This window comes from Sphaeramia orbicularis, chromosome 10 (assembly GCF_902148855.1).
Source record: "Sphaeramia orbicularis chromosome 10, fSphaOr1.1, whole genome shotgun sequence".
Taxonomy (NCBI): Eukaryota; Metazoa; Chordata; class Actinopteri; order Kurtiformes; family Apogonidae; genus Sphaeramia; species Sphaeramia orbicularis.
The window spans coordinates 25612291-25684379 of NC_043966.1; the positions used below are offsets into that span (position 1 = coordinate 25612291).

At 37.7% G+C, this 72089-nt stretch overlaps 1 protein-coding gene across 2 annotated transcripts; it reads left to right on the top strand.

Moving 5' to 3' along the window:
- Nucleotides 1-6589: 6589 nt before the first annotated feature.
- tsc22d3 (TSC22 domain family, member 3) lies at nucleotides 6590-43939 on the top strand. Of its 2 annotated transcripts, none has more exons than XM_030145746.1 (3): nucleotides 6590-7431; nucleotides 41640-41691; nucleotides 42263-43939. In XM_030145746.1, exons 1-3 carry the CDS (start codon nucleotides 7103-7105, stop codon nucleotides 42521-42523), a joined length of 642 nt encoding a protein of 213 aa, XP_030001606.1. In that variant the 5' UTR covers nucleotides 6590-7102; the 3' UTR covers nucleotides 42524-43939. The 2 variants fall into 2 exon arrangements, with proteins under 2 accessions (XP_030001606.1, XP_030001607.1); XM_030145747.1 differs by lacking the exon at nucleotides 6590-7431 and adding an exon at nucleotides 40790-41115.
- Nucleotides 43940-72089: the final 28150 nt, after the last annotated feature.

Here is a 72089-nt window from a genome sequence, read left to right on the forward strand (position 1 = left end):
TTCTATTCTATTCTATTCTATTCTATTCTATTCTACTCTACTCTACTCTACTCTACTATTGTATTGTACTCTACTCTACTCTACTCTACTGTATTGTATTGTATTCTATTCTATTCTATTCTATTCTATTCTATTCTATTCTATTCTATTCTATTCTATTCTACTCTACTCTACTCTACTCTACTGTATTCTATTCTATTCTATTCTACTCTACTCTACTCTACTCTACTATTCTATTCTACTCTACTCTACTCTACTCTGTTGTATTGTATTGTATTGTATTGTATTGTATTGTACTCTACTCTACTATTCTATTCTATTCTATTCTATTCTATTCTATTCTATTCTATTCTATTCTATTCTACTCTGTTCTATTAATTACTATTTTATTCCACTCTACACAACTCTATTCTACTCTACTCTACTCTACTCTACTCTACTCTACTCTACTCTACTCTACTCTGCTCTATTAATAACAATTTTATTCTACTCTACACAACTCTATTCTATTCTATTCTATTCTATTCTATTCTATTCTATTCTATTCTATTCTATTCTACTCTACTCTACTATTGTATTGTATTGTATTGTATTGTATTGTATTCTACTCTACTCTACTCTACTGTATTGTATTGTATTGTATTGTATTGTATTGTATTGTATTGTATTCTATTCTATTCTATTCTATTCTATTCTATTCTATTCTACTCTACTCTACTCTACTCTACTCTACTCTACTCTACTATTCTATTCTATTCTATTCTATTCTATTCTATTCTATTCTATTCTACTCTACTCTACTCTGTTGTATTGTATTGTATTGTATTGTACTCTACTCTACTATTCTATTCTATTCTATTCTATTCTATTCTATTCTATTCTATTCTATTCTATTCTATTCTATTCTATTCTACTCTGTTCTATTAATTACTATTTTATTCCACTTTACACAACTCTATTCTACTCTACTCTACTCTACTCTACTCTACTCTACTCTGCTCTATTAATTACAATTTTATTCTACTCTACACAACTCTATTCTATTCTATTCTATTCTATTCTATTCTATTCTATTCTATTCTATTCTATTCTATTCTATTCTATTCTATTCTATTCTATTCACAGTTTTGCCTACTACAGATACATTTATATCCATCGTACAATGAAACTGAACAGCTGTTTACATGGTGCACCATATGTTAAATCAACCGTCAAGCAAACATTAATGATTGTACTTATGCAAGTGGACTGTTTACAAGACTTCATCTGCTCAACAGTCTGTGGTCATTGTCGTCTGATTCTTCTCCTCATGATGTCCATACATTTGCAACAGGAGACAGATGTGACTGCAGGCAGGACAGTATGTAACCACACTGTTGGATCTGGAGCAGAATGAGGCCTGCTATTGTCCTGTTGAAATAATCGCAGACTGCTGGGAAAAGATGTCGACCTGATGGCAGCACACGTCTGTGTAAAAGTCCAAAACACGCTTTGAAATCGATGGTACTATCACACAGCGTAAGTCAACCATGTGGGTATTGATGCACGCTCAGACCCTCACAGATGTTGTTGATAATGGTCTCTGGTCTTTTTCATCTTATTGAATCCAACGGTCAATTTTCCCCAATGTTTTCACTGTGTTCTGGACACTCTGACATGAGCGTGGGCACTGGGAATTACTAACTGAAGTTTCATGTTGCAGTTCTGTGTTAAGTAACTGCGGTTTTTCAAAGTACCCATGAGCCCCTGTGGCTAGATTCATCATAGTAACATGACGGTTTCTCATGCAATACTCGCCTGAGTGCTTGAAGGTCAAACGGATTCAACAGTTGTTTCCATCCTTGCCCTTTACACAGATTACTTCAAACCCCCTTTTTTCACAAAGCTGTAAACTGTAGATGGTGAAAGACAATTTTGCATCAAGGGATATTATGTTTTAACTGATAGATTGTCTGTTTTTTTCTTTGTTTGTTTTGTTTGTTTGTTTCAAATATAACATTAAAACCAAACCACAAAAAGATTTGTATAAAAAGTAAGGAAAACTTTTGAAAAGAATGGGATGAAGTTTAATTTATAACCTCCCACCCCCTTACCCCATTCTTCTACCTATCCTAAATTCCTGTGTCAGATCCCATAAGTAACTCAAAAATCCTACACATATCAGACTGAGCAAAAAACACAAAAATTCTTTACACATCAAGGATAGACTCAGTCCATTTTGCAACAGTATTTCACATCAAAATAAACTCTGTCCCTTTCGTAGCAGTAATAATACCCATATTTAAAACAAAAATAAACTCTGTCCATTCCATAACAATGCAAAAATCAGAATAAACTATCAATTTCTTAGAAGTAATATACATATAAAAAAATAAACTCTGTCCATTTCATAACAGTAATACAAAAATCCAAATAAACCATCCATTTCTTAGCAGTAATATCCTTATCGAAAATAAACTCTGTCCTTTTTGTTGTTCTCTTGATTGTTTTCTAAATGGTCACTGCATACAAGTGGCAAACTTCTGACCAAAAGTAATAAGTAGTAGATGAAAAACCTGAACTATATCAAAGATGCCTGGACATTTCTCATCATGCTGAGCCATCTGCATGACACAGAATATTCCATTATAATACTCTATCATCTTCTTTTGTTGAATGATTATTTTTTAATAACTTTGTACTGATGTTCACTATTTACAAATATTAAATATAGATATACAGCTGAAGAAAAATAGGTAGAAATGGCTGTGATCTGTAAAGAAGGCAAGTGACTGCTTGTATGAGTACACAAAAAAACCAATCTCATATATATGGGTGCTTCTATGAAACTGGGTTCATTCTGGTACCTTTTTAGACCCAATAATAAAAAAGAAATTTACACATATATTTACTCAGGATGTACCTAATGATGACCTCAGATAAAAAAAAAAAAAAAAAAAAAAAAAAAAAATATATATATATATATATATATATATATATATATATATATATATATATATATATATATATATGTATAATTATTATTATTATTATTATTATTATTATTATTATTATTATTATTATTATTATTATTATATATATACCATTGCTCTGAGCCATCCCAAAATTATTGAATTTTTAATAAAACATTGGGGCCAAAAATGGGACCAAAATTGGGACAGGAAAAACTACCTAGGTGTCAGTGCATTTGATCTGGAAAACATTGCTAAACTGTCTTATATACCGCTATAAATAAAGACACTGTGTTAAATTTGTCGATCCGAGTGGTTTTTCTAATCCAGACATGTGGGTTTTTTCATGAATCAGCAGTCTCATTCCAGGTTTCGCGTGTAACCCATCGTGTCCACTGCAGAAGTTACATGCAGAACCGGCCCAGTTAAATACAAATAAATCACGAGTGATTTTGCAACAGCGGTCATTTTTGTGAAATACTCTGCCTTGCATAATTAGTTCGATTACCAAAAATGTACCTGTGAGAGAATTAAAAAGATATTCAAAAACAATAGCACAGCATTTTCGTGTCCTTTTTACCATGTTACATACGGATTTTTGTATAAAAACAACAGAAAAATGTCTTTTATCTGAAAAATATTTGTTTTTAAAATAGACCCAAAGCGCTTCCAAACTTGCTTCATAACATTAGTCTACATCTGATTTGAAATTTTACACCCATGTCCTGTTTTTAGGGACCTATTTCACAGAAGCACCCATATATATGAAAACATTCAATTGAAATGTCTATACAAAAACATAAACCTCTCTAAGCCTCTGCCCCAGCCTGCCTGTTTTTAAAGTGTGTCTTAAAACTTATCTTTACACAGTGTTTTTTTTCCTAGAGAGTTATACACTTGATTTTTTTTTGCTTGTTTGTTTGTTCTTCTTGTCTTATTTTTTTAGCTTATTGTGTGTGTGGATATTGTACTTTCACCTATTGATTTCTATTTCTATGTACAGTATTTTATCTATGTACCTCACTCTAGTAAACAGTGTTTTTACAAGCTATTTATTGTGAATAAAGTTAAATTGATTTCCTTGTATTCCTGTTGAAAATACCCTGCAGTATCCAGTATATGTAATATCTAGTATATGATTCTGGACACACTTTAAGCCTTTAATGGAGCCTCTTCACCTGTTAACAGTAGTATAATAACATCATGAACTATAATTCCTGCTAACTGTGGAATCCTACAGCACAGAGTCACTTCAGACTTATTTTGTCTCTGTCCTAATTTTTCTTCAAAACCTAAATTTGTTTATTTTTCCACACTCACACAAGTGTATCACAGTTGGAACCATCTGTCTGTGTCGGTCTGAGTCACAAAATCTACAGCACATGTTGACTTGAAAAATATCCAGGGTGCGTCTCTACCATATCTGGGTCCTTCTCAAAGATGGTCCAGATCTGGATTCAGATGTAAATTCCAGGATTATTTAAAGGATTTTCCACAACTGGGAGATAGGACACATTTTGATGTTGTGGCTGTTTTCTTAGAAATGAAGGCAGTGAATGCTCTGAAAAAAGTCATGTGCACAGCATGACAGTGTCTCTTATGATCAATTTCTTGCTGATCTGGAGGATGGTGCAGAACTGAGAGCTTATTCATACCTAAATCTGCCATATTTAATGGATGTTCATGTATAAAATAATACTGAAATCACATTCACTCCACATCTTGTGCCTTTGAAACAACTGATGATGGAAATGTGAATCCATTTCCTTAGAATCTATTGAAAGTGGTGTGTTTTGGAGGTATTATATACAGTGGTGGAAAAAGGTTTTTGGACCCCCCCCATGCATGTGTGATATATTGCATTGAAAATCACTCTTCAGTCATTGAACTCTGTGCCATTCCCTAAACCCACATGCTCCCTTCTGCACATGCTCTGTTCCATCGAGGTCAAAACTGGATGTTTCAGCAAGATAATGAAACCTATTCAGAGCAGAACATGTTGACACTGTAAAGAATTTAGTTTGTTTAGTTACAAAAAAAACAAAAACAAAAACAAAAAAAACAACATTTGTGTCTGTCTGATGCAGCCACACCTGTTAACCCATAAAGACCCAAACCTCCACCGGTGACCAAAGCCATCAGCTGATCTAAAATGTTAAATAACTTCTGATCTACTAATCCTATCAATACATGTCATGTAAAATACAATTTTCATCTCTTCATGGTCATCAGATATGACCCATTTGGACGTTCAGAGGCTCTACAGTGAACGTAGAAACACCGTCATATTCTACAGCACTGATTCACCAGTAAAACCAATGGACTTGGATCAATGACAGTGGATGGACACACTCATTTTTACATTCAGATATTGATATCTTTGTTGTAAAAGCAACTTTTTTTCAGTTTTCTCTTTAACTTTAATCTGAGTTTCTTATTAAAATCTACATGATCAGTAAATTCAATATGGGAAAATACATGATTTTCACTGAAAAAACACAAAATTTAGAGGTTAATATTACAATAAATTATGACAATCACTTAAGAAAGGTTGAATAGAGAGGAAAAATCTATTTGGGAATTGCAATAAAAGTAGCACTGGGTCTTTATGGGTTAAAACACAAAAAAAGATTTTCCCACAGATATTTTATTTTAATATTTAAGATTGTATAACATTTTAAGTTCTTCCAAAAACTTTTTTCCACTACTGTATAAACAGTATACATTAACCCTTTGAAGACTGCCATTATAATGGGATGCCTCTTGGTGTTTTCTTCAGAATGAAAGTGTAAGAAAATATCTTTTTTACCAATTCTTTTGCATCTTTATTTTCAGGAATAACTTCACTTTCCATATCTGGTCATTAATTATCATCATTATAAATAATAAATGCTTAAAAAAGTGTGATTTAAGAACAGAGAAAAAAAACTGGCTTAAAGTTTCTAATATATTTGTTATCAGAAACAATTATAAATGTCCATAACAAAACTTTTTGAGATTGCAAAAATAAACATTTCATTATTTTACATCTGCTTCAAAGTGCAAAATGGAGCACCGGAGAGACTGCCGTTGTTAAAGGGTTAAACAGCAAACGATAAACTTTCTCATCAGTCTATATTTGTGTTGCGGTGTTAAGGGCGAGAGCGCATTTAAAATCAAACTGGATGATGGATGGAACTTATAACAGTATAAAAAAACTAACTTATGTACGAAAAACACAAGTTGAAAATGTAAGTGATTCATAAGCATCACACAGTTTTGTGCAAAAAAAACTCACATCAGCTAAAAAGGATTTTTTTTTTTTGTCTTTTCACAAATCATCAAGCCCTACGTGTTATCGTGGTGGTGTGTGTGTTCCTGCAGCCTCCCTCATTTGGCCGCCCCTTGCGCTGACAGCAGGGTGGAGCCTGCAGAACTGCACATGTTTAAAGCATGCTCTTAACTCCGTTCCTATTCTGACTGTTTCCCTTCCCCTAATGTGTGCACAGTTACATGAGGGCTGAAAAAGAAAGGGGAGGGCCTGATGAACCAGTGATGCATTATACCAATCACAGGCATTTCCCCACCCTCTCTGTCTCCTCTCCACCCTCCCTTTTTTTTTTGCTCCCTCCCTCTGTCTCTAGGCACGCCAACCAAAGGAGGAAAAAAAAAAAAAAAAAGTGCAGGGAAAAAAGTGATAAGCAGCAAGCAGCTTCTGGGTTTTGCTTTCAAGCGCTCTCCCGCTGAATTGGTGAGTGAGGGCGTATATGTGTGTGTGTGTGAGTGTGTGTGTGTGGGGCGTTCACTCTTTCTCTTGCCACAGTAGCAACACAGTGCAGCAGCGTCAGCCCCGAACAAAAGGCTAAAGGCAGCAGAGCCACAGGAGGGAAACTCAGGGATAGAAGCAAACAGAGTGGCCCAGCGTGACTGCACTTCTCAGGGAGGAACTCAAACTGCCATTTACCCTCCTGGTCCTGGACTGGAGACGGGGCGGTCCACCAGATCAGCCCAGGCTGCCTGAGCGGACAAACACACCCAGCTGCTGACAGCTCTGACTGTCACTTTGTCTTCCATTCAAACTTTCTCACTCAGTGTCATCCTCCACTGACTCCTGCTGCACCTGCCCTTCTCCACTCGGGCGTCTATTCTCTTCATCTTTCTTCTTTTTCGAGATGTCAGAAGATGATTGCCGCTCTCCCATCGGCCTGGACTGTTGCAGTTGCTGCCTGGACCTGGCCAATGGAGGTGATGACTCCATACCGGGAGGTCCAGCTCAGGGCCTCGGCCTGCCGGCAAGTCCGACCAGCCCCAGCGTCAGTCATTTCCGTCAGCTTCGCAACCAGCTGATGTACCAGAACCTGAACACGGACAAGCTGAACAACATCATGAGGCAAGACTCCCTGGAGTCGGTGGTTCGAGACCCCTGCTTCCTGCTGAATGAGGGAATCTGCAACAGCAACATTGACCAGACCATGCTGTCTATACTGCTCTTCTTTCACAGGTATGTCTGTTATTTACTTAGGTATCAGCTTATTTTATTAATTATAGGTTTATATTCAATGTTAAATTACAATCCTCTCAACAACAACATTCAGTATAAACTCTTCAATCTGTTGCATCAAAAAAAGTTGGAACGCAAGATTGTATTATTTCAATAAAGCAGACAGATCTTCTAAAAAACCTCATAAGTGTTGACAGTCGTAGATGAAGTATAGGTGTGGACTTGGCTGCTCATTTTATGTTCCAGACATGAACTTTAAGGTAAGATGGAGATGTGCAAAGCGATGTCTGGAAACTCAAGTTTAGATTATCAGTTTGGACTTGGGTCTTTATCTCTGATTCACTGAAAAAAAAAAACAAACCTAAAGTAAACTTAATGAATTATATACTGTAGGTGGATTTATAAATATTTATGCAGATCTGAGTGTGTATAAATAGCACCTTCCACATTTTTTTCTCACATCTGCTGTGTAGGTACATTATATAAAACACACATGACTAAAATGATTCCTTCTTATATTGTGACATATGTGATTTTTCTGCCTTTAGTGAAGCTATTCGGTATTCTTAAGTCAGTATCTTTGCACCGAAACAAGAAAATACTCCCTAACGAACAAACAAATTCAAAGCAAAAACACAAGGTTATTCTATAATAAAAGTTTGTTGCAGCACTGATTCAATTAAAACGATCTTTTATTGTTCGAGGTCAATTAAAAGGGGCCTGACTCCTTCTCTGCTGCTGCCAAACGGTGTTTATAAAACACCGTTTGGCAGCACTCCTCACAGTATTTGTGAGGAATAGAATGCCGTGCTCCAAAATTTCTGCCAGTTGGATAGTTTGTTTGGCAGCTACTGTTGAGTGACTTCACCTTCAAATTAACAGTTACCGTCTCCCCAGTCTGCTGAAGGTTCGACTGTCGCTGACCCCCTTGAACGCAAGCCAGCAGTTACAGTACAGCGTTCACCTGTGGTAGCTGTAATTACTGACAGTCTGTCTGGTTATCTGCACACTGTGGGGAAATACAGTCACAGTAAGCGGAAAAAAAAAAAAAAAAATCACACACACGTTATCATATGTGTCAGTAAAACGTATAAATTCATATTATGTGTACATGTTTACGTCATGTGATAACATGAGTCTGATAAATTAGTCATAAAGTGAGGTTTTCTTCTTGTTTACGGGGTTAAAAAACAAGACAACACAACTGAACTTTGTCTCCAGCAGTCATTATGGTATGGTTTACTACTGGTTTTACAGCTTAATGACACCTAATTTTATTGTTTGAGTTTATTTTCTCATACATGATACACATCTATACAAAAAAGTAATGCTCCCGTAAACTTATCTCGGTTGAAAAAAGAAAACTGAATTTTTGTGTCTAATCTACAATCCTAATATCAATCAGAATCAAAGTAACACAGATGAATCATGAATGAACTAGAATGTGGCACAAATAACTTTCTTTTCAGGGTTTTTTTTTTCTGACATGTGCATTCTTGTACAAAAATCTTCACTAATAAGCAGCAGCTCATGTAAAAACAGATTTTTATTCCACCCTGACTAAAAAAAAAACAACAAAAAAAAACAAAACAAAAAAACCCCCAAAAAACACATATCCTGATACAACTTTGCCTGGAATGGACACAGCAGTGTGATTTGTTATCACTGATTCAAGTATTTGCAGACGTTATCAAAAGATATCAGCAATGTTCTCTAGCCAAGGAGCATTATCAGTGTTTTATCAATTTTCTTCAGAAGCCAAGCTGTCCAAATGGGTTATATTTTAACCTGTCTTAAGTGTGTACCTTAGCTATATGCAACAGCTGTTAAAGAGTCTTCTTATCTCCTGCCATATAGATAGACTAAATAAATGTAAAGACAGAATATATTACAGAAATAAAACACTTGGTCTATACAACACTGATGGCATTGATAACACCTCATCTGATTTAACTAGACATTTAAAGTTTTTGGCAGTAATATCAGTCTGAAACTTTTCATAGAGTTAATAAAAGCAACTATTTTTACACAGAATTCTTGGTATAATAGAATAACCTCTGTCTGAATAAATCTTCACATGTTATTACTTGGAAAAACAGACTCAGAATTTATTTCTCCATCTGTTTAGTTACATAACAGCTCCTTCATTTAAATACCCATTAATCTGACACCTTTTTATGCATTGTTCTTGCATTGGAACAGTTTGTTCTGCATATATTTATGATAGCGAGGGTGTGCCATTTTTGATAATACAAAAAGAATGAGGGGTCAAGAAACTGTAGGACTGAAGCTCGACCCAGTCATTTAAATAAAGTGCTTTTATATCAGCTTTCAACCTCTCCTTATTGATTGACTGCTTTTGTTTGATACGTTACACAAGACCTTTTCTGCTCTTCCTGTCAGATTTGCTCTCTTCATTTCTCGCATTTCTTCTGTAGAGTTACACTTCCATGCTTGCACAATTTATTACACCATAACTGTAATGACACATAATTTCTGTAATTAAAAGAGTAAATCAATCTGGAGGTTTTTTGTGTATTTAGGGTATAAGATAAGATAAGATACAGTAATGCAAATTGACCAGAAGAGATAGATTAGGTGGAAAGTGCATCTATTTTTGACATTTCTGGCTTAAGACCAGTGCGTTCACCCCTACCACTGGGCTGTCTGACCGTGCATCTGCTTGTGCCAGCTCAACTGTTTGCCTGACAAACAGAGTCTTTAGCCAGAACACTTTGTCCCTGAACCCTTCCCTTCTCAAGAGGGAATCACAGACGCGGATCATGTGGCTTTCATGGATAGGCTTTCTCGCCAGATTAAAACACTGATTTCAACGGCGTAACTGTATGGTTTTTCAAGCACAAACAGAAGCACAAACACACTTATTCATTCTTACATGTACTCGCGGTCTAATCCTGTCACTTAAGACAAGAAAGCTGCCTTGCTGAGCTGAGGATTGCAGAAGTTCCTACATATTTCAAGTGCTCACTTCGGGGGGGTCGGCGTCTGATGAAAGCCCTGCCGAGGTTTATACTGTGACCTCACTCTGGGTGGTCAATTTGCAGGGAAGCTGTCGTTCCCACTCACCACTTGTTGCCAGAATAAAATGTTCAGCAGAGCCTGAGGAAGCCAACTGTGGCATCTTTTTAGACTTGCAGAGGTTAGCGAAGTAGATACTGCAAGAAGATGATTCAAGTGTTACTGAAATGTGCTGAAAGGAGGACTTGAACTCATATGTCCTCTTAGGTATTTGAGGTTGAGCCATAGAGCCTCATGGGGACATTGTCTGTGATTTCCACAGACATAATAAAGCGATATGCTGATTTACTTAAATGCTTAGAACGCTGTCTTTGGCTGCAAAGACTGAGATCCTCTTGCACAGTGTCACACCAGCCAGCCAGTCAGAACTTAGCAGCCACTAAACACTATCACATGCCAGGGGTAAAGAGGGGTAAAGAGCCCATGGCGATGACACCATCATCTGTCAATGAGTCTGTCTGTCAGTATAAGTAGTCAAAACAATAAAACAAAACAGTTTCCACACAAGGATAACACAGTGTCAAAGATCTTTGTAAAAGAGGATTTCTCTGCAACTATAATGTCAGGCTGGGTGTCACGGTGACACGCTAAAGGCTTTTCTGTGAAGACAGAGCAAAAACATTGGGCATCTTTCTGTCTATCAAATCTCTAAAGAGAGAAAATGTTGATATAAGTATTACAAAGGTATGCAGACTGTCATGTTTATGTCTATAGCCTGCAGCTGCTCCAGAGAAAACAAAAAGCTACACAAAGAGCGTGGACACAAAACACGGTGTATATGTGCAGATGAAATTACTGACATTTCTTGGTTCAGGTCTGTTGAATGAAAGAAAGTATGTGGGAAGGTATGTGAGTATTTGTGAACCTGCTTGAAAAAAAAACACTTAACCCATAAAGACCCAGACAGCTGCTGGTGATCAAAAGCATTGACTAATGTTTAATACCTGTTCATCCACTAATACTATCAATACATGTAAATAATTGGTGTAAAATACAGTTTGTCATCTTTTTGTGGTCATCAAATACAACCCATTTGGACGTTCAGAGGCTCTGTAGTAAATGTGGAAACACTGTCATCTTCTACAACATTGATTCACCAGTAAAACCCATGGAGTTTGATCAGTGACAGTGGATGGAGACACTTGGTTAATGTTCAGTTAATGCTATCTTTGCTGAAAAACTCTCTTTTTCTTAAGTTTCCACTGTTGTAAAATAATAACTTTTGAATTTACTTGGAGTTTTAATGAAGATTTACATGATCAGTAAAACAAATGTAGGGAAAAAATACATCATTTATACTGAAAAATGCAAATTACAGAGGATAATATTCTAACTAGAAAAGCACTCAGAGAGCGCAGACCTCCGCCAAGGCAGATCAGCGCCCCCCCCCCCCCCCCCCCGATCACCACCAAAATTTAATCATTTGTTCCTTGTGCCAGTACCAACATTTCCTGAAAATTTCATCCAAATCCGTCCATAACCTTTTGAGTTATGTTGCTAACAAACAAAAAAACAAAGGAACAGACAGACACACAGTCAGACAGACAAACCACAATGAAAACATAACCTCCGCTGTTCCTTGGCAGAGGTAATAAATGGCAATAAATCATTTAACAAAGGTGAAATCAAGAGAAGATTCATTTGGGAAGTGCCACTAAAGTAGCACCGGGACTTTATGGGTTAAGATGCTTTAAATCTACCTCCACTATGAGTATTACGCTGCACACACAACATTATTTTATGATTTTCTGCTGTGTGATTATTTACCCCCTCTGACACTTGTAAGTAAATTCTTGTCCTGCCAACAAGCTTATTATAGTTTGGCCTTTGGTGACCACTGGACACTGGCTTGGGTCCAGCAGACTACTGAACATGACCTAACGCTCCCACAATACCCGAGAGGCAAAAGTATCCAGCTGTGTCAGAGACTCCACTAGGCTTTAAAGCTCTGCACTGTGATCCAAATATAAACCACTAAATAACATCACTGCAAGATATCTGAGATCATGGAGGGGAGATATAATCTGAGATCCAGTGTGGAGGTTTCAAAAAGTATGCACCTCAGCTCCATGTGTGTTTTTTCCCCCTCATTTCTCAACATTTGCAAATGCATCTCTTTGAAAATACCAGATAAAGATTTCATCCTGTTACTGGCTGAATTCATTTGCATGCAGTTCACACATACAAAATTATCTCTTGTCAGTCAAAGTAAGGCTTCTTGCTCATTTCCATAAAATACTTGTTACCCAAGAGATGCATACTTTGGTGAACTCACGGAGGGATGGCAGCGCACCTTGTTTCTTTTCTGTCTCTTCATGTTGTTTGTTGACTTTTGTGAATTGCGTCACAATTTTCATGTTTTGCCTCTGAAAAATGGATGAAAAACAATAGGTGTGGAAGATGGGTAATTATGGCACTGAAACAAGTTATTGTTAGTAAATGACATCCGCCTTTACCCGAGTGTATTCAGCCGTGTTGTGTTGATAATGATGTGACAATGTATAGACACACACATCAGTCAGGTATGAAAAGGTGTAAGGATAAGGTAAAGAAAACAGCTTTTCATCTGTATTGTTTCCTGCAGTAAAATTGGACCCAATTTGCAGAAAAATGTAAGATAAAGGAAATGTCTACATCTTCATTCTCCAAACAGAAAACTGGTGTTTGACTTATAATATGAAACCTGCTACAAGATGTAACAAGCATCAGGATCTGACTGAGACTGTGTTGAAATTCTAATTTCCCATGCCCTCCAAAGCAACAAAGAAATTCCTCAGAGAGGGCGTGTAATTTAAAGTCCTTGCATGGATTCAACTAACTGCATTATGACGAAGGTGAAACATGCTGAGGTTTAAATATTCTTCTCATTGCTTTTGTTGTATCTCCCATTTCTGCCCACATTAAAGGCTTATGCATGTCAAACACATTGTTGCTGACAGCATAAGCTGTATCATGTTACAGTTTGTTCATTCAAGCTTTTTCTGCATTTGGAACAAAACAAACTTGGAGTCATAAGAAATTATGTATCCTAAAAAAAAAATTGTTTCAGGAAAGTTACATAATTTCACAGCTTCAGGTGGTGGCGGAGACGGATGTAAACAAAAAGTCAGATTAGTGTGGAAAAGGCACAGGGAAGGATGTTAGGGTGGAAGAACAGATTCATGGCCAGGCAAGTTGGAGCAGCCGATCCCTGACAAACAAAGGCCATGAACGCAAGGTCTGAGCCACGGCAGGAGAGAGAGAGAGTCAGAGAGACGCAGACAAACAAGCCGACAGGAGGCCGGCACAAAGACAAAACATACAGCGCTCTTTCTAAATATAGTGCACTGTTAAAGCCTGGTAGATTTCTCAGAAATATGTGCATTGGAGGTCTATGGTCAAAATTACAATGTTCTTTAATATAAAAGAAAGGAAATTATTCTGTGGTGGCTATGGAAATGCTTAACAACTGTTTTTATGTTTCCTTGGTAACACAGGATTTTGCAACTTTTATGATAAAAAGAGACATGGAATGAAAAGACTGTGACTTTCAAGTGCATGTGGGCCTATATTTGCTGTGCTAGAATGAAAAATGTGTGTGATAATATCACCAGGGGACCAATTAAAAGAGGGATGTACAATAATGTCTTTTTAATGGACCCCTTGAGTTTGTGTCTTGTTGTGTTGTGACCGTGTTAATCGGCCGCCGTTGGTGCTGAGCCAGATGACGCCTGGACTTTTATTAAACTGTTTGTGAATGTCTTATATATACTTTCCAGTATGAGTGTTTTTGCACATCACTAAGGTTATGCAAGCGCTCTGCCACTGACTTATGTCTATTAAGTGGTGGAAAATTAAGGTCAAACCCATAGTTTATCATGTATACTTTTACCCTCAAACACACACACACAGATACACTCAGTAAATGCAGCTATTGCCGTGGACTTTATTGTGTAATTCAGTACATAGTGATCCGTTTGTATCTGCTGTGAAATGTGCACACACCCTTTACCATATGTCCGTGCAACCTCCCTGCTTTACCAACACTGCTGTGGTTTCATGTTTAGTTACCCTTGACAACACGATAAACCTACTGACATTCTCAGCAGGTTGTTGTTATAAAAGGTTTACTCTTGATGCTTCAGTAAAATAGAGTCATACTTTAAAAACCTCTCCATACAGACCACGTAACCATGCCCAAACATTAAAAAAGTTTGTTTGCTAATCTGATTTATAATAAGGTGTCATAGGCAACTTATGTAACTTTTAGATTCTTACAAAAAGACCGATTCATTAGCTCCATGGCGACTTTAAGTATAATCCACATTTTTTATTTTAATAAGTCTTGTGACGTTTGAATTGTAGCCTTACATGCCTTTTATATTTGTTAGCAGTAAGTATTTAATCTGCCCGTCTTGCAAGGCATGAGACACACTTGGAACCGCAAATATGAACACACTTACAGTATTCTGTACACAAAGGTGACCCACGGCATTATGCTGTTGTTGACACGTCACCAAAGCAAAATCCAGCTAAGCTCCTTTGTCCTGAGTGTCAGTATGTACCAGCGGTGGATTACAAGTCTATAAGTAACACATCAAGTTTGCCATCTGAGTCAAATCCTTAATAGCACGGTGGAAAAATTATGGTAAGGGATTTATAACTCTCATCTGACTATTTGCCACAGTGGAGTTACGGAAAATGGACATTACTGTAATGTTGTTAAATTTAAACACATAATTTATTTGACATTAAAAACGGCTTGACATACCACTACTTAATTAAGATGGAATGAATTAGATCATCCGTGAAACTTCAACACAGAATTATGGACTGTTTATACAGTGATCATTATCGAGCTGCAGCTATAAACTATAAATCTCCGATATCCAACTGTCAGTGAAATACTGGAAATACTTGTTGCGGTCGAGGATCAAAACACAAAGCAATATTGTGGTTTTGTGTTGAAAACTCTTTGTTCTCAGCCTGTGAAGTTTAACTTGGCCTCACAAATGTAATCTGACAAAGTGGTGAAGAATTTGAAACAAACAAATCCATCCATCTAACTCATTGCAGAAATCAAAATCTTACAAGTGTATTTTTGTCATTTCTAGTCAAAGTATGTCATCGCACTTAAAATAAGACATAATCACCTGAAGAGTAACTTTTCAGTGAGATATAAGAACTTATTTATCTTGAAATTCTTTTTTAAAGAAATCTTACTAAGATAATGTTCACTTGTTCCATTGGCATTTTTTTTTTTTTTTTTGCTTAATTTAAGATTTTTTTTGCTTAATTCAAACAAAAAATCTGCCAGTGGAACAAGTGAAAAAGATCTTGGTAAGATTTCTTGAAATAAGATTTTCAAGATCTATTGTCTAAAAATAAGATCTTATATCTCACTTACAAGTTACTCTTTAGGTGATTATGTCTTATTTTAAGTGTGATGACATATTTTGACTAGAAATGAGAAAAATACACTTGGTAAGATTTGGATTTTGCAGTGCTTCTGAACCCACTTTATCCTCACTAGGGTCGTGGGGGGGGGGTGCTGGGGTCTATTCCAGCTACCTATGGGTGAAGGCGGAGTACACCCTGGACGAGTCATCAGTTTGTCGCAGGGCTGGCATATAAAGACGAACAACCAGTCACTCTCACATTCACACCTATGGGTAATTTTAGGTTGACCAATCAACCTATCGGTGCATGTCTTTGGATGGTGGGAGTAACCGGAGAGAACCCACACAAACACGGGGAGAACATGCAAACTCCACACAGAAAAGTACCTGGTTGCTGTTCTGTTCTTGCTATAAGGTGACAGTGCGATCCACTGTAATCCACTACAATAAACATGAGTAGAATCTCCACAGCTGAGACCAGACACCTTTAAAATAGCTTTGAAAAAAAAGCTAAACGGAACATTTAAAATCAACAAGAGGAGCATTCCTGAAAATAATCCCAAAAATATGAGAGGAACAGTACCACCCATCTATGAAATCCTTTATTCTTCATGTTTGTGCAACTCTCCTTGTACTTCAGTCTTTTATTTGTTCCATCTTGTCCCTCTCACTATCTTTATTTTTCCTCTTTTGTTTTTTTTCTTTCTCTACAGGGTGGGGAAGCAAAATTTACAATGAACATTTAGTTGTTTTTTCTCAGCAGGCACTACGTCAATTGTTTTGAAACCAAACATATATTGATGTCATAATCATACCTAACACTATTATCCATACCTTTTCAGAAACTTTTGCCCATATGAGTAATCAGGAAAGCAAACGTCAAAGAGTGTGTGATTTGCTGAAAGCACTCGTCACACCAAAGGAGATTTCAAAAACAGCTGGAGTGTCCATAAAGACTGTTTATAATGGAAAGAAGAGAATGACTATAAGCAAAACTATTACGAAAAAGTCTGGAAGATACTATTAAAGAAGAATGGGAGAAGTTGTCACCCGAATATTTGAGGAACACTTGCACAAGTTTCAGGAAACGTGTGAAGGCAGTTATTGAGAAAGAAGGAGGACACATAGAATAAAAACATTTTCTATTATGTCAGTTTTCTTGTGGCAAATAAATTCTCGTGACTTTCAATAAACTAATTGGTCATACACTGTCTTTCAATCCCTGCCTCAGAATATTGTAAATTTTGCTTCCCCACCCTGTACTTCTGCATCTGTGCATCTCAGAGCCGTTCTGGCTGGCATTCATCTCACTTATATAATTCTGAGACTTGTATATGTGTCTGTGTGTGTGTGTTTGGGGGGGGTGACCAGGACTGCCCTCAGTGCCTTATCTGTTTGGACCACAGCTATGGCGCCTATTTAGATAATAAGGCAGTCTGTCAACACTTGCCATCACACACATACACACACACCAGTGGTTAACTTGATATCACAGCTGAGCGGTGAGTAATAGTGTCACAAATAGTCAATATGTCATAATTACACTGTTTAAAAGGCATTTTGACAGTACGTTTGCGTGACAATAGACTTCAGACCACTGCTTTGCTCTTTTTTATCCACAGTTTGTACACGACACTGGGTTATAGTGTTTATCTGTAGTGTCTCAGGTGGATTTCATGACAGACTCAGGGAAACTGAAATGAGTTAGTTATTAGATTCACACCCTCCATACCACCCAAGCTGAGCAGTACAAGCTGTTGGCTAGAGGGCTATACCGTTTTCATTCAGTCCTACTTTCATTAGCTTGGGATTTCTGCTCCCACTTTTCTAACTCCGCACCAGAAGTGAGAATGCGGTAACCCACCCGGCTATTAAGAGCAACGTTAAACTATGGCTGAGGTCGGGAACCGTATATCTGAAGTGGAAACAAATGCTTTTCATGAGCATACTGTAGCTTTTCCCAGCTCCATGGGAAGATGTAACTGTGCTGAAAGCATATGTACAGTAAGTGACTGAACTGAAAGAGTTTGTGTAAAATTCCAATACTAATTTCTTTGCCCAGAACGATTGGCATACACAACTGCCATTTCAGATTTATTCTGATGCTTATTCCATCTGTTTCTGGATGCCTGTTTCATAATCCCAAGTGCCGTTATCCCACACTGAGTCAGGTTTTTCTTACACAATGGTGAGCTATACAATGCAGCCAGACAGTGCTTTTGTGAAGGAGGCCTATCATTAGCCTATCATTATTCTCCCTGGGCAATATTCACACGCAGGTTGGGTACATAATGTACCCTGAGAGCACACATATGTAGTCGCACACCAATGTGGACATTTACTAAAATGAGAAAGACAAGCAGAGGGATTAGAATTTGCATTAGAACCCTCCTTTTAGTTAAAAATGCACATACACTTATACATTTGTTCCCTCTTCTTTTCCCCCTAGGGCATGAAGCTATAGAATTAAGCACTCTTGAGCAACAAAATACTGAGAAATGCCCTTATAGCTGTTGGGAAAAAAAAAAAAAAAATCACTTCTCTGAAACCTCTGCAGGTCATGAAGTCATGCTTTCCAGAACAGGGGCAGGTTTACAGCTCCAGGACCAATCACACATTCTATATTTGAAGTTGACATCTGCAGTTTGGCAACAAGGTTGTGTTTTTCTTTTCTGCCTGTACTTCTGCACTCTCTACTAAACAATTTTAAGATGTTGCGTGGGTGTGTAATTTAGGTACCCAAAGTTTCCCAAACATGACTCTCCTGTCATGCTATGAGCCAAATGGTAATGTTTACGGTACTGGAAATGTATTTTATCTGCAGGCGAAGTCAAACTTAGTCATTAAATAATTATATAATGTGTGTAATTGAATTCCTGTAAAAACCCCACACCAGCAGCCCTGTTTAATCTACTAGTACCTGAGTGACATTTCAACAGTCAGTGCAATTAAAACCATCTGAGGTGTTTTAAAGAGGTGTCGTTCCACCAACATCTGCACCATATCTGGGAACACCTGTCTCATCCTGTCATCTGTAATTGCATCATGAAATTATGATTTTGCAAAACATTCTTCACATAGCTGCCTGTGAAACTGAGCTGGGAACATGTTGGGTAACCTGCAGGTACTTAATGCAATCCATTTGTTTCATCAGATGCTTCAGAGTATGCAATAACCTTTACTTAAATGAAGTGTGCGTTTGGTTTGAAGGAAATATACTGTAGTTCTTGGCAGAATGTGATTATACTAAAGCTGTCACTCTGAATTACAGTTTACAGTGTACATGCTTTAAAAAGGCCAAATGACTGGCAAATCCCCATGAACCACAATCAAACTCTGACTTTATGTAATGAAAATGGTTTCCTGTTTGTTTCCAGGCCGTCCAAATTTCCATACTTTTTTTAGCTTTAAGTGTCCCTGCACATTGGACAGCGACCCAGTAAAAGAAAAAAAAAAAAAAAGGAAAAAAAAAAAAAAAACAGGAAGGAAAGGAAAATCAGAGGGATAAAAGAAACAGGAGAAATTAATTAGAAAAAAACTGAATAAAGGTAACAGGAATTATAATATAGAATCAAAACTAACGGGACACAGAACTGTGATAATATGATGTAGCACCTGCCAGTAACATGTAAACGTTGCAGTTATCACGTTCAGACAAAGTCTATTAAAAAGAAAATGAGAAATGAAAGACAGTGAAAGGACATCTGTCACTAAAAAACAATGAAAACAAAGTTCCATATAGCGACTGTGGCTCAGCTTGGCCCACCTGGCGTACTGCAGTGGAAGAATGAAAAGGTGGACCATTTTGCCAAGCTCTTTTTTTTCTCTCCCTCTCTCTTTTTTGGCAAAAATGCACTACTGAGAGAGAAAGAAGAAAAATGAAAGCATGTGCCAAGTTTCAGTGAGTCTGTGATTGTTCTGGCCTTTGCCCAGCACAGAGAAAGAGAAACAGATAGAGAGTGAGGCATTCGTAGGCTCCAATGAGCAAAAATACCAACATGCATCCTGTCCAAGAACTCACTTCTCTATTCAAGCCCCTGTGTTTTTAACCCACAAAGACCCAGAGCTACTTTTGAGGCACTTCCCAAATTAATTTTCCTCCATATGTAACTTTTCTCAAGTGGTTTATCACCATTCATTATCTATATTTTGTGTTTTTTCAGTGAAAATCATGTAGTTTCCTATATTTAATTTACTGATCATGTAGATGTTCATAAAAGCTCAGTTTAAAATTGAGGTTCATTATATAAAAAACAGAGAAAACTGATGAAAAAGTGACTTTTTCTGTAAAGATATCAATAACTGAATATAAAAACAAGCATGCATCCACTATCATTTATCAAACTCCATGGGTTTTACTAGTGAATTTTTTTACTGGGGTAAAAGATGACGGTGTTTCCATGATAACTAAGGAGTTTCTGAATGTCCACACTGGGTCATATCTGATGACCATGAAAAGATGACAAACTGTATTTTACACCAGTTATTGCAATGGGTTAATAGGTTTAATGGCTCAGAAGTTATTGAACATTTTAGATCAGCAGATGATTTTGGTCACCAGTGGCTGTTAAAGACCCAAACACCCACTGGCAACCAAGATCATCTACCAATATACAATGTTTAATAACTTCTGATCCACTAATCCTATAATACATGTAAATAATTGGTGTAAAATGCAGATTTTCCTCTTTTCATGCTCATCAGATATGACCCATTTGGACGTTCAGAAGCTCTGTAGAGAACATGGAAACACCGTCATCTTCAACAACATTGATTCACCAGTAAAACCCATGGTGTTGGATTAATGACAGTGGATGGAAACACTTGTTTTATGTTCAATTAATGACATATTTGCAGAAAAAGCTACTTTGTCTTCATTTTTCTCTGTTTCTGATATTATGTCAATTAACTTTAATGAACATCTACATGATCAGTAAATTAACCTTTTCATGCATAGGTTACTACAGTGGACAGTTATTCTACAGCTGTTCTCTTGTATATTAATGGGTTTTGTTGTTTTAGTTCCATATCAGCCAACACAGTGGACACTTATGCATCATCCCATACATTGACATTCATACCATTACTGCAACTGTGCTGTTCTTGATAAACCTGATCTGCACGAACATGTTTGAGTGTAAATCAATTGTTATTTGTTAGACAAAAAGGTATTTTTTGCATATTATCTCCATGAAGTGAGTAATTACTAGCATTAGAATATGTTAAAATGTGAGAAGACATCAGATTAGCAGCATTAAAAATGTTTTTATTTCATTGTTTTCATATCACTTTCTGATATCTGGTTTTAAACACGTTTCTTTACTTCAAAAATCAAATGCATGGATATTTTTGTAACTCCATAGAAAAAAAAAAAAAACACCTCAATCACATTGTTTTTTTCATGGCTAAGGAGGAATAAAAACACTCAAAAAATAAATCTTGACTCAGGTTCTCAGAATTCATGCATGAAAGGGTTAAATATGGGAAAATAGCAGATTTATATTGAAGAAATGCAAAATACAGAGAATAATATTATAATAAATGATGATAAATCACTTGAGAAAGGTTAAATAGAGAGAAAAATTCATTTAGGAAGTGCCATAAAAGTAACACTGGGTCTTTAAGGGTTAAACAGGCTGTTGTAATAATGGAGCCGGCCAGGATGGCAGAGTCTGAGGGGGCATTATGTCCTCCTACCTCTGCCATCTCACTGTGCCATCATGGTGAGTAATTAGCAGCAATGATATTAAATGACCTCTTTCTGCATTCCTTCCAGTATGGAGTCATGGAGAGGCATGAGTCATAGATCATCATTATGTTTGCATGCTGTGGTGTTTACACAGTTTGGGATTAGGCTAAACAGAGGTCCTCTGAGAACATGTAGAAGCTGGACCAAATACAGCTCTGATGTTCAGTTTTGGAACCAACAGGGCTTCTGCCGAGAAAGTGTGGGAGTCCAGGGGAATGCTGACAAATGCTGAATCTCTGTTCCGCTCTTCTTTCATCCACTCCTCTCAACAATCCTTAGTTCTGTCTGTTATATAATTATCCACATCTTATACCACATACAGACTGATTCCACAAACGCTGCCATCCAATCTTTCAATACCCTGCAACGCACACAAAGACTCTTTATCACTGCGCTGAATGCAAAGTGTCATATAAGGGGAAGTGGAGCTTGGACTGGTCTGCCAGAGAGCGAGAGAGAAAAAAAAAAAAGAGGTGACTTTACGTAACGCGGAAGGTCACAACCTCTCAGAGCTCGTGAGCCGACAGTATGGAAGTAGGTTGGGGTTAGGAGGTTTTTGTGGCAGACGTCTTGTGCTCGGGGGAGTATTAGCTGAACAGGAAGACTGATGGTTGACCCAGTCTTCACCTATAAAGCAGCAGCTCAGTGGCCAGGAAAGGTTACCCTAAACAAGTAGGAAAAGACATTTAGTGCAGATTATGAACAAACGCAAGCAAAAATACAATGCTGTTGAGGCAAACAGGATGTACAGTTGCGGAAAAAATTATTAGACCACCTTTGTTTTCTCAGTTTCTTGTTCATTTTAATGCCTGGTACAAGTAAAGGTACATTTGTTTGGATAAATATAATGATAACTACAAAAATAGCTCATAAGAGTTTAATTTCAGAGCTGACATCTACAGGGTGGGGAAGCAAAATGTACAATATTTTGAGGCAGGGATTGAAAGACAGTGTATGACCAATTAGTTTATTGAAAGTCTTGAGAATTTATTTGCCACAAGAAAATTTACATAATAGAAAATGTTTTTATTCTATGTGTCCTCCTTCTTTCTCAATAACTGCCTTCACACGCTTCCTGAAACTTGCGCAATATTCGGGTGACAACTTCTCCCATTCTTCTTTAATAGTATCTTCCAGACTTTCTCGTAACAGTTTTGCTCATAGTCATTCTCTTCTTTACATTATAAACAGTCTTTATGGACACTCCAACTATTTTTGAAATCTCCTTTGGTGTGACGAGTGCATTCAGCAAATCACAAACTCTTTGACGTTTGCTTTCCTGATTACTCATATGGGCAAAAGTTTCTGAAAAGGTATGGATAATAGTGTTAGGTATGATTATGACATCAATATATGTTTAGTTTCAAAACAATTGACGTAGTGCCTGCTGAGAAAAAAAACAACTAAATGTTCATTGTAAATTTTGCTTCCCCACCCTGTAGACATTTTCCATGTTTTCTTGATAATAACTAAAAATCACTGATAACTATGGCATTGTACTGACAAAAACAGTGCTTTTAGGCATACCATGTTTTCTGTTCTGTCTGTTTTAGTCACATGATACACACAGGAGTAAGTACTTGATTGCATAACTATTGTTTTTGACGACTTTTGATGGTCTAATAATTTTTTCCGCGACTGTACGTTCCATATAATGTGCATTTATTCTCACAAAAGAAGCTGTTTTAAACTATCGTTGTGATGTGAGGAATGGTTCCCATATTTATCCGTTTCTGCTCTGTGCTCCCTGCTGCTCAAGTACGCAGGAATTTGACAGGAAATCACATTCATATGCATGGTACATGACTTTGCTTTTCTTCTCTTACACATTTCCATCTGTAGATTATGCACATTTGCTCACTCTGACCCTAATGTATTTACTTATCTGCTACCCTTGGGCTTGTTTAGCATAACTTAAATTCTGTTTTGCTCAAGACTGTTACATAGCACAGCACAAGGTGTGTGGGAAGGACACAACACATACAGAATAAACTGTTTTAATACCCTATTTATTTTTTTTTTTAATTTTAGCTGTTGTGTTTTCTTTAGTAGCTGTGAAAGAGCAGCATTAAATGGAACTAATCAGAGCACCACCTTGCAAAACAAAATGCCAGAATCCACATAAAGGTGATGACAGTCTTCTTACATTGACACATAGATGAATGCTCTGATAATCCAACCATGAATAATCTCTAAATCTACCATAATGACTGTCTGCCTCTCCTGATTCCAAGGCAGTGTCCTGTTCTCACCAGAGGTTACATAACAAACAGACAGACACAACACTATGGAAATGTTGGCAAAACATAGTCAGTCCTTTCAAGCTTTATGTCGGTAAAATTATCCATCAGAATTGGAATTAATGCGTTGTTATCCGATCCATCCAAGGGTTTTGAGTGAGGAAGTATTTCTAGTGCTTTTTTGTACGTGGGCCCATTTCCGAGCCCTCTAGAGGGAAAAGGATGCTATTGTAGCTCATATCAGTGGGAAATTTACAGAAACACCCTGATAAAAAAACAAAGCCATTTGCTGTTATTCTATGACAGCCAGAAAAGGGTGGATATAAAAGAGAAAACTAAAAAGACATGCAGGATACTTCCTCCTATTCATATTTAAATGAGCCCTCTAGAAGTAGGTATCAGATTCAGACAAGGCGCTACTTGTCCCGTGAGTGTTTTCCTTTTCTTGCAATATTAAGTAGCAATGATATCTAGGCCATTGCACTGAAAACTGAAAGCGACTCTCTCAGGGCTTGTCTTCTGGCAGAATCTCTCATTTTTCCTCCCATTATGGCATCCTCACTGTCATTTACATTGGACTGAAATAAATGGAAACAGCTTTACTGGTTCTGACTGGATGGCCAATATGTAATGCATTGAGGTCTGTTATTTGCTGATATTTCCAAACTATAATCATGCTTTTTTGTCTGTGTGAAAGCAAAACAACCCCATCTGTACTAAGTCAACGTTTCAGCACCTGCTCTTCTGCTCCTGTCTGTTCTGTTATAGTTTAGAATAACTTTCTATCCTGTCAAATGCCGTGACAATAGCGACAACAACAGTGTATTAATTCTAAAAACTGCTGGCCTGTAGTGATAGACTAAGCAGCCCATGGCACCTGTTGTCACCATCACAATGAGACGTGCAGTGGGACAGATTAAAGACTTAGATTCCGCTTATTATCCTGATCCCGTGATAAGAGGCTAACACGTTTTGCAGATGTCTGCACGTTACTCACAGCAGCCCATTGAACAATATCCAGGATGTGTCGTCTTAATAACTCAAGTGGGGATTTATTCGATAAAGGTTGTTTACTACTTCATTCAGCTCCTTTTTTTTCCATTTTTGTCAAGCATATTAAAAAAAAAAAAAAAAAGTAAATCCCTTTTTGACAGTAGTGAATTGCTTCAGATTTCAACTAACGTACATTCAGTCGTTTCGCAATTTTCTAAACCAAACAGCACCATGCCAAAACACTGGGCTAAAATATTTAGCTATTTTTATCAATATCAGCATTTAGACTTTAGACCTTTGTAATATTGAGACGTTATCATTCTCACTCCAAACATGCCCACTTGCCCCTCCTCATATCTCAAGGTAACCATGTTTTTTTGACAGTTTACCTAAAGTACTGGGAGTACAGCCAAAGTCTCCTATCAGAGGAAACACTGTCTAACAACAGCTGTGAAAGCCCTCTCCTCCCTCCCCTTTCTCCTCCTCTCTTTTTCTCTTCCTCATTTTTGTATTTTCCTGTTTTGGTATTTAGTAGCTCTCTACTTAGTCTTAAATACAAAGCGAGGGGTTGTCCTCAAGCTGCAGGGTACAGACGCAGCAATTGGTAACTGGGCAGTAATGAAAGGCGATACCAAGGTTTGTTATTATTGTGTTAATATGTGTGTGTGTGTCGGCTCCTGGTTTGAACTCAGAGTCACTTTCTGTTCATGCAGACAGGACAGCTTACTGAAAATACAAATAAAATACAAGACACATAAGGCAAGGCAGTTCAAGTTTATTTGTATAGTAATATTCATACACAGGATAACTTTAACCCTTTCATGCACACTGGTCACTACAGTGGACAGCTATTCTACAGCTGTTCTCCTGTATATTCATGGATTTTTTTTTTTTTTTTTTTTTTTACACATATCTTTATTAAAGTTTTAAGACACTACATATCTTTTCTGACATGAATCGGTAACATTATATTGATCTCTACTGACCATAAACCCCCAGAATCACAAGCCCTCCCCATAGTTTTCTCACAATTTATCAGTAAATGCATGTTTCTGTGTGTCAAAAATTAAATGTGTGGTGTCCAGCTGAGTGGACATTTTTGCAACTTCATGAAAAATAGGTTCATAAGATTTTTTTTTTTTCATTATTATTTTTTTATGTATATATGTATGTATATTATTATTATTATTATTATTATTATTATTATTATTATTATTATTATTATTATTATTTTATTTTATTTTATTTTATTTTTTTTTTTAAATGTATTTTTCAGAAGAAAATTTTCAATCGCATTGTTTTTTTCATGCCTAAAGAGGAATAAAAACACTCAGGACAAAATTTTGATTAAGGTTCTCATAATTTGTGCATGAAAGGGTTAAAGTGCTTTGCAAAGGCATAAAAAAAGCAAAAGCAAGATATTAAAATTACATTAAAATCAAAAAAAGGGAAAAAAAAAAGACTATTAATTAACCGTAACTAATATAAACAGCCTTGCAATGTAATAAATGTAATACTCCCTCACGTTGCAGTTCACTGTATAATGTATATGTCTTCCAGCACTTGTTTGACTTTTATAGATGTGTTGGGAATGTCTTAATCTGCCAAAAGTAGGAGTAGAAGTCATGTGAGTTAAGTAGGTTTTGTTACTTACATATAAACATGTGTAATATGACGTGTATGTAGGCAAGCCACATCACACAAAAGCCCAACATCTGTGGTTTCTTCATAAAACACATACAAGTTTCTGCATGGTGTGTGTGTGTAACTGTAGTTTGTAATTTGCTTCCAGCAAATCAACAGTTTGTCGTGTTCCCTTCTTGGATACTTGTACTATGTTTTCAACTGTGCTTTTAACAACAGGATGCAAAGTACGGCCGGGCACTGAATGTTCAATTTAGGCAGAGAATATGGCCCAGACTTGATTTACTTGCAGAACAAACAACAGGTTTGAGAATGACCCAAGTGCAAGTTTGGTGTGTGCAAAGCTGATTTTGTTTCAGCATGTCCCCTCTGACGCTGTGCCCTGATGTCGTTACACGTAAAGAACACTGCCTCACACTCTCGTGCCCTCGTTGGAGGAACATCCACAGCGTGAGAGTAACACCTGTGCCAAAAATAGGTGAGCGCTCCAGACAACAAAAAGGAATATGACGAGACAGGTCAGAGACAGGATAATTACCTTGAGGCGGTGTCAAGGCTAGGCTGTCCTGACAGTCAGATAGGATTTACTGTTCAGACAGACGGTGTAAAAGGTCACAGTTAGCAATAACAATTGAGGAAGGAGGGGCAAACACAAAGACAGATGACAAGGCAGCAGAGCAGGACAAATGACTGTACACAAGGTGGCAGACAAGTTACAAGATGTGCAGGGTGTTTGTGAATCCGGTTGGTAACTGTCTTTACGTGCACAGTTAATGATTACACAAGTTGAAATATTAAATGAGGGAGTATTAAAACATTCTTTATGGAAAAGGTTGGCAGGTACCTTGAATGCACCACACTGTGTTCCTTCCTATGTGGTTAGACTTTAATCACAGCCTCAACAAGAAAGAACACCACAGTCATTAAATAGGTCTGGAGTAGACAATCAGTCACATAACAGAAAAAAAAAAAAAAAAAAAAAAACTGAGACAGATAACGCCTGGCTGTTTTTGACACAGTGTACAGTGGAGTGTGGGGTCATGACGTGTTCACTGGGTGTGGGAATCTTTAAAATACTGTTTCAGTTCTGCAAATGTTGAAATAGTTCCTCAATGTAGAATACACTGGTTATCTGTTCAAATAATTATTAAGATAATATAAATGTTCATTTCTGTAGTCTATTGGAGATCTCATATCTATAAACTGTAATTAAATATTAATGAATGAGCTAATGAATTCATTGACCACAAAAATGTAAGGTATGTACAGTATATGTCTACATCTAACATACTGGCACATTTTCTTTTTGCAAATATTATAAAATTATGCAAAAGCAAAGCTAAGTCTGGCATGATTCCATAATTTTATGATACACTGTGCATACTTGTGTTATCACAAGACTGAAGCCAAACAAAACCCTGGATTGGTACAATGTTCCACAGTGCAATGCCTGAAGGTTTGACCTCAAAGACCTCTCACAGTCTCTTCCTCTTTTATGTTTTTCTCTGTAGATGTGATTACGTTTCAGAGAACACATTTGTGCAATCTTTGATGTGAAGTACAAGAGCTACCAAGTTTTTTTTTTTTCTCAAGGAAATGAATGTAAAACTTTCTCACTGTTACTTCACCTCATGCTGCCGCGTTGGCACAAAGCCAAGGGAACACCACGCTTGTGGGAATCTCGTTCATCACTGCTTAAATTCTGTGATTTGGGTTTAGTGATAAGGTGACAGCATGCTGGCCTCCAGACTCTGCTTACGTGGGTAAATCTAACATCTTCAAAACAATAGCAGCCTCTTACGCACTTCTTCTCACTCATAGACCAGATCTGATTAGAGATTTAACGTCAGCCTCAGCTTTCATTTCAGCATCTCAGGCATAGCCGTCTTCTCCTTATTCCTTTATCACTTTCAAAAAGGATTTTATTATCACTGCCATGGGAGGATATTTTATTTAAATGTTAATTAGCTCTTTCTCTCAGTGTAAATCCACAGTACATCTCTTTTCATGACTATATTCAATCTAGGAACAGACAAACTCAGTCCTCCAAAGGTGCTCATTTGGTAAAGAGACTCCCTGTTTCAGAGTCTTAAGAATGTGAGTTGTCCTCTGCCAAATATTGTAAATCTACACGCCCTGACAGAAACAACAAGAGACAGTGTAATACTAGTACATGCCTGTTTGCATGTGTGCCTACGTGTGTGTGTGTGTGTGTGTGTGACAGCTGTGTCCTCAATTCGTATGGATATTCAAGTTGGTGTTTGTGTTTTACATCTACGTGCCCTCATGTTTGTTTTGTTCTTTTCACTTGCGTACAACAGTAAAAACCATTCGGTGCGTTAACTTCCATGCTTGAATGCACACCTTTGCTTTCAGGAGAGTGTGAACGTGTACCTGTGCAGTGTGTGCGTGCAAAACAGATATAAGAGTGTTCTGCAGTTTCATGAGTGAACTTTGGACCTCTGCATTGTTTACCCGAGCCTTTATACAATGCCTGGGATGGCAGATCACATTTACTCACTCTTCTGCAAAGCTTCGAAAGCAGGAAAATGACGTTTAAAAAAGACAATTTGTCTTGTGTACATTGACCGACTCCAAGTTCAGGCGTCATTTCAACGAGAAATATTTCCTGTTTGTTTCTAGGAGGAAAGTTTGAACCTTAGCTTTTCACCGCGAGCCAATTATCTGCAGGACAATACTATTTTTATTTTAAACTGACACTGAATTTAACCATATAATGAATAGCAATTTAAAACAGATAACATTTGTATTTTCAAACAAAAACAAAATATTCCCTCACCTCACACAGTTGTTTTACAGATATTTCAGAACACGTTGTTTTAGCAGTGACACTATGAGCAGCTGCAGCATAATTTACTAAAAACTGTTGCATTCACTTTATACCAAGTATTTCCATGGAGAATGCCTTTAGGAAAGAAGCTCTTAGTTAGTTCATCACTGAATCCCCACAGCTTTACATTATCATACTGTATTTGCATTATATTTATGTTGTTTATGTGAAGTGAGCTGAACATCTCAGTGGACTACAATTTTCTAAATCACCAAATATCCTGAAGTCAAGCTATTATCTCTTTCCTGCTCTGCAGTCCTGCTGCTGCACGTCTGTAAATGGACTGTGACCAAAATACAAATGACCAATCAGTGAATTTGACATGGCTTGTGTCTTTGGCTGCTGCTTTTGAAGGCAGGATAGGCTGGGGTTCCTGTCCAAACCCAAACAACCACAGCCCAGTAGTACAGTAGTAGCTTAATAACATTATGTCCTTTCCTTTCCTTTCCTTTCCTTTCCTTTCCTTTCCTTTCCTTTCCTTTCCTTTCCTTTCCTTTCCTTTCCTTTCCTTTCCTTTCCTTTCCTTTCCTTTCCTTTCCTTACCTTACCTTACCTTACCTTTCCTTTCCTTTCCTTTCCTTTCCTTTCCTTTCCTTTCCTTTCCTTACCTTACCTTACCTTACCTTACCTTACCTTTCCTTTCCTTTCCTTTCCTTTCCTTTCCTTTCCTTACCTTACCTTACCTTACCTTACCTTACCTTACCTTTCCTTTCCTTTCCTTTCCTTACCTTACCTTACCTTACCTTTCCTTACCTTACCTTACCTTACCTTACCTTACCTTGATGATGGGAGTGGAACTCTGTACAAGCCCTTTGGGCTTCATTCCCTCCCTGCACTGTTTTTTTATTGTGCTAAATAAATAAATACAAAATACAAATGCAAATACAAATACCTTTCCTTTCCTTTCCTTTCCTTTCCTTTCCTTTCCTTTCCTTTCCTTTCCTTTCCTTTCCTTTCCTTTCCTTTCCTTTCTTTCCTTTCCTTTCCTTTCCTCTCCTTTCCAATATTAACCCATAAAGACCTAGTGCTACTTTTGTGGCTGTTCCCAAATACATTTTTCTCTCTTAAGTGATTTATCACCAGTTATTATAATATTATCCTCTGTATTTTGTGTTTTTTTCCATTGAAAATCAGGTATTTTCCCAAATTTAATTTACTGATCATGTAGATCAGTGTTTTTCAACCTTGGGGTCTGGACCCCACGTGGGGTTGCCTGTAATTCAAATGGGGTCGCCTGAAATGCGTAGTACTTGATAAAAATAAAAATAAAAACTTACTAATAAAAAAATATATGATGAGTTGAGAGAGACGATCACACAACATAAAATACATGACAGACTTTGAAGCTGAAACTGAAGCACTGTGGTTCTGTTTATCTGTCAAATGTTCATTGTGGTCGGTTTCAGATCCTGCAGCTCTTTCATAATTCATAGTTTGAGTTCTTGTTTGTTCAGTATTAATTGTCAGCCTTGTAAATCCAAGCTGGACTGACTGTACATACCCTGACCAAGGAAAATAAAATTCTCACTTTGTGCAGTAATCTACACCTGGCTTTACTGCCTCCGTCCATAATAACATACATTAAATACACTAAATGTTGTCTTAAATTAAAGTTTATTTGTAACATAGTATAGGAAACTATTACATGGTCAAAAACAAATCAATTTTAGCAAAAAAAAGTCTGTATTTTGAATGTCTGGGGTCGCCAGAAATACGTGATGTTAAAATTGGGGTCACGAGCCAAAAAAGGTTGGAAACCACTGATGTAGATGTTCATAAAAGGTCAGATTAAAGTTGATTGTCATAATATCAGAAATGGAGAAACATGAAGAAAGCCATGAAAATATGACAAACTGCATTTTACACCAATTATTTACATGTATTGATCGGCTTAGTGGATCAACAGGTATTAAACATTTTAGATCAGTAGATGGTTTTGGTCACCAGTGGCAGTTTGGGTCTTCATGGGTTAAGCTTCGTCAGCAAAGAAAAGTGGGCCATGAGGGTATCTCCAACATTAAATCTGACATAGAAATGAGCTGTGTGTCGATATAATCTAAGATAATGCCAGATAACTTTGAAATCTGTTGTATAGGTACATGTAATCAGTTCTAATGGATTTTTCAGGCACATATAAAAGTGTGTATTTAGGTCAGGTCATACCATGTTTTACCATTTAACCTATTTAATGCTGAAATGAATTAGGTTTACACAATACAAAGAATCTAATCAGTGCTATTACTTCTATTTAAAATGCACTGAAGCTTTACTCAATTTAGTCGTGAGAACCATGATGTAATAAAAACTGCGCCTCAATTTATTAGTTTCATAGTTTTGACATGGGTGGCCAACATCTGGATATACGTTTTAGTTGTGCTCCCATAGTAGATGTGGCTGCCTTAATTGCACTTTCTTGTTAATGTTTCTCAAGTTTTTCGTAGAAAAAAAAAAAACAAACAAAAAAACGAGGGTCTGCACATCTGGCCCTGTCCTCCTCTATCTCAGCCAGTCGTCTGTCGGTGGGGGATCCTCACCATGCAGACAGGCTGAGGAAACATTGTGCACACTGTGTTCTTTCAGGCCTCTGTTTGCATGTGAACTGCAGTTATAACTCTATAGGACGACACAGGCCTATTGCCTCTGTGGTTTGTCAGACCTCAAACTTGAATGGTTTTAATCTGTTATGCTATCTGAAGGGGAGTCGCTGCTTATATATCCAGTCTGAGTTACAGCGTCTTACAGCTACAGTTTGAGTTATTTCAGATTCTCCTTTGAGAAAAAGTAAAAGTGGCTTTTCTTAGTGAATTTATTACAACAGTATGCTTTGGCAGAATTTATGTTCCTATTTACATATGAATGCAACATTGTCTGATCTCTTACTTTGCAGTTGCTGCGGAGCAATAAATCTACCATAAAAAAGTGTTCTCACATAAAACAAAATGGTAATGGGGAAAAGAATAGATGCCTCAAGATCAAGCACATACAGGATTCTGGATTCCTGGTGTGAAATGAAGAATAACTAGTCCATTTACGGTAACAAATGCGCTTTAAGTGTTACAGCGATGTGGAGTAGTCACAAGGTTCATGCACAAAAAGTTCCCTTAAAGCTGTTATACTGTACTGTATAAATACGCATTCATCTACCAACTTCATTTCGATAACTCAAAAGGAAACGCTATCTATCAAAATTACATTTTAAAAACATTTTATTGTCTCATACATCACGTGCATATGTTTCTGTTTTCACACGTGCATCTACATTCTGCAGTAGCAGCAGCGTAATAATACGATCAAAAGCATGTTATTTTGCCACTAACTTGATTTATAGTCGTCCTACTTGAATGAAAATGAGTGTGAACGGAGGAAGGCTGAATTATGATCTGAGTAATTCCTGTGGTCTTGTTGAAATAGATTAACACAACACAACTTGTTCTGCTTGCAGAGATCACAAACTTATTCATTAACTTCTCATAATCAAAGCCAGGAGCTATTACTGCAGCATTTAGAGCTTACGCGACAACAGTTTTTACAAGGCTGGGAATTCGTCTTGAATTCAGCAGCTTTCGATTAAAGTAGCATTGTGTTGGTGTCACGTAAATACGACCAACAACTGGCACAAATGAAGCACCTTTACAGGACTGAGGAAAGTATCAGTTGTTTGTACAGGTTATTGTACATCTGTCATATTTTAATGCTGGATTACTGGATTGTACAGCACATGCAATACAAATAAACCACCTAAAGTAGTTTGTTTGTGTTTATTTATGTATCCCTTAAAGCTGTTAATGCACTTTCCTTCAGGAATGACCGCCAGTGACTTGTCCATGGGAACTTAGTCGCTGTTCCATCGTCATCTCGCAGGTGACAAAGGACTAGCTTTAATGCACAGCAGAGGAGTCTGCTGGAGACTGTGGGAACAATTCAGTGTTTGGATGACACTAACAGTGAGAGTTAGCAGGGTGCCTATCATCCAGTTAAATCCAGAACGTGCTGACGAAGCTGTACGTGTATGAACATGCACGCATGCAAGTGTGTGGCCAACTGCGCACACTTCCCTAAACACATACAAACAAAAACACAAGCAAGCACAAAAATGAACACCGGGTGATTGCTCAATGGGGCCCAGCTCCCTCCTGTGCTGTCCCAGTTGCTGGCGACTTGGGTCACACAGCTGCATGCTAAACAAAAAAACGCAACTGGAAAAAGAATGGAGAAGCTTGAGAAGAAAGAAGAAAAACTAGATTGCAGCATGGAGTGAGGGATGTTAAAGAAAAGGTGAAAAGGGCACAAATAAAAGAGCATTAGAGATTTAATGAGTGCCAGAGGCAAGTGAAAGGAGAACCAACCTTTTTTTTTTATTTTTATTTTTTATACCTATACAGCTTTAACCAAACATTGCAAAACACTGTTGAATCTGTGATGTGTTCTTTGGTCCTGTAAACCACTCTACTTAAGAGAATCAATATCTGCAGTGTGTCATGTAAAATAAGAGCACACTGGAAATGGACCGCATTGTTTAGAATCTTGGTTTTCATCAGATGGAATCTCCCCAGATACACCAGTTTTGGATCACTTACAGTAGATTTACATTTCCATGTCACAGCAGCCGTGTGATGGATTGGCAGTTTGTACCCATTAGTCTGATGTCAGCATTCCACCAGCGAAGGCAACTCAGATTAGACACACAACCACACCAGCACAGACAGCTGAGGTATACGCTGAAGTAACATAGGCAGATGAATATAGACAGATGGTCATGAACTCTGCAACCTTTTGTTCTGGGACCTGATCCAACCAACAGTGTATTTAGCACAGGTGCTTTGCAAAGTGGCACCACTCAGCGTGCATTGGACCTGTTCTTTGTATTACTTCAATACATTACTTTTTATGCCATGTACCAAGAAAAAGCAGTGTGTTATGAAGACAAGCTGCCTCCGTGCATCTGAATATACGCTCTAGAAATGTAGGCCAGAAAATCTAATTGATTTTCAGCATGGCTAAATACACCAGAGCAGAAAAAATAATGAGCAGCCCAATAGATCTTGACATAGGTCTGAAGTAGGTGATCCATATTAACTCAGAGGGCTTTGGCATCATTAATGACAGGTTTTAATGCTATTTCATGGCCAGTTGAGTCTTTAAACTTCAGCCTCTCGCATCTGCATCTGCATAGCTGTTAAAGAAATCACTTAACAGCGTCAGTTTTTGTATGAACAGTGTGTGTCTGTAGTCTTATGTAAATGCAGGCTTGCACTAAAACACAGATGGGATCCTCATGGGCCATGCACTAGAACATACTGTTACTTCTTTAAGAAAATGGAGTTTAGGGATGAATATGGCCATACCTCTGCTGTAAGTCAGTAATTTCACAGTAAATTTAGCCAGGAAATTCTCCGTGTTTAGCTCTCTTTACACAAGGTAAGTCTTTATATTATAGCCTGAAGTTGTCTAACTAATGTTGAGTCACAGCCTTGTACTGTCATACAAAGTCCCTAAGCTTGTTAACCACAATATACAACACAGCTCCTTTCACTACAACAGTTGGTACTGATGTAAATAGCCATTCGTTGCAGTGTTTGCTACTGTAAATAAGCCATACATCTGAAATGTGGAAAGAATAGCAAGTAAGGGTAAACATATAGTGCTCACATGTGCTGTTTCATAACGCTGATGGATGGTGATGAAAAATATACGATGAAGTTAAGGCACAAGACAGATGCAAAACAGTCTAAAACGTTTTGTATCAGCACATGAAGTTCTAAAAACCTTTCAAACAAAAATGATGGAAAGTACAGAAGTGAAAATGCAGTCTTTCTTCCACCTTTCCATAATTCATATTTTTCTGTAGCTGAGTATGCTGTAGCCCATCACAAAGTCCAAATTAAAAGCCTTTTGGCGAGGCTTACACCCACATTTGGCCTGCAACCAACATTTAAGCACATCCAGCTCAACTGAAAAATATAATGATATAATTATACCATGCAGAGGATTTATAACGTCACTGTTATCACCGATTCTCATTAATTTTGTCTTTATCTTACATTCATTTGCATCTTTTCTTCGAAGAGCAAATTAAATGTAAACAGAAGAAAATGTAATAAATCACATTATCAAACATTTTATAGCTTGTGAAGTGCACATGGTGTTACAGTATGTGCAACATGATAGTTGTCTGAGTACATGTAATTATATGTAATTACTTATGACTTGTTTGTCAGGCTGAAAACGCAATCAGAGTCGTGTAGTTTTCAACAGTCATGAGCATATATCCACTGTTAGTCTCGACAGACGGAACACACAATATACTTCTTATTACAGGAGGAATGGCTTGTTTTTTTCACATCTATGTCAACGTCTTATAGGATTGGAGACAGTGAAAACCCCACCCATGTTTGAAGGACTGAGCCTGATACAAAAGGATTGAATTATCTGGATTTTAAAGGGTTTGATCTTGACACGATTGGTATAAACATGCCCAATATAACTCACGATAAAGCCCTGGTGCAATGCAAGCTTATTCAGAGGCACATGCAATGCAAGTAATGACTGCGATCACTGTCAGTAAATGAAGTGAAACAAAACACCTCTGGGGGAGTGAAAGCTGGACCAAATCGATTGAAATAAACTGGGTTGAATTATCTAAACATACATTATATAACATTAATAAAGAATTCTCATTTGAAAAGGTTACACAACAAAACTGGATTCATGATGATTTGTAGAAAACACTTGTCAGCGCGTCAGCAATCAATGCGTTCAATATCGAAGGTCAAACCCTCCACCACCAGCCCAGTGGATTAAGCAGGATATTTATGCACACCTGTCAATTAGAAGGCAGCTCGCAATTAATAACAGTACAAGCCATGGATTTTGTTACACCTTCAGCAGCAGTAGCTCTTCAATCATTTGTACAATAATTACACCTTTGATGACAAAAGAGGATCACTGAAACGGCAAACCCACATTAAATACTTCAGAGGATTATCAATGGAACACACTTATGTAACTTAAATGTTGTGAAAAGCACAACGTATTTCACCCATCTGCCTCAGCATGATTTCACATACACATCAGAGGAAGTAAATGTATAATTTTTCTGTGGCTGAAGGGAGCAAAACCATCCCATATAAGTGAATAAACATTAACACTTCCTCTTGTTTGGCTGTTGCTTGTGTCTGCTGCAGGATATGGTCATTACGGAGACCTAGTTTGTTTCACATCATAGAATACTGATGCAACTATGTGTTTTATTGCCCATAGTGCCACTGATTTAATGAGCTGTGGACATAAGCACAGTGACAGTTCCCTACAGCTACAGCTAAAAGATATATTTTGCACTCTCAAATGGTGTTATTTCAGGAAACATTTTATTGTGACTGTGTTCCACCAGACTGGAAACGCATCATACAAGTGCCAGTCTGAGCATGGCACTCACAGATAAAGCTGTGTATCTAGAGGTGTCGCCAGCGCTCAATTGTGTCTTTGTGCTTCGACAGCACAGTTGTCGAGAACAAACAATAGAACAGAGCAAAGAGGCAAAAGGCCTCTGCCTCTTGAACAGCTCCTTCAGTTGGAGGGAAAGATGGGACAGTCTCAGACACGTTACAGGGAAGTTGTTCCTGTTGGGGCTCAGCCGCCTTCTCCGAGGACAGTGTGTGCCCTCCGGCTGGCTCAGCCATCGCACACAGTCTGCTGTCACCACCAGCACTTCAGCTATCCTGAGAGAGTTATGAGCTACACACCTCCTTACTCACCAAGTCTGTTCAAGAGACCAGATCGGCGGTAAGTGGTGGTGAGGTTGGACTAGAGTTTATGTAACGTTTCCGACGATGTGACACACTGACGAAACGTGAGGGGAAGCAGGTGGCGATGCTCCACTGCATACATTACATCTGGAGAAGCAGTAAAGAGCCTGGATAACTATGACGCCTGTCAGTTTGAAATCAAATTAAAAGTCACGTAAAGACTGTAAAAGTCAGTGCCAAAAACTGATACAATTACAGATCATTCTGATCATGTCAAATCTTGTCTCGTTAAAAAGAGAACAAAGTAGAACAAGTACTTAGGATGTGACTTTCACCCATAGGAGCTACAACAGAACCAGGATGTGTTCTGAAATTCTCAGGCATTAACGTTTTTTAAAAATTCTACCTATTCATAGAATTGTTGGTAAACTGAGTTGAATTCTGCTGCCGTGTTGACTGTAAGGAGGCCGTCATAGACTCATTGGATAACCATGTCGTTCCTTTTCACACCTTCTGTATGTTGGATGCATTGCAGCCTATCACAGCAAAAGTGATATGACATGCAAGACACGAGCAGAAACTGACAGCCTGTTAAATTTGTTGGAAAAACATTACAAAACGAAGGCTAAGTATGTTGTGTTGTGTGGAGAATAACAGGTGATGACTGCTTTTGGGTGTCCTTTGTAGAGTGTTCAGTATTCATTGCAACCTCTTGCCCACATGGACGACTTCCTCTGAGACAGCCTAAGGCTGCAGCCGGCACGCCTGTGTGTTCTCAGACCACTGCCTCATGCACGCCATGCATTCCTAATTGTGGGTGGGCAGATGGGACATGTACAGAGTAAAAAAGACAAACAGCATCCTTTTGACCAGATTAATGGAATGACCCGTGTTTCTGAAATATTGGCCAGGTCTGTGTGGGTCCTCAATCTTCTGCGACAACACTCCACAGAGCTGCTGCTCAAAACAAAAGCTGGGAGGTTGGCGGCATGTCTTTCTTCACGCTCGCTTTCTTCTTCAGCCATTGGTGCAAATGAATCACTGAGTTATGTAATGTGGTTGGCTTTTGTGCAAAGGACATCTGATGGAAATTGTGGCCCTTCGCCTGGCTTTAGAGTGACTCAGTGGATTTGGCAAACACCAAACATGGCCAGGCAGTTGGTGTTCCATATAAATACGGACAGATTCATTCTGAAATGTCAAGATATGACAATATTTGCAGTACTTAGAATGTTTTGAGCTATTTATGTAAATATTTTTCATTTGTTAAGATTTCCGTGGAAGATGTCCTTTTTCCTCTTATTCTGTGAATAAAGCAGTCGAAGCAGCTTTAATATCTCCATTTATACTGCCATTACTTGAGTGAATGTGGCTCATTAGGTATATTTTACTTGCACACACTGCAGGAAGGCTTCCTGCTGTCTGTGCGTTTCATCTGCTCATCTCAGTTGAGCCACAGGCATTCGCTGTGACTACCCTCTCCAAAATCGAACTATCTCAGTGGGCAAGGTAATTCTCCAGTTCCTCCTCACCAGAACAGAGCTTGATATTAAACCTGGCAGCTGTACTGTCACAGCACAAAATCTAAGACGACAGGCACTGTGGGCTCTAATACCCAGTCAATGTGCTTTCTGCTTAGTCTTGTTACACCAAAAGTCACCCTTTCCACTCTAATTGTTTTGTTACATAACAGAAATACTTCACCAGACTTAGTCCACGCACCAAGACATTTACTATGCAAAGACCATGAAAAATGAGCCCCCTATTATTTATCATTTTTCAGTGCAGGGCTTCTTTTCTTCTACATTTACACTAAATTTGTATAGAAAACCATGTTGCCATTTTCACCTGGGAATTAAAAAAAAAAAAAATCTGTTTGACCTGAATCTCCTTTTGAATATACACCCAGCTGAGAATTCTCATCAACATTATAGACTATTTGCTTGGCTGATGATATTCTATTGGTCACCAGTGCTTTGGAAGAAAATTTGTCGCACAACAGAGATTCTCTAATGGAAAAGTAATTGGCTTATTATCAATATTTAATCTTATAATTGCAACAACAACTGGGAACATAGTGTGACAGCAGAGAAATGCTGAGCAATTACATTAAAGCTATTAAAACCTGCAGGGACTCCAATGAAATAACAAGGTCTATTGCTCAATCGCAACCTCAGTCAGGATTGTTGAGAAAATAACGTGACAGTGAGTATGTTTGTTGCATTGGCTTGTACCATCTAATGTTTATCACACTTTGCTGAAGGCTCAGTGAAGCTGTCTCACAAGTGCAAAAGGTCATGAACCAGCATGTTGCACTAGTTCATAAGTCAAGCCTACTGTGTAGCATAGTGATTATAGATGATGATTACAGATATGGAAAAAAAATGAAACAGGCATGCATGTCTATGCTATCTTAAACTATACTTTGCTGCTTTGCAATTTAGGCTACTCCTGAAAATTATAAATCATAAAATTTGGAAAAATTAAATAAACGTATACATGGTAGCGTAGAAGATCCTTGAAACTTTTCCATACATTTTCCAAGCAGAGCAAACAACTTCTAATTACCGGAAGTGTTGGAATTATGGCAGCAGGAGAAGATGCACGGAAATTCCCCAACACTGTGGAGACACAAGTCCAGTCCTTTACCAGCCAGTGTATTATATGCATTCACCACTAGAGGGTGGTAGAGTTTGGGCATTGACTGAAAGGAAATTTACCAAGACAGGGTGGAAAAATACTTAAGTAGAGCACATGTGCACATGTATGTAGGAAGTAACAAACAACAACAAAGTGAAAAGAACATAATGTTCATATCCCTAGGAATGTACAGGAATGACATGGACAATTCTGCATAGTGTTTTTGAAATGGAAATAATAGTAATAAAGAAAGTAACAAATGTCACACACTGATGATTATTTTCAGGTTAAAACAATGCTTTTTTTTCTTCTTACTAAATGATAAACACATGCATCACACTAAAAATACACTTTAAATGGTGTTTTATGGGTTAATGGCTAAGTCGTTCTTTTCTTTATCAACAGACGTGTCTGTGCAGAACTCTTGTTGTGACTGTTTGGTTGGCTGTTGTGATGTTCGTGTTATTGAGTACAGATTTCGGTCTGTGGGTTAACTGCAGAGAACACACAAGTTCAGAAACAGGGCAGAGACGGTGCTGCATTCAAGTTCCTCTTAAGGCTCGTTATTTGGACCACAGCTTTGTTTTGCTGCCTTTTGTCTGGACTGTAGCTTAAAAGTAAGGAAAATATTGAAAAATAAACAAAGTGCAAGTACTCATGCAGCACTTAAAAAAGTTATTGCATAAAAGTTTTTGTCTAAGGGGCAAGTTTGTTGTTTTCACATTACATGCTTTTTTGTTTTTGTTTTTGTTTTGCACATGTCAAAAAATCTCCCGGTATGTAACCGAATAAATGAAAACTAATATTAAAATGAATTAAATTTTTGACTTGGAACAACATTCTGAATGCTTCTGTCATCATAGTACGTCCGTAGTGTTGACCCCTTTGGATGAGTTTTATTTAAAAAAAAAAAAAAAAAAAAAAAATTGGACTAATCACGCTCCTAAAATGTGCACAAAAGTCCTAATTCCAGTTTTTTTCCTCCAACCCGGTAAGGCATCACAGACTGCGACCCACTAACTCATTTGACTAATATATGCGCGCGTCAGATGACGTCACGCGCGAGCCGTTCATATACGCGCCGGTGGCAGAAATAGAAACAGACAGTCGCTCGTGAAAAGCAGCGAAGCTCAAAGTCAGACACTGCACTGCACTCGGCCCACAGCAGAGGTAGTGCATCGCGATTCAACTACACCGAAAACCAATTCGGATCTACTACTTAGACCTCACCAATCGCAAACGTGGCGAGAAGTATCATCCAAACGAGTCTGGTACTCAATATGAGCACGGAGATGTTCGCGAAAACACCAATGGAGGTGGCCGTCTACCAGTTGCATAACTTCTCCATCTCTTTCTTCTCCTCACTACTCGGAGGAGACGTCGTATCGGTCAAACTTGACAACAGGTAAATACAGACGAAACACACGTTAATACTTACTTAATTCAACTGCTTTTTCGCACGAGCCTATTCCGAGTCAAACCGGCTTTTTGTTTACAATGATGCGTTCAATGACCCATGTGCAAAAACTGGTGTTTATGATCAGTCGTTCATTGCACAGTACTTAATGTCGTGTGTCTGTCTGTGCAGCAGTGAATTTGCACTTTGGACTGATATGTTTGCTGCTGTTTGTATTGTCTCACCCGGTCATGCTCTGTGTACATTCACCCAGTATTTGCTGCACTTTAACCCAGTTATAAAACCGATCCAACTTGCAGTTTATGCTTTACAGAAAGTAAAGCAGATAATTGCTGGGTAAATAGTTTCCCTTTCTGTTTTGGAAGGTTTCTCTTTCGCTCATAGACCACTGAAATCAGAAAAAAAAAAATCATACTTCTCTTGTTGGAAGTTTCACAGTGGTCTGGCAGTACATTAAAGTAGTTGTGTCTTTGAACTGTTCATTTACCGTGGCTTTTTCTTCTCCTCTGCAGTGCCTCTGGTGCTAGCGTTGTGGCCATTGACAACAAGATTGAACAGGCAATGGTAAGCTGAAGTAACACAGTTCACATCAAAGATATGAATACATTCTGCACTAAACATGTAGTATATGAAGGGATGTATTTAAGCATGCATGTCCAAAATGTTTGTCAGTTTATACTTCATAACCTGTAAATACATTGTTGTAGTCTACAAACTGTACTAATAATTCCAAATAGTTTGTTGCAATAGTTAGAAGCAACAAATCTTCCAAAAAGAAATGTCCTTTTCTTTGTGCAGTCTTTTTGAATGTTGTAGTAGCCAATAAATCAAGACAGCACAAGACACAAACCAGAGAACTAGTACAGGTAATGACAGTAGGAAGACTGTAAATCCAGACACATAGTAATTTACCACCACAGAATTACTGAAAACACCCTTCAGTCAAACACTTGCGCTATCTTGCTAAAGACCGATCTCTGAAAACAGACCAAAGGAGTATGAGATGACAGCAAACCTCATCAGTCTTTCAGCGAAAGCATCAGCTGTGCAACCAAGCAGAACAGCCTTAAATCTTAGTACAGCTCCTGTTTTTTACCTTTAAACTGATCTCTCTCTTTCTTTTGTGTCATGACAGGATCTTGTCAAGAACCACCTGATGTACGCGGTGCGTGAGGAGGTGGAGATCCTCAAAGAGCAGATCAAAGAGCTGGCAGAGAAGAACAACCAGCTAGAGAGGGAGAACTACCTGTTGAAGAACCTGGCCAGTCCAGAGCAGCTGGAGAAGTTCCAGTCTCGCATCCCTACAGACGTTCTGTTACCTCTGGACAATCAGGCCAACCAGCTGACCCCAGACCAGCACCAGACCTGCAACCACAGCACTGGCTCTGCTGTATAAGTGGCTCTGCCTTGGGGCGGGCAGAGCCACTGTCTCCTAACAGTAATGGACCTCCATTTTAACGGAAGCGTTATAAAATCGCCACCGCTGAGAAACCTTCAAGATATGAAGGAGGAGCATCGGGGCTGTAAATGATCGATGGGACATAAAAGAACTGTTGACACTGATAAGCACAAAACAGACCTAGAGATGCTCTGACTGATGTGGTGTCAGGCCCGTCCACCGATACCGTCCAACTCTTTGTCGTAGTCTCTCTTTGTAGACAACAGTGCTAATAGCGAAGGGAATGAATAGACACCGGTGAGCACTTTCTTCCAGACAGAGGGGGACTTTCCCTGCCTAGCCAAACTCTTCTAACAAGGACCCTTTGCTGTAGAAAGGGTTTAGAGGAGGTGTTGATAGGGCTGGCCCTGCAGGTGCTAACTTGGACAGTAGGAGGGTGGGGGCTGCTCTTTGTGTCACCCAAAGGAGACCCATCTGAGGCAGTCCTCCATGTCTCAATGAGAAAAGCCCCATCATGTGGATTTGTCCCATCTTGAAATACAAGTTTCATGGACTCTCAGCTGCACATTTCAGCCACATAACAAGGACCTTTCCTGTACCCACAATGTATTGCGCATGTTTTCATGTACATTTAAGCATAACAAAAGTAATCAGGATAAGCTAAGGCAACAGAGGTGGAGGTTAATGCAGTATAGCCTATTAGAGCAGGTTAACGGCTGCAGTAGACTAATCAGTATACTGTAATGAGTCATAAAACATAATCTTGTATTGTCTGCAGTTGGGGCTTGCTGCTTTTGGGGGAAAATAATCCTGCTATATTTTCTTTTTTTTGTGATTTTGAACAAAAATCAGTTGTTTATGAAATAGGAGTAATGTACAGCGGTCTTGAAAGATTATTTTTTTGTATACTAGGGAGGACAGGCATATCTGCCCACCTTATTTGCCGAGCTCTCCAAAAGAACTACAGTGTACATACTGAAACGTCCTAGAGTAAATGTAGTAGAGATGGCAAGCAAGCAGATGCCTGCATCTCTCACTGCTGATGCACTCCTGATTTTTAGCAGTGTTGCCCAGTGTCTGGTCTGTTTGATGCTCAGATGCCAGATTGAAAACGATGGCATGACAACAGTGCCTGTCTGTAGTAAGAGAGGAATATTTTCACACTGAGCTCTGTTGTTGTTCGCTAGCTACCAAAGACTTTGCCTCTTGATTTTTCTTACAACAACAGAAGCAAACCAGGACCATGTGTAAAACTTCACAGGGAGAAGCGTTGTTAGTGAGTGCTAATGTTTCTATGTGATTTTTGTAAAGATAACGGTATTGTTGCTGTAAAGTATCCATAAAAGGGTTGTTCACTATGGTGTATGGATACGACTGCACATTTGCAATAAACCTTATGTTTACATAATGCAATCCACTCCTACTTTGTCTTTCTTATCAAGTACATCCACTTTGTTCATGCTTTACAAATCTACTGCATTTATTATATTAATTCAAACATATTAAGGTTCATAGATAGATACTTTTTTCATTCCAGCAAAAATTCACATACCTATAATACATCATAGAGTCTTTCCAGGGAAGTAAATTGATCATTCAAGAATGGAACACAGACAAAACATTATGATTTGTTGTATAATTTGGTTCCTACATATTTTTGAAGCTTTATACATTGATACAGTTTGTAGAAATAGTGCCGTCATTATTGACTTTCAAGCAGTGTTTTGGTGGTTACACTTTTTACAGAGTAGTGAGGTTTATTTCCTAGAAATTGAGTTAAGAGTCACAGATAAAGTGTCAGGGAAAAACATGCAGAATGATTTTATTTTCTGGTTTTCAAACAAGACAACCACTGTGAAATGCCACTTATTTGAATTTGAGTAAACAACATATTGCCCCTTAACAAAATCTGCATCGCATTCCTGGATTCACTTCAGCACAACATCTTTGAATATTAGACACTGATTCCATTCTGTTCAGCTTTATGTGCCTAGAGTTTACACGGTCAGTCTAAAAAAACATGTGATTTGTAAAATGAGTCTCAAAAAGGAGTTTTCAAACAGTCTGGTGGCTCCACAGACAATGGAAACATTAAAATCTCTCTTACTCCACGAGACTACAAAGAAAGTCATATTACCAGAAAGTTTACAAACTTTTCACTTTTTTCCAATTTCCAAAAGTAGGCGACCACTAATGACAGTGAAGTAATAACAGCCATGTTGCCAGTGGATTGGAAAAAAAACACTTCGCCCTGGTAGCGTTTCCCTTCAGACAGATTGGCAGCCAGTCAGTTCAGCCTGTGTAATAAGATATGTTGTGGCTTCCCTGGAGCGTAGACTAGGCTCACGTCCATCTAATGTTGAGAACAGAGGCTCTGCACAGCCCTTTGGAAAGCCCAGAACCATCCCTACAGATAAAACAGCACTACAAAAACTGTATCTGCTCACTTTTGCACATCAAATAGTGGTCTCTCCTGCTGTTTCATGTCAGAACAGCCTACTTATTGTGAAGCCAGTGGCCCAGATCAATATACCTGCCCCGAAGAGTGTTCTGCATTTAATTAGCGGCAAGAGGGACGTGCAGGGTATTGACTACGGAAGGTATTTGTTTAAAAATGCTTAAAGGAGAGGGACAAGGTTTTAATGGAGGTTTTGCACAAGATAATCAGAGTCAGTCAGTGACAAGAGGCTGCAGGCATGAGGCGGAATGTAGAGCAAAGAGCTGATGCAGACGCTCACCCTATGGAAAATTCAGCTGTGTGTGCATGACATAGGCTCTAAAGGCCTGATTTTATACTGTACTCCTCATACTGCATGTGTCTTTCTATTTTGGGATACTGAAATACTGTGTCCTGAAGTCATTCAAGTCCATGTGGCTTTTATTTGAAAACAACACCAGTAAATCTCTAGTCATGCTTAACAACTGAAACAAATCAAGGAGATATTTCTAAGGACATTTTTGCATTTTTGACACCATCACATTTGCTGCTGGCTGTTGCTTCAAATGTGTGTTTTTGTATGTTATTGGTATCAAAAATAAGAGTCTATGAGGCATGTGTTGTGTGACTGGACATATCCATTCAGTTTTACCATTTGGATAACTCTGAAACACATATGTAGATGAGAAAAAATAAAATGTAGATGACAGAAAGGGAAGGAAAGAGTTGAAGGAAGCAGTAAATCTTTACACAGTTTAGCCATTTTGACACTGTTCAAACCAATACTTTACTAACTGCATAGTGTGATTTTAACATATTTCCTGTTTTGAAATCTTATCAGACACTGATGTCAGCCTTTAGTTAATATCTCGTAAGATCATGGTGCAGAATGTGTCACCATTCATTCATTTAAGGAATAAAGACTTGTACCCATTTATGGGTAGAAAAAACACAGAAGTTCTGAGTCACTGAAACAGTGACTTCAGATCCATTTCTTGAAAGTGCAGTTAAATATTAAGAATGTGGGAAGAGCCTTAGTTGTGGAAATAAACTTCTGATTGGAGTTTTCTTGCAACGCGGCAGCTGCAAGAAGAGTTTGTGCAGGATTACGGTGTTATGTAATGAAAAAAAAAACACATCTGTTTCAGATGAAAACTCAGGGATTGTACTGGAATAAGCACGCTCTGCCCTAAATGTGGTTAAGTTTGCATGCATGGGTATAATTTTGTCTGACTGGTATTCATGCAGACATATACAACTTCAGAGTCCTCAAAATGTCAGCATATGCATTATGTTAACATTAAAGACAGAGGTAAATGACCCACATGTTAGATCTTGGTTGAGTATCGTGCGCTGTGTATTTCCTGTGTTATGAACAAGGAGCTGATCTACTTTCCACAAAAACAGTTCAAAAGGATGGCAAATTGCTGATGACAGATAGTTATGCAATATGTAAAATCTATCATTAAAACTGTCTTACATAACGAAGACAGCAGGAAAACAGTAGACTGAAAATACCTCCAGTGACATAACATTTTAAACACCTTAAAACAAGACTTGAATAAGTTTAATTTAGGGTATTATGTTAAAATGCCTGGCGACATGGGTGTACCCCACCTTCACCCATAAGTAGCTGGGATAGACTCCACCGACCCTAGTATGGATAAAACGGGTTCAGATGATGAATGAATGAATGAATGAATGACTGTTAACCCATAAGGACCCAGTGTGACTTTTGCTGCAGTTCCCAAATGAATTTTTCTCTCTATTTAACCTTTCCCAAGTGATTTATCAACATTTACTATGATATTATCCTCTGAACTTTGCCTTTTTTCCAGTGAAATTCATCTTTTTTCTTGTGTTTCATTGACTGATCATGTAGAGGTTCATAAAAGCTCAGAGTAAAGTCAAAGGCTATTATATCAAAACAGAAAAAAACTGAAGAAAATGTGACTTTTTTTTTAGTAAAATCTATCATTAACTGAACATTAACTCAGTTTGTCCATTCACTGCCATTGATCCAACTCCATGGGTTTTACTGGTGAATCAATGCTGTAGAAGATAACGGTGTTTCTATGGTCACTACAGAGCCTCTGAACATCCAAATGGGTCATAACTGATGACCATGAAAAGATGACAAACTGTATTTTACACCAATTATTTACATGTATTGATAGGATTAGCGGATCAACAGTTTAAATCAGTAGATGCTTTTGGTCGACAGTGGATGTTTGGATTTTTATGGGTTAAAATGCATCACATAGATCCTTTCATTTTCTGAACTGCTAAATCCCTGCTTGTTCCTTGCGTCTTAGGGGAGAACAGGCTCCACATAGAAGGGCCCCCATTCACAAAGACATTTATTTACAGGTAAATATAATTCAAATGGATGCTAATATTCTAGTAGTTCAGCAGTTCATTGCTGCGTTAGTGATATAAAATTGTCCTGAATTATTCATATTGTTCACACTTGTTTCATTTCTGCTTTGTTAAGTAGGTTAGTTTATTCTTTCTCGTTCATGGCTGCGTTTCAGTAAATGTTTGTAGCTTCCCAGATACATTTGCTTCAGCCACACAAGAACATCTGCTGCGCTACCAAAATGGAAATCCAGGTTATGCCTCCACATTCAAATTAATCATTAGCAAAAGGTTTGCATATCTGGTGTAGCTTTACCTCTCCTGTTACATTTCTTTCCACACATAGCACAAGGAAACAAAATTCCTTTAAAGGGGTCATATTTTGCTAAACCCACTTTTATTAGTCTTTGGAACATTTATTTGTGTATTTGGGGACTTTAACAGTTCAAAAAGTTGGAATTTGAACCCTCCAGGTGCTGCACAGCTATCGTTACACTGCAAAAATCTAAATCTTACCAAATGTATTTTTCTTCATTTCTAGTCAAAATATCTCATCACACTTAAATAAGAAATAATCACCTAAAGAGTAACTTTTCAGTGACAATTTTCACTTGTTCCATTGGCAGATTTTTTTGCTTGATTCAATTAATAAAAAAAAAAAAAAAAAAACTGCCAATGGAACAAATGAAAATGATCTTGGTAAGATTTCTTAAAATAAGATTTTCAAGATCTATTGTCTGAAAATGATCTTATATCTCACTGAAAAGTTACTCTTTAGGTGATTGTCTTATTTTAAGTGTGATGAGATATTTCGACTGGAAATGAGAAAAATACGCTTGGTAAGATTTTGATTTTTGCAGTGTATATTCATTCCGGCAAAAATTGAATGGATTTCTACAATCTTTTTCAATTCCCTCTTAATTTGTTACGTTTTATAACTAGTTACGTCATGACATTTGCACGTATAAGGTGAAGACTTCCGATGATCATTTCTCTGAGTACGCCATAATTGTTTGTCAGCAGCAGCGGTTGTAGTCCATACTGAAAATATGTCGAAACTTTGAGCCAATTACCTAAAATGTTCAGTTGTTGGTTGTATTAATGAACACAAGTGGTTGAACGGGACAGAGCAGCACAGCCAACAACCTGGAAAGGGGGTGGGGTCATGTGTATTTAAAGCCAGCGCTTAAAACAACCTTTCTGATGTCATTACTTAGAAATAGGGTTGAAGATGGACCTGTGGAGTTGAATTAATGAAGAATTCAGACCCAAGCATAGCATTTACAGTTTATGTAGACCACAGGGAAATGTTTTAAAATGCATAATTCCATTTAAAAATGCAAAATATCACTCCTTTAAGTGTTTGAAAAATGAAAAATTAGGCTGATTTGAAAGGCTTTTAGCTCAAAATGTGTTAAAATGTTAGCTCCGTTCAGTCTTCACACGCAGAAATATCTCTTACGTCCGTAAACACAGTAGTAGGTGGAAGAGCAGTTCTCATAAATCTCTCCGCTGCTTTCCATGAAGGAAAAGTTTGAACTTGCATACTTAGGAACGTGTTAAAAAGCAGGTATCTTTGATTGTATCTAATCTATCCAACATGTTATATAACAGCGCTGCGAGATAAATATAAAGAATGAACCGATGTGAACTTCATACAAAACAGGCCCTGCAGGTCACGTGTTTGGATTTAGTTTTTGTCTAAATACTGAGAACTGAAACGATGGAAATACTGATTACATGTGAGCAGAAGATGTTGGATAGATTTATTATATTCACATAGTCTAACCCCAGTCTGTCTGTCTATTTTAACTCGATTCAAATGCATCTAATAGTGTTCACAGTAATTATACGAAAAGTGCATTATGTCTAAAATAATCTGAAAGAATCTGCACGTAAAAATGAAAAACTAAAGGGTGGGGAAGCAAAATTTACAATATTTTGAGGCAGGGGTTGAAAGACAGTATATGACCAATTAGTTTATTGAAAGTCATGAGAATTTATTTGCTACAAGAAAATTTATATGATAGAAAATGTTTTTATTCTATGTGTCCTTCTTTCTCAATAACTGCCTTCACACGCTTCCTGAAACTTGCTCAAGTGTTCCTCAAATATTCCGGTGACAACTTCTCCCATTCTTCTTTAATAGTATCTTCCAGACTTTCTCGTGATAGCTTTGCTCATAGTCATTCTCTTCTTTACATTATAAACAGTCTTTATGGACACTCCAACTATTTTTGAAATCTCCTTTGGTGTGACGAGTGCATTCAGCAAATCACACACTCTTTGACGTTTGCTTTCCTGATTACTCATATGGGCAAAAGTTTCTGAAAAGGTATGGATAATAGTGTTAGGTATGATTATGACATCAATATATGTTTGGTTTCAAAACAATTGACGTAGTGCCTGCTGAGAAAAAACAACTAAATGTTCATTGTAAATTTTGCTTCCCCACCCTGTAAATAACATAAATTTCATTGATCTAGCCTCTGGGTCTTGTCAGTGATCAGCTCAGACCCTCATAAACTGTGTTTATATCTTAACCTATCAAAACAATTCCAGGAATGTGGTACACTTGGGACATCTTGTTCATGAAGTCAAAGGTCAGGAGCCCCCGGTTTCCTATTTACGGCTCTGTCCCAGTTCTGGGTAGCATTGCACAGTGAGGACCTGAACATAAACTGAATCCCCGCAGACACCGACCAAAACATGTCACATGCATAGGGTTAAAGAGCAGATGTTGCGTAACCTGAATATTGAAGAAAATATAGATTTAACAAGCTCTGCTCCTCGTTAACATTGGTACACTAATCATAAGACGGACTTCTAGGTTGTTAATCCTCAAAGCAACAGCATTGGATGGTAATAATCACATAAGACAATAGTGTATTTTTAGAAAATGCTAGATTGTTGGTGATATGAAGTGTAATAGCTGAGAATTTTATATTTACCCTGCATTTAACCTACCTCTTGTGTTAGCTTTCTGTTACCATCTCTTATGTTAACAGGTCGGTTTTGACCCATGTCTTAAATCAGCTGTAAAATACACTAAAAATAATTATCTATCATCCAATTTGTTTCTTATCTCTTGGTTACCCTGTTTGACTTCCTTATCCATGAAAATATTGGTTTTAATATTTTTGGTGTGAGCCTCTGGGCCTTTTTTTGTCAGTATACTCCTCCATGTGCACTCTGCAGTCACCAACTCTACACTGAACTGACCTCACATGTGGGCATGCCCGTCTTTGCTTGTTTTGTTTTGGTGCAGGTAAACTGGATAACAAGGCAAAATGAGAACCCTCAAAAGCTCACATGATTGGTAGAGGAGCTGACACAATGTGTTGGCTGACAGCACACTTATGATTTCAGTTTTAGCTCTAATTATTGCTTTATAATCTAATTTTTATAATTGGGTCAAAACTGACCCCAACAACACAAAGGTCATAATTTTAACTAGAGCATTTCATAATTAAGTGAATTTTTTTTAATCTATTTTTTTTTTATTATTTTGTTGAAATAGAGGTTCCTGACAAAGCTAAAAAACCTTGATGCAATACACAAATTTTATGTGGTTCATTTATGAATTTAAAACCTAAAATGGGTCGGTGCTTACCCTAACACAAGAGAAAGGTTAACCTTTAACCTGTATATCAGATAAACTGCAAGAATGGAAGTGAACAGTAAAGTAAATGACAGATGTGGAGTTTTTATTTCGGTAGTACTGTAAGAAGGCAGCAGTAGCTAAGACTTCAGTAAAGCTGACACACTTAGGCTACAAGGCAGTTTACAGTGTTGAATTTATGGAACACTTTACAGTTGAACATTTATGGACATGTTTCTTTCCACCACAAATATAGGTTCAGCCGATATTTGGTGGAGTTTGCGGAGAGTTATGCAACTCCCTCTCTTCCATTGTGGTCAGTCTGAGCGAGTGGGCCCTTTGTATGGTAAACATCCTTTATCCTCTGAACTAGTTTTTGGCCCATGTAAAGAAGAGCTGAAGTGGGCTGCAGGAAGTTTAAGATGTAAACAGAGCAGGAAATGAACTCCAGTCAACCTTAAGAATAGATGTTGTCGTAAAGCGCTTCCCTAACAGGCCAGACATGCACAAATGTTCAAAAATAAGTGGTTAATTCACACTGTGAATATTGCTCATCATGGCTCGGTCTCATTGTTCTATCTTATAATCCATAGACTAGGCCAACTCTGTAGTTTATAAAATATAACAGCATTAATAGTGAAACAAATGTAAGGCATAAACAGATACTTTCCTTTGTGCATGAGGAGTCATGCCATCTTACCATTGCCACATCAATACAAGGAATCCAAATCCAGGTTTAGTTTCTTTTTGTTATGTATTGTTGGGTACCAGAGCATACATGACCAGGATACAGCGAACATCCTTCTGTTATTTTATTGATGAACTTCAGAGAGGAACAGCTAGATTTCTGTTTGGACATGCATGACAGGAATAACAGGATCATGTTATTTACAGAGGCTCCTGCTCATTACTCTAATGAATGGGTATATATAGAAATATGTTTATTGACTAAAAATACCATATTTTCATTTATCAGTTTCTTCAAAGACTACATGTTGGCTAAATGTTTGTTTTCCATTTAATATTAAGTCTTGTGAAGCAGTCATTTCATGGGAGCTTGATCAGACGTTTACACGGTTGTATTTAGGCACTTAAAGCACTTGATTATTGTAATGAAATCTTATCAAATAAGATACTATGGTAAAAGTTAACACCTGAAGCATGAGATATGACTGTTAACCCAGATCCAAATAAACTGGATTTCCTTTTACCTTAAAGAAATCTAAAGCTGGAGGACTTGTTGGAAAGTACTTATCGCTACAAACAAAGAGAGCATTTCATCAAAGTTACAGCTACAGATAGTGTTTCCATTTCATCTCAGAATTGTTTTCTTATAGTTTCTTACTCATACAGTGTATTTAGTTTCCATACAGAATTCTCAAGGGAGTTATTTTGCAACAAATGTGCTGACTCAGTGGTGTTTTTCCATTTTTCAACTGGTGAGGCTCCGTAACATCCAGGATTAATGATGCATCATGTGCAACATGAGCAGAAATCTGTGAGAAAAGCAGAAGAAAGTGGCTCAACAACCCAATGACAGAAAAATGTACAAAATATTGTATTCCCCAGAGTTCCAGGTCGGACAAGTGTCGCTAAATCTTGCTCAACTTTTAGTCCGAAACCGTATAATTCATTTTTATTACCCGTCGTGACTAAAAATGTTCTTCCCAAAGTACATTTTGTTGTGAAGCTTGTTTAGTCAGTAATCTTAAAATCGTAAATGTGAAAACATACATGTGAAACACATAATCAGATAAATAATAATGATGTTTAATTGCAGACTTAAGAGGAACTAGTTTGAGACAACCCCTGAGTTCACACCTGTCGGCTGCTGATTACACGTTGAAAGGATGCCTCTTTTGAGCTCTTTTTGTTAAACAGAACATTGTGTTCTCTGATACTTTATTGCCTTACGGTGGTTTTCTGGGTTTGTGAACTTTACGAGGGTTTCTTTACAGCCGTTTAACCTGTCCCCAGCTGTGTAGGCCTATTGTGCATCAGAAAGGATTGGATGCGAGTGTGCTAAATCTTTATGTTCCGATACTGGCAGCTATGATTATGCTTTTCTACATTACAAGTCAGGCCACCCTTGTGTTTTATTTCTGTTTTTAAGCTTGGTTTATATTGCTGTTGCGTTCCTATGGTTATTCAGCACAGATGCTGCTTCTTCTAGGGCTAATAATGGACCAGTTTTCAGACATCACCTTAATATGCAATAAAAAACAAAAACAAATTGAAGTTTTCTTGATTTCAGGGGGACATTCCTCAGCTCACTTACACTCAACACACAGAGCATGATATATTCAGTTTTTCTGTTTTATGAAAGTTAATAGAAAATAAAGGCAACTTATAATGAATGCACAGATCACATAGCTCATTTGTTCTATGTAAGGTTAGGGGGTAAAGCACTTACAGTAATAAATGTGTATTTTACCTTGTGCATTTGCTGGCAAGAAAAGCTGACATGTATGTGTTAATATGTAATATGGTACATAATCAGTCATAGAAAACAGGACACTATGACAGTTGAGTCACCTGAGGACAAATGGGAAGTACTAACTATATCATGTTGTCTTTCATCTTTCAGTAGGTCATGATGCACAGCCATAAAATTTAATGTATGAGCATGTCTATGCATACTTGCTAATATCTTATCCTCCATGCAATATCAAATTTAATAGTGTGCACGGGACAAATGTGTCATGATGGTCATATGGGTAAAACGTGATTCAAAAGAAAAGTCTCCTCCAGCAAAATGAACATGTACTTTGTTACAGTTATGATTAATGCATTTCTGCAGAGAGATTCCTGTTGTCTACTGAATCCTTCATTTTAATGCTTGCAACACAAATGATAATACCAGTGTTATTACCTGGTATACATGAAATAAAAGGTTATATTACATGAAACCCTTGCAGATAGGTAATGTCAAGTGTGTTGATGTTTCTACAGAAAAGTACGGTAGGATTACAGGATAGTGTCATAAAAAGAATTATAATGATTTTTTTACCTGTTTATTTTAGCTGCTTTTATTTTGTATTTGTATTTTTATAGAAGGTTTTATATGATTGGATGGCACTTTTAATTTTGTTGTACTTGTTATAATGACAATAAAGATATTCTATTCTATTCTATTCTATTCTATTCTATTCTATTCTATTCTATTCTATTCTATTTAGCTCTACTCTACTCTATGCTATTCTAAATAACTCAAAATCACATGGCAATTACAGCAGAAATTATAACTATGGAACAAACTCCACAAATGGTGGAAATAGACCCAGTGGAATTCATCAGTCATAAACATGTTCATGTCCTCAGCCCCTTTGATCAGTAAATCATTTGCCATCGAGTGGTAGCGGAACTTTGACACTCTGAAGTGGCGACTTGCAGAACAGACACATCAGCAAACAGCATTCCCAGCTGCTTAGGCTCAGGTGACACACAGCCTGGGAGAAAGAACTCCAGACTGATGGCAAACTGTTAGCGGAGGGATGTGTGACGTGCTTCTGAGATGTACACTACTGCAGAAACATTTGTTTGTAAAAAGTACACATGGTTCTCTTTGTACATACTGTACTCCAAATATTGAATTTCTCTTCCCTGTTACTGCAAAATGAAAACCTGTCACAGTGTCAGAGAAATGTTGAACCCACACACTTGACCTCAATATGGAAAATAACAGTTCTATGCTATCAGTGCTTGCTGAAATACAATTTGTACTTCAAACATAGTCTGGTTTGCAGGTTGTAATCTGCAGGAATTGGGGTTATTATGTCAGTTGTGCAAAGATCCAAACATCCATCAGTGACAAAAGCATCTACTGATATGAAATGTTTAATAACTATGGATCCACTAATCCTATCAATTCATGTAAATAATTGGCGTAAAATACAGTTTGTCATCTTTTCACTGTCACCAGATGTGACCCATTTGGACGTTCAGAGGCTCCGGAGTGAATGTGAAAACACTGTCATCTTCTACAACATTGACTCACCAGTAAAACCCATGGAGTTGGATCAATGACAGTGGATGGACACACTTAAATATATATTCAGCTAATGAGAGGTTTTACTGAAAAGTTCACTTTTTCATATAATAACCCACAACTTTAATGGTAAATGGACTGAACTTATATAGTGCATTTTCTACACCTTAATGGTGCCCAAAGCGCTTTACAATTCCTCACATTCACACACATTCATACACCAGTCAGAGACAGGATTTGAACCACCAACCCTTTGGTCATCGGACAACCCACTCTACCAACTGAGCCACAGCCATTCCCAATCTAATGTGAACATCTACATGATCAATGAATTAAATATAGAAAACTCTGATTTTCACTGAAAAAAAAAAAAGCAAAATACAGAGATTATTAAAATAAATGGTGATACATCACTCAAGAAAGGTTAAACAGAGAGAAAAATTCATTTGGGAACAGACACAAAAGTAGCACTGGGTCTTTATGGGTTAAATATCTATATGTTATGTATGTTTGTATGTAAATATATGTTTTGAAAGTCCCCCTGGCTATGACAAACTACAACAGCCTCCAAATTCCAAGTATAAAGTAAAAATGGAAACTGAAATGAAAAGTTTTGTCAAATACAAATGTTTTTTTTTTTTTTCTTTTTTTATGTGGCTAGTGCATAGTTGGGCATGTAAGTAAGAAAAGTTTATTTACAAAGCGCTTTTCATAGATAAAAATCACAAAGTGCCGTACATAAAATGGGTGCAATAAAACAACAAAAGAATAATTTCATGAAATAAATAAAAAGGATAAATCCATCAACCAAAAGCTTTCCTAAATAAAAACCTAGGGTACTGCCCACAATCAACAGGAATATGTCATTTCAACACAATGCCATTGCTTTCATTAGATGACAGAGTTTACTCAAGTCATTTAGCAGAATTGTTACACATTAGTTGTCAACACTTTCTCTTCCACATGACATTTGTGGATCTAATCCTTGGCATAGGTTTAGGGTATAACCATAACTTGGCTGGGTTTCAGGATTCTCCCAGGCTGTGTTGCCTTACAGATAAATAGGCCAGGGAAGACATAATGTGCCAAGTAAAAATAACCTGGATGCAAGCACTTTCCTAACTCAAATACCAAAGTCTGTACAGGCTCTGCAACGTGCAAACCAAAAACACACACATTCAACCGTGCAAACAGAAGGCAAACACACACGCACACACAAACACAACTCTGCTGCAGTTCTTCCTCTTAGACGTTCACATGGAGGCTTATGCAACAGACATTTAAGCAGAGGTTACCAATATGCAACTGACCTAATATATTACCAACAGTTCATCTTCAGCTTTGACTTTGTAGCTGTTTTGAGAGGAATCTGTTCAGTTCAGAACACATTTCTTGGGTGTTATGTGCTCGGAGGATGAAGACCCTTCTGTACTGCAATTTAACAACTGGAAAACCTTCATTGTTCAGTAAAAAAACAAACAAATAAAGAAGCTGTACATTATAGAATTAGAAAAAAAGAGTCTTTTCCTTTGTGCATATGCTGAACAGCTGTTAAAATATAACACACAAAACCTACACAAAAGGGTTATGCAACGACTTACATAAACCTGTAACATTATCCCTGCAGCACATTCCTCACACCTTTACCTTGACAAGTTAAAAAAACTCCACGATATTCACCTGTAATGTATGTCATGGTGTCTGTCTGCCAAAACAATCCTGCACTCAACACACTCAGAACAGGATGGTTCAAGTGCTTTGAAATCTTAAGTAGCAACTATGTACATTGGGCAAGTTGTGTCAATCAACTCATGACAAGTGCTGAGAAGCTGCAACATAATTAATGCTGTCAAGTGGAGGTGTAAGTTTTCATCTGTAAAGGTAACTTTGATGTTATAATTAATAGTAGATTTTCCAGACATTAAAATAGGCTTTAATTAACTCATGGATAATGTGTTTTTGTGTGCCTTAATATTTATGTTTTTTTGATAGAGGCCCAACCTGTGAGTCACTTAATATTGTGCTTATATTGTGTTAAATATGAATATTGTGTCAGAATTAAGACTCTTTATTTGTCACTATATATTTTTACATGCACCTGAAATGGACCCTTTGTGTATTTAACCCATCACTAGATGAACATCCAGGAGTAGACCACACACTGCAGACTAGTAGCAGTAGCTTGACAGGTCAGGTCCCCATGGAGCAAATGAGGGTTAAGTGCCTTACTCAAGGGCACATCAACCAACAATTTCCCTGCCGGTCAACCCTCTAGGCTACAGCTGCCTCAAAATATAGTGTTAATATTGTCGGTATGCACAGGTATAACATGTGTGACTGTTCTCTTTTGGTGCAGGTTGTGGGCGTTTTCACCTGTTGGGAAAGTTTAGACCTACTGACCAACACACTCCACTCCTTTATGTATTTTTAGTAGTGCTGTCAAACAATTAAAATTTTTAATCAGATTAATCACAGGGTTGCTGTGGATTAATTTCGATTAATCACAATTAAATATCATTTATTTTTTATCTATATTAACTGTGTTTCATTTTGCATGAACAAACAGACTCAAGAAAGGAAATATATATGCATGTTTGTTGTAAGATGGGTGACACATTAGCCGAAGTGCTAACAGAATCCGACTAACGTATGCTTTGCGTTAATGTGGTATTTTAACCTGGAAGTGCTTCAGTGAAAAGAAAACTCCTTCCTGCAGAGTGTGTATAATTCTTTATGTCAGTCAACTGTTCTTTCTTGTTTTTTTGTCCTCATATTTCCATCCAGAGGGCCAACATGCTGTTTAGCGTCTTCATCTTTATGGGTTGGTTCTGCTACCTGTCACTACTGGAACAACTGCCCATTTGCACATTCGTGACAGTAACTCTACTTGAGCATACTGCCTGAAATGCATTAGCAGAGACATTCAGAGTCATTCTGTGCTGCAGATGGGTTAATTGCATTAAATTAACTGCATTTTTAATCAGATTAATTATGTTGATGGACTAATCCACGTTAGTTAATTTTGACAGCCCTAATTTTTATGTTATTCCAGTTTAGTTAATGAATATGTGTTCTGCAGGTGCTGGGTTTGGTGTGTTTTTGTCATGGCCTTGGGCTGGGCTGTGACATAAGAACTTAAATTAAAATGCTGATGTTTTATAATGTTTAAGAGATTAATTTACAACCAGATCATGTAACTAAACTCTTTTACTGGAGTAAAAGCTTGTACAATGGAAAAATCTTTATTCTTTTTAAAGACTGTGATCATACATATGATCCGCAGACCTTGACCAGGTCAGCCATTGTAATCCAAATTTAGGCTTCATGTAAACACTCCAGAACAAACAATATACAGTACATACACACACAGTAGAAGCCTGCTCTACCCTACATGAACTGTTCACTTCTCACTTTATTCCATTCTTGGGCAAACACAAAAAATTTAAGAATTGAAAGTTGTCTTGTCATGACATAAATTAACCCACATACATCACCTTAAGCTGCACTAATAAAGATGAGAAGTCTAGCCACAGGTGGACAGTGACAGCAGTGAGAATATGATATATGATGTATTGTGTGAGAGTTGTGTTCCAACACTCTATACGTACTGAACAAGTTAATAATATATATCTTTTTGTGTGACAGCAGGCAGACTGTAATTTCTTTTGAGTATGATGGCACTTACATAACATCTTCTCATTTGCTAAATGCCTCTAAGGCGTACAATACCTCAAATATTGACTTAAACTATTTGAAAACTTGAGAAAACATACATTATAGTCTGTCTGTAATATAACCTATATATCATATATGTGTTCATACGTACAATTACTAAATAGATTCAGATAACAGTGCAAAATTAGTGTATAATTACCTTAGGATGACCCTATTAGGCTTAAGTACTTTAAATCAATATGCCATGCAATTATTAAACTTTTCTAGGAACCCAGATTTGCTGGTACAGACTATCTGTACTAGTGATGTCAGGCAGGTCAGCGTCCTCAGAGTTGATCCTGTACCGCTTCATTTGGCATCAACCAGGTACTAATGATTAGTATTATGTTTGTTTTTACTCTGTGACTCACCTCTGGACCATGCAAACAAAGAAAGTGGCATGTTTTTTTTTTAGTCTGATTTATTGAGCTGCTCTCCATGCAGGCCAAGGACAGTCACACAGATCTGAACTGACATGTCGCAGGCGTCAGGAAGAAAAAAAGAACAGACAAGACTGAAGCACTGCTACTAGGTCACGCCTGTTTCAGTTCCAGAGGGGAATCAGGACTGATGTTTGAACTTCCCTGGTGAGATTAAATAACAATGAAGCAACTGCAAGAAGCACGTGGTGAACTGAACCAATAAAACAGTACTTTTTGCTCATGCAACACTTGTGGTTTTAGAACTGAGAAAAAAAAAGTCCATGACATGACTAAGCAGGCACGTACATGTGCCACAAAACATAGCTGCACAATAGATTTTTTTTTAACACATTGCTCTTTACAAAACAAATAGAAGTGGAGTTTGTCATCTACTGGTGATAAATTGGAATTCTTTGGAACAAATCTGTTATGCATGAAAATAAGAAGTGTGGTGTTTTGGCTGTTCTTCTCTTTGCACACTTAAAAATTCGACACGTGTTGTTTATCTTATCTGATGTCACAGATTTACTTCCACAGTTGTTGTTCCACACAAAGCTGAACTACAGACAGGCTTTTTGTTGCACATGCGACATGTTGCTTCAGAAAAACAAAAAAACAACTATCAATATAAAACACATCAACACATAAGCACACAGCAAACACAAGTAAACTGTTAAAACTAGATGTGAACTCTTATTCAGCCCTTCTTACACATATATGAGCAGATCAGTGGCGGCTGCTCGTCTTTCAGACAGGGGAAGCTCATTGTCGGCTTACATTAAAAAAAAAAAAAAAAAAAAAAAAAAAAAAGGAATTAAGAAAATGCTCAGTGACCTTATCGTACCAAGTAGGTGTCTTTCCCAGGGACTGGACCAGTGTCCTCTCAATGTCCAGCAGAGCTGGGCTGCTTAGACGGCCTTGGCCCAGTGTGTTGTGGGTGTAAGACTTCAGCCTTTTTAAACAAGAGATGCTCCTTTCACTCCGACCTAGCCGACAGTTTGATTGATTTAACTATCTACAAAACGATATTAAACTCGAACAAGAAATGATTAAATTATGGAACTGAAACAAGAAAACGCTGAAATTATGTTAAATTGAAACAAGGAAGTAAAATGAGTGGGTTTTATTTACAGTGCAAGAAATGAACGAGTAATTTTGTAGTAGTTTTTCTCTTGAATTCACAGCGGAATGTGCAACAGTAGTAAACTGAACTGTGTCAGTGAAGGAGTAGATCTGAAACTAGCTGTCAATCAAACGGGATTCAGCCTTTCGACCGATCCTCCAATCAGCACGTGGGATTCTGGCGTCCGGCCCGGCCGAGCTCCGCCCACAGCTCCATTCACCCCCAGAGACGCCCGGCGTCCGGGGGTGGGACAACATCGTGGCATTTATCCAATTACCGTCCAGTTTTGACACAATGAAAAAAACTGTTCCACTCAGTCCCATTGAAGCCCAGAGACGCCCGCAGTCTATGGACAAATGCACTGAGCAGAGATGGAGGAGAAAACAGCGCAACGGGAATGGAGGAGAAGTGAACAACATCGCGTTCATTGGTTTGTGATAAAGCTGATTCTGAACGAACTCATCTGGGAGATGAACGTGTTCTAACACATTTGTAGTCAATAAAATGTCAACACAACCAAACATATTTAACCATTTAATTTTCGTAATTTTAGGGGAAGCCGGGCTTCCCTTGCAGTCTATGAGAAATTGCCACTGGAGCAGATTATAAACACACACCATACCCCACTGTAATGTGCAATCACCAATCATGGAACATGTGCCTCATGTGTGGTACATGTATGTTTACATCGTTTATCCTGTTACATTTGCACTGTTTAAACTGGTACATGTATGTTTACATTGTTTACACTGTTATATTTGCACAATTTTATATTACTACTTTTACATTTGAGAAATGTTAACCTTTCATACAGTATATCTCCAAGTTGCACATATTTTCGATTGCATATTAATGACTATTTTATATATTTTAAATACATGTCTGTATCTTTTGTTTTGTTATTTAGATATGAGTGCGCTGTCGCTGGCAGAAACTGCCTGGAATTTCATTGCATAACTGGTTTAATGACCATTCTATTCTATTCTATTCTATTCTATTCTATTCTATTCTATTCTATTCTATTCTGCTATGGCGTGCCCCTTCTGAACCAGTGTTCTGTATCTGTATCTGAATGCAGCAGATTAAGCAGAGGGTGGGGGGGTGCCTGGGGTCATTTGCGGTGGTAAATGCTCTTCAGGAGACTATACTGTTGATGTCTGGGACGCGGGTGGTGGATAGACCAATAATTTTGGAGGTGGTGTGTGTGCTGCAGATCATTTTGTCGGGGGTGGTTAATCTGCTAAAGAACCAGGGAACAGTAAAGAAAATTAGACTGGAGATAGTCAAATTTAAGAGGTGGGAGCAACAGACTGGCAGATTACAGAGAGGCAGAGTTTATGGACACCAGTGGTGAGGTGGTCAAAGCTCACAAAGTCAGAGGATATATACCAGCTCAGGGAAAACCGTACTTAAAAATATCCAATGCATTCAAGGAGACAAGGCAAGGACTGGAAGAGACATCGAGTCTGCATCACAAAAACTCATTTTCCAAGGGTGTTAAGCATTTCTAATGTCTTGTAAAAAAATAAATGCGGCATGAAATAATCAGATCTTCATCTTCTGGTCTTCATCTGTGGCTGTCAGAAATGTTCATGTGTAACCAGAGAATATTTTTTTCCATATACAGTAGATTTGGCATAGTTTAAGATTAAGTATTTATCACTCTATATTTGGTGTTGAATGAAGAGGTCAAGTAGAAAAAGAACATCCTTCTCATGCCCTTCATAGCAAGTATAAGTGGAATTCAAACCCTTATGTAAGAAACATTTTTCATTTTTAGCTTGTCATATTTTGGAAGTGAGCTCTCCGCCCGTATTTGATCACACTACAGAAACGAAACTCAGGAGAGGTTTCAGCTGTTGATTTAGCTTCTTCTTTCAGGTTCTTTCAGTTCACTTGGTTCACTCAACAGTCTGGGATTTTCATTCCACTTTCTGTTTGGGCTCATATGTGTCCGACTGCCAAAAAGGAAATAAAAAGTCAACCCTGATATTTTTAACCTGTTATGGATATTACAAAGTAAAATGCAGTCATTCATTGAAAGCTGGCTTACTAGCTGGCAGAGCTGCAGACGGGGGGGGGGGGTATTCAAATCAGTACGATCCACGAAGCCAATCAGAGGCCACGGTGTCGCGCAGTCATATTCATGTTACATAACCTCTAAGATTGATAGCTTAGAGCAGAGGCCGTCTCGCTCTGCCACCTCAACAATCTTCACACGCAACACTCGTCCATCAGTGTGTGCAGACAGATGTATGTTTTCTTAGGTACACACACATGCTTAGACTTTGTTTGCATGTGTTACTGGACTGAAATTTCCCTCATTACAAACTTAGGGTTGAGATCCAAAATGGGTCACGGCCCACTTTTTATTAGGTCACTACTTTTTTGCATTCGAAAACAGTCACAAAGCTCTGATGGGTGAAATAATGATCCTAATTACAATCTAATAAATGTTGAGGTTCTCAGTAATGAATGCTTAAAAGTCAATAAATGACGTATGCTCCGTACCGAGGGATGAGTCAAAACTGGTTTTCCTGTGCAGATATTTTCAAGAGACAGTGTTTTGACAACGGAAGAGGAAAACATTTATATGTAGTGTTTGATTTGTTGTGTTGGTTAGTTAGTACGAATGCATCACTCGCTGATATGAAACTGTTGTGACATTGTTTTTTTGGTCGTAACGGAGATTGAAGAATTATTAACACACGAGCCTCTCCATAATATTGATTTAACAATGGAAGGGGCAGTTTGTTTGTTTATTACCTTGCCCCCCAAAGGGAAGGCAAAAGGTATTGTTGTCGGTTTGTGTTGTTTCTTTGTTAACACTTTAGCAGCAAAACTATTGGTTGAATTCATACTAAATTGGGTTTATAGACTGCCAGTGATCAAGAATATATGTGGTTTCATTTTGGGAAAAGTTCAAATTTTGTATGAATTTTTAAAATCTTTTTTTTTTTTCCCCATTTACTTATAATGGGTGAAATTTCAAATATTTGTAGCCGCAAAACTACAAGTTGAATTCTTACCAAATTGGGTTTATAGATTGCCAGTGACTGAAAATAGATGTGGTTACATGTTGGGAAAAGTGGGTCAAAGTTCACATTTTTTATGAATTTTTTAAAATCTTTTTTTCTCCCATTTACTTACTATGGGCGAAATTTCAAATGTCTATAAAAACATCAATTTTGTTTCAATTTACTTCAAACTTGGCACATATATAGAGACAATTGATATGCTGACATCAGCACACACACAGACAGGATTGATGCTACAATACGTCCGAGGGGTGGGGTTTGTAGTGCCTCATACCACTTGTTTATTCATTTACTTGCTTATTTATTTGGGATCCCCATTAGTTATTACCAGACACAACTATTTTTTTAGTAAAGTCCACATAAGAAGAATAATAATAAAGTTTTTTTTTTTTTTTTTTTTTTTTTATGTAGCACTTTTTGCAGAAAGATTTCATAAAGTTTTACAATAAAATCAGAAGTAAAATACATAGGAAAAAAAACCAAAAACATACAGCTACATACACAGGGAGGCATAAAAATATAAAAGCAAATGGTCATAAAACCCACCCCTACCTAAAAGCCTGTCTAAGTAAGAAGGTCTTCAGTTGCTTTTTAAAAGACTCAAAGTGTGAAGTGACAATAGCAATGCCTTCCAGAGTTTCAGGGGTCACCGCTTGAAATGCTTGATCCGCTTTATTTATGAAAAAAAAACAAAAAAAAAAACGAGCAAGACATTCAAACATTATTGATGACAACTAACAATAAACAGATATATAAATGAAAAACATAAGTGCAACACTTAGCTCATACACCAATTAACATCACTGAAGTTAACTGTATACACAAGTTAGTATCACATTAAAAGAAGCCTGACAATGACAGCATCATTAAAGTATGTAACTGATACTTGGAGTACTGGTGCAATGTTGAGAGAAATGTATGCTGTTTTTTTGTAACACTGGGTCCTATAGACACACCAAATTATTCTTTTAGCCCTAAAGCTCAATAAAATGGTAAATCACTGTACTAGAATTATATAGTATTGTAATATTATACAAGTATAAAATAATGTACTGGCATCTGGGGAAATCTTTTTGGTCATTTCAGGAAATTGTGTGCTGATTATATGACTTTAGTGATGTTTTTGAGTTTCATGCTCAGGTGTTCACACAGACATTAGTGTAATATTTTGTGCATTCCTTAAACTGACAAAGTTATAGACTAGTAAGATTATTAACACATACACAAATACTTTTTTTCTCCTGTTCAAGATAAAGACATTCTTGCAATTCATGGTTTAGATAAAATTCTGTGAATCTGTTGCCTGCAAGGAAAAAGCAGGATTCATGTGAAAAATGATATGGGTCATGTTGTAGCACTGAAATGTAAGACTTTTACCCTTTAGCTGATAAGACCTCAGTCTTAGCTGTCCTGGGAAAACAGCTCATGTTATTGAAAATATGTTTGTCTTACAATGGGCGACGATGGTTAAGTTGTGTCCCTGAAAAATGAATTAATGTGGCCTTTTAATTAAATTATCAGGATTTTTTTACAAGAGTCATTATAAATATATTAGTGCTGTCAAAAAATTTAACATTTTAATCAGATTAATCACAATTAAATGTCATTCATTTTTAATCTATATTAATCGCATTTCATTTTGCATGAGCAAACAAACTCAAGAAAGAATGGAACATATATATGCACTTAACGTGTTTGTTGCAAGCTGGGTGACGCATTAGCTGAAGTGCTATCAGAATCCCCAACAAACGTATGCTTCGCGTTAATTTGGTATTTTAAGCAGGAAGTGTTTCAGTGAAAAGAAAACTCCTTCCTACAGAGTGTGTATAATTATGTAAGTCGACTGTTCTGTCTTGGTTTCTTTGTCCTCATATTTCCATCCAGAGGGCCAACGTGCTGGTTAGCGTCTTCCATCTTTATGGGTTGGTTGTGTTGCCTGTCACTACCAGATCAACTGCTTATTTGTTCATGCATGACACTAACTCTGCTTGGACAAACTGACCAAAATGCATTGGTAGAGACATTCAGAGTCATTTTGCACTGTAGACGGATTCATTACTTTAACATTTTTAATCGCATTTATCATGATGATGAATTAATCTGCATTAATGCGTTAATTTTGACAGCCCTAATATATATACACTACCGGTCAAAAGTTTTAGAACACCCCAATTTTTCCAGTTTTTTATTGAAATTCAAGCAGTTCAAGTCCAATGAACAGCTTGAAATGGTACAAAGGCAAGCGGTGAACTGCCAGAGGTAAAACAAAAACAAACAAAAAAAAAAGGTAAGGTTAAACAAAACTGAAAAATAATGTACATTTCAGAATTATACAAAAACGCGAACAAGAAATGGGTTAACTACTTAAAGCAGTTCTGCAGCAATGGAGGTTGATCAAGCCTGGAAAGTTGGTGCTACCAATTCCTACAGGTGTCCCAGTGTTTCTTAATTCCTTCCAACCCCCTCTGTCTGCATAAAAGTAGTGTTGGAACACACTTTGGCAACATACCGTTGGGAGCATTATTTGAACAGTATTGTACTGCAGAAAGTAGTGTGTTACTATAAAAATGGTGAGGAAAAGGCAAGTAACGATAGAAGTGAGACAGACCATCAGAACACTTAAAAATGTAGGTCTTTCCTACAGAGAAATGTCCGAGAAAGTCCAGGTGTCAGTAAGTCCAGTTTCCTTCACCATCCAAAGGCACTCAGAAACTGGGGAAATGCTGACAGGAAGAGGTCTGGCAGAGCCAAAGACACAACAGAATCAGAGGACAAGTTTATGACAGTCAACAGCCAGAGTGAGAGGAGACTCACAGGACAACAGCTTCAAGCACAGCTCAATAGTGGTCGTAGTAATCAAGTCTTAGTTTCAATTGTGAAGAGAAGACTTCCAGTTGCAGGTTTGATGGGTCGAGTTGCAGCAGTATAGCCATTGCTGAGACTTCAGAATAAGAAAAAGAGGCTTGGCTGGGCCATGAAACACCGCCAGTGGACTACTGAAGACTGGAAGAACGTGTTATGGACTGATCAAACCTGCAACTCGAAGTCTTCTCTTCACAGTTGAAACTGAGACTTGCTTAAAGTAGCACACTACTTTCTGCAGTACAATACTGTTCAAATAATGCTCCCAACGGTATGGTACCAAAGTGTGTTCCAACACTACTTTTATGCAGACAGAGGGGGTTGGAAGGAATTAAGAAACACTGGGACACCTGTAGGAATTGGTAGCACCAACTTTCAAGGCTTGATCAACCTCCATTGCTGCAGAACTGCTTTAAGTTGTTAACCCATTTCTTGTTTGCCTTTTTGTATAATTCTGAAATGTACATTATTTTTCAGTTTTGTTTAACCTTAACTTTTTTTTTTTTTTTTTTTTACCTCTGGCAGTTCACTGGCTACCTTTGTACCATTTCAAGCTGTTCATTGGACTTAAACTACTTGAATTTCAATACAAAACTGGAAAAACGGGGGTGTTCTAAAACTTTTGACTGGTCGTGTATATAAAAGTAACATCTGCCGACCATAATCTAGACTATGTTTTTTACAGAAATGGAACAAAGGGAGGTCAAGCTCATAGTGTTTGTTTGGCTTTAAAAATAACGGAAGCAGTTGGCCGTGCAGCGAAAACAACTTATAAGAAAATACAATGGCTGCTGTATTCTCTAAGGAACAAGGTTTGTTCATGTTACAGTCGGACAAGGTCAGCGAAATGTTTGTGGTCTCATGTCTTTGTCTCAGGGGTAAACATGTCTAGAATAATTTTCAGTATGGACTGTACTTACCGCTCAAAAGATGGAGTTTAAAGAGCAACTACGCTTTACTTCAGTGTTAGTAAGGGCTCATTGTTCTCAGTAAATCTAACATCTAGCAGTCATATTATGGAAAAACGGAAATGTCTGCTTTGTAGCGCACACCGAACTAACCCAAATACGATTACGAAACCCAGTCTCAGTTGCTGGATAATCAGTATTTCCTGCTATCAGAGATATCTATTAACAATAGTTTCTCACAGTATCAGAGTGATGAAAATAAACTCAGGAAAGGTTTGAATTCCTCTTGGCCTTTCCTGGTGCTGCCTCAGCTCCAATGACTCGCAAGCACTATTCAGGTCTGACGGTGCATTTTCAAGGAGTTTCCTGAGGGAAAGCTATTCTGGCTCTCAGGCAAGAAAAACAAGCTCCCTCTTTCTCCTCTGCAGCCACAGGGACTTATGGGCCTGGAGTTGGACAGGAAGAATCACCAGTGTACTTCAAGATAATTTCCTCCCAGCTGTCAAAGCACCAGTCAGACGCTGAAGAGTGGGTTCACTCCCTGAAATGTGGACTTAGTGCTGTTCTAGTTTAGGGCCCATGCAGCTGTTTCCTGTATCAGCAGCACATTAATGCAGTCAGTGTCTTTTTTTTTTGGTATATCAAAGTCCATCTCTTGTTCTTTTTCAGATGCATGATATAACCAGATTTCATCACCAAGATTAAACTGCTCTGTGGTGTTAAACCAACCCCAGTTTGGCTTTTAGATAAGGTTCAATAACATTTTCACAGTTTTTCACAGAACTGTGAGGACTTTTGTGATGTAACAGTCTGCAGTCAAAACCTAGGGAACACTGATAATAATTAATGGTTTGTTGACGATATACGGAGAAAAAAAACCCAAAAACGTTTAACAGAAATAGATCACAGTAATGTACCTGAAATACACAACAAGAACAGAAGAATATTTATTATGTGTCAGTATATATTGTAGGTTTTTAAATAAAATCTTCAGCTTTTGGCTGACTCGTGTTGAAAAAAAGTGTGTCCTCCACAAAAGTTCGTCTTCTTAGATTTATTGAACAAAAATACGAAAAAACAAAAAGCACATACATACAAGAATCCACTGCATACACTATTCTGTCCAAATACGGCGAAAATACATACGAACTTCCACAACAGTCAGAACACGGTCCAACACGGTCAGAAAAACCGTGAGCTCCTCTCGGCTCTAATGCCGTAATACCCCCCAGGCACGTAGCACCCCCCAAGTTCCTCGCAACTTCTTAAAGCTACAGGCTCTCACGTCCATCCTTTGTAACCTGCCCGTACATCAACACGAAACAACCAAAACACTATGACTGTAAATAATAATGCAAATATTAAAATACAATCATGTGACACCTTTTTAAATGCAACCAAATAATAAAATTACCAATCGTCAGTCAACCGAAACAGAACCGAAATTGTCATCAATTACACAAACCACACATATGGCACCTATATATACCGAACAACAAAAGAAACGCAAGTATGTTTCGGTATTAGTTTATATGGGAGTTTTATTATGAATATTGGTTTCATATGAGATATTTATATCCAGCTGTGAAATTTACAGTGGCAGTACACTGAATTGTGTCCTTGTAGCACTGAGTTGACGGTCACGGAGATGGGCCACACGTGGTCTTTTGGATCTTGGTCTGTCCCGAGTGGTCCCTGTGTCATGGAATCGTGTCCTCAGCCTACTGATGGTGGACTCGTGCACTTGCAGACATCTGGCAACGTTGCGAGCCGTTAAACCAGCATCAAGCATACCAATGGCGCGCTCTCTCAGATTATCGTTAAGGCGAGGCATCGTGGTAATGCAGTAACTTTTGAATCTTACCATTTCTTTTTATACCCCGGATAAACAAAGGGAATTGCCACTCCCATTTGTTACTCCCACTACCATATCACTCAAAACGTACCGCACCTCCAATACTTTGTACACGTGCTCAACACCACTCGTGGTCGTGTTTGCCTGCAAACACATGCTCCAATGGTTACAACTCACTTATTTTAATGTGTATCTCAGTTGACAACTCAACAGGGCAGCTGAACTCTTGCCTAAATTAACGACCAAAACTTGCGTTTCTTTTGTTGTTCAGTATATATTGTACATGTGGACATGCAATGAAAACCCAAACCACTCACTAGAACATGTGTAGGAACACACCACACACTGCAAACTAGGAGCAGTGGGCTGAAATGCCTTGCTCAAGGGCACATAACCCAACAATTTCTCTCCTAGTCCAGGAAATCAAACCAGCAACCCTTCAGTCATAAACCACTTCTCCATCCTTCAGGGCCTTAATGAGGGAACTGTGAGTCATCTTCTCAGTTTTTGGGTGTTGTTACACTATGCTTACAACATTAATAAAAGCATAGGCCATTTCTGAATACACTTTTTATGTCTGTTCTTCTGTTCTAACAATCTCGTGAAACGTCATCAGTCATCAGGGGCCCAAGTACAGTTCCATTTCAAAGTTCACACAAACCATGAACGCATGGAATACCCAGATGTTGTTCTTGTCCGCTAGCTTAAACCAAGGATGCACTGCAGTGACTTGTGTTGTCTTGGCCAGCAAATATCCCAAGATGCATTTCATGTTATTCTCAAATACAATGGCAGCTTCTGTAAAAACTTAATTCAGAAATGTTTTATTGAGTAGACGACTGTCACCAGATGATGTGAGACATGTTGGATATGCGCCAGGAAGAATAGCAAGAAATATATCTTTATTATCATGATATCTGATTCAAGGAATTTTGTTCCAGTTTTGAAAAATATACAAAATGTATAAAAAATATTATATAAATGACATGTAGGAGTCAAACACTGTATTCGAAATCTCTCTGACGGGACATTTTAGAGACAATTTGACAGATTAGTGTTGCTAAATGACCCACATTTTTACTTTAGTTGGACCATAAAGGATTATCCAAAACAAGGAGCTACTTCATACTGAAATAAATGGTGGAATGGCAATCAATTAAAGTTTGCTCTCTGAAGGGACATTACTGTGTTTTGACCCGTAGCTGTTCCAATTACACTTGTGTAAAGGCTCAGAAGTTAAAATAATTTATGTTGAAGGAATGTAAGGTTTAACAATGGAATAAATTACAGGGAATAAGTTAATTTATGTACTTGTTAAAAAATATATACTGACAGTGTTTACACAAATAACTATGTATATTTATGTTTGTAGAATTATTATACACACATATACACATTTAATTATTTTCATTTGTTGCATATAAGCAGCTAAAATAACCTGTTGAATGTGCCGTTTTTTAAATCACTTACATTTACTGATCTGGGTATTGTTAGTTCCTGATTGGCTGGTTTGGTCATGTGAGGTGATATTTCAGGAAGTGTTGTGGTAGCAGTTACGGTACGTGAAAAGTAAAGCACTGTTGCAAGAAGAAATCCGTCTCCATCCTGCAGTCTCATTTTTTAAAGAATAAACTATTAACCACCAACGAAACCTCATGTTACACTTGCGTTCTTAGAAAGTCTGCTCTCTGGGACCATTCTTATTAAGACCATACTCGGCAAACTTGATATCGAGAAACGGCCATAATTTCTGTTGGCGTGTAGTTTACCCAGAATTAAACCAAATTGGTCTAAGTTTTGATATCCAGGAAAACCTCTGTGCAGTAGATAAAGTCAGTGTCTGTGCGAAACCAACTCCTGATGCACGTGAACCATCGTAGTTGCCAATGTTGTAATTCTGAAAAGAATGAATCCTAAGACCTGGGATAAACTTCCAGTCTTCGATCATAGGTTACAGCATGTGACAGTCTGTGGCGTTTGATCAACTGACCCACATTCATTCACATGTCGCACGTTAACCTCACACTAATCTCTGGCTCGTATGGTTTGTTTTTTAGGTCATGTGGATCATAGATGAGAGAACATTCCTTCTGACCATCGTTTGGTTAAAGGTGTTAGAAAGGCGCCAGTGCAGAGTGAACTGGGATGGTGTCTTTCTTCAGTACAGCACAAACACAATAGACAGATTAAGGTCATGGTTTCATAACTTGCTCTTTTTCGTCTTTTTTTTTTTTTTTTTTCCACTGTCCTCTCATCAGTTCTATATGTTGGGACCCACTTATCTGGTCCATAATCCATTTAACAGCTCAGAGGTCAGTTTCTACTGTATACTGTCTGCAGTTTTATCATTCTTGAATCTTAACAGACCATAGAATAAATCATTTTAGTGGGAAATCACAATTATTTGACATACGCTTCTGCAGACATTGGTACATAGAAAACTGCATAATACTAGATAGTACGGAACATTACAGCTAGACCATATTGAACGGATGTACTTTATCTTAACTATGCAGTGTTTGTACATTATACTCAAGGATCAATGATACAGTTCAGCTCTTTTAGCAAATAATTACTGAAAGCACAGGAATTTTTGTAACAGTGCAAGCAAAGCAAACACTTAGACTTCATTATTTTGACTGCTTTATATGAGTAATAACACACTGGCACATGTGGGTTCGTTCCCAGTATTCTGTTCTACTCTGCATAATCTGTTCCCAAACTTGTAAGCAGATCAGAGCAAAATTTACCTCTCTCTAAGACCCTGTGTAAGGCGCTCAACGTGCTTATCACTACAAATACTTTCATTTGTAAATAACTGTGACACTTTCCCATGGTACTAAAAGACCAATCCGATGTGACACGTATTTACTACTGCAGACCAAACACCTACACCCCCTACCGACCTTACCTGAAGAACTACAGTATGCATACGTTTAGATCTGTTCATGCATGTGGATGTAAACATCAAATGCATTGGGGGGTTTTAACGCTTCCATTGAAGTTATTTTTCTAGTTGTGGCAAGTAACTCTACAGATTCAAAGATGATGTAATACCATTTGGAAACAACCTCAAAGTTTTAAAGTCCTCAATGCACCGACATGCCGCCCATTTACATACCCATAAAGCCAGTCAATGAAAACAGCTGCTGAACTGGCAAAAACTTTTTTAATAGGTCTTGGATCAACACATACACAGTAAATTGTTTTAGTGCAGCTTCAGTCTGCGCAGTAGTGAAAGTATAATTTCTCATTAA

What these genes read in the sequence shown, in the direction of transcription:
- tsc22d3 (XM_030145746.1), top strand. Translation starts at nt 7,103, where the DNA reads ATGTCAGAAGATGATTGCCGCTCTCCCATCGGCCTGGACTGTTGCAGT. An exon ending in ATACTGCTCTTCTTTCACAG is followed by an intron (nt 7,432 to 41,639) that starts GTATGTCTGTTA and finishes TCTCCTCTGCAG; the next exon opens with TGCCTCTGGTGCTAGCGTTG. An exon ending in ACAAGATTGAACAGGCAATG is followed by an intron (nt 41,692 to 42,262) that starts GTAAGCTGAAGT and finishes GTGTCATGACAG; the next exon opens with GATCTTGTCAAGAACCACCT.